At 41.4% G+C, this 62137-nt stretch overlaps 1 protein-coding gene across 1 annotated transcript; it reads left to right on the top strand.

The window, feature by feature from the left end:
- Positions 1-7960: 7960 nt before the first annotated feature.
- On the top strand, positions 7961-31862 carry LOC124135044. Its single transcript, XM_046500196.2, has 14 exons — positions 7961-8836; positions 11313-11460; positions 12968-13098; positions 14596-14731; positions 15000-15095; positions 16922-17052; positions 18034-18131; positions 19548-19632; positions 20960-21031; positions 21419-21514; positions 27663-27821; positions 29707-29802; positions 29991-30120; positions 30968-31862. The coding sequence occupies exons 1-13, from the start codon at positions 8354-8356 to the stop codon at positions 30105-30107; spliced, it is 1848 nt and encodes a 615-aa protein (XP_046356152.2). The 5' UTR covers positions 7961-8353; the 3' UTR covers positions 30108-30120; positions 30968-31862.
- The last annotated feature ends 30275 nt before the right edge of the window (positions 31863-62137 follow it).

Genomic DNA, 62137 nt, shown 5'->3' with positions numbered 1-62137 from the left:
ACCATAAGACCTATCTATGTGCCAAGTTTGGTGAAGAATGGGGTACGGTTTTCAAGATCCATTCCTATACCCCCCTTTCACTTCGTGGCGGGGGATAATAATATATCAACAGGAATATGTACAATTACGAACTAAATATGAAAGTCATCGTTCAATCTTAACAGATGGACCCAAGGATGATGGCAATGTTTGAAGTGCCACTGTCGTTGGATCGAAAATCATATCTCCAGGATACATGATGATAGTTCTATTTTCATTGCCGAAGCCAAGGCTATCCACATTGCTTTGCAATACATTCAGCGTCAATCTAAATATAAGCAATTCATTATCTTCTCCAATTCTCTTTCTTGTTTTCAAGCACTTTAAAATATATCGTCAAATCATCCATTTATACTTGCAATCAAAGAATTGCACAATGACCCCTCTACTGGCCAGTTTGACATTGTCTTTCGTTGATGCTGCTGCTAAAGCAGCTCTTGATAAGTCGGTCTCTCCACTTCTGATATCTGATTCTGATTTTAAACCATCCATCAAAGTGTGTATCAGACAGTTGATGCAAACAAAGTGGAACACCCAAGCAGGTATAAACAAAATTCATGAAATTAAACAAACTTTAGGTTATACCTACTTCGGATGTCAATCAAGGCGTGATGAAGTTGTACTACGACGATGTCGAATTGCCAATGCCCGTTTTACTCATGAATATTTATTAAAAGGATCCTCCGTTTTGCGTCCCTTATGATGAAAGAATCACAGTCAGACATGTTTTGCTTGACTCATAAGGGATAACTATTATCATGCAACATCTTTAAAGGATTTTTTTTATGATATCAGTGCTCATTTAATTCTCGGTTTTTAAAAAGTAATACTATTGTTGATAAATTTTGAATTGTTTTAGAATAGTTGGATATTATTGTCAACTGAGATGAATGAAGGCGATGCCACTCAGGGGATTAGAGTAGTGTAAAAATATTGCACCCCTGACAGTGGCACGTGAGTCCATCATTGAAGTATTTAATATCAACTAGTTTTTTAATTCCTTGATTGTGCTCTGATTTTTTAAAATTGGTTAACATTTTGTACAACCTCTCGTGACCAAAAGGATGGCATAAATCCTGCTCGTAAGCAAAAGCAATGTAAGTCCCCATGATTCCCAGTTAGGTGGGTCTAGCTTTGGTTGCCAGTGGTCTATAGCCTGGTTTTACTTTTTCATAACTAACTGACCGAAAACTTTTTTGTTTTACTATTGCTCAGATATGTTTAGTGTCTAACACTGTAATATTTACCTTAATGTGTCACTGCCCTGTGTCGACAGGAATTGTATGATAATAAACTTGTTCTCATCGCGATATGGCTGCAATAAAGCCGATGCGATGTAAAATTATAACTCACTCACTCTTGATATTTGCCAAGAAGTTCTTGATCAACATTTTGAAAAGATAACGTGATGCACATGCTGAGGAAAATAATCCTGGCCGACTATTTACAGACAAAAGCAATGAAGCAAGATCATTTCCAGTACTGTTCCCTTAGGGCCCCCACAGTCCATGATGATCGTGAAGAGAGAATAACACTGGCACGTTGTCTACACACGTCTCATGAATGCTGATCGTCGATTTGCTCAAAACACTGACGACATATTTTATGCACAGTATCCTCCTGAACTTGAACAAGTTATGTCGAATGTTTCCATTGCAATGCGAAAGGGATCAGTCACAAGGTAGAAACGTTATATAACAAAATCTTACAGATTCTGATTCTCTCAGAGAGATATTAAAATGTGATAAAAGGCTTCAAGTTCCTAAAACCTACGAGAGGAACTCCACCATACTGGCAGTCTGCTCAGAAAGATTTATTTGTTATGTTAAGACAACTCGGAAGTCCAACTTGGTTGTTTTCGTTTTTGACAGGGGGTTTAAACGCAAAGCCACTGAACTTAACTGGTCTGAAAAATGTACTGTACTTAGGAAAAAAACCAGTGACAGCAGCCCGAATGTTTGATCAAAGATTCCATTGCTTCTTGAAAGAGGTTATAATGTCACCAGCTGAACCCATTGGAAAGATAAAGGATTACGATTTCAAGCACCGTGCCCCCCCCCCACTTCTGAGATGACAAAGACAATGAAGAGGAAGTAAAATCCTTTATTCACAAATATGTCAGATGTGAAATGCCTTCAGTTGAGAATGATGAAGAACTGTTCAATATTGTCAACAGTGTGCAGAAACACAGCAAAAGACATTCAAAGACATGCAAGAAAAATGGCAAAACCTGCAGATTCAATTTCCCCCGACCACTTAGCAATGAAACATTCATTTCACGACAAGGAGTTTGCAATTTGAGATTGAAGGCAGGATGACGTAAAGTACAGTTCATTCCAACCGTAGACCCTGTCAGAATGAGTTTGCCTCTTAAAACTTTGCAGAACAAACGACTGAGTGGTGAACTAGATGAAGATGAAATGTGGATGACAAGCATTGTTGATCGCTACAAGAGCAGACCTAAAAATGACGAGTTCAATACGATGTGTCTTGCAACCTTTTGCTCAGAATACAGAGTGGTGCCAAAAGCTGAAGTATCAAAGGTTTCTGATGACAAACGTCTCGGTCCACTAGCAGTTGGTTTGTTGTTTTACGCCGCACTCAGCAATATTCCAGCTCTATGACGGCGGTCCATCAGTAACATTGCAAAATGGACTTGGTCATGTGAAAAAACGTACTCGAACTGATGCAGCAGTGGTATGCCAGATTTTCTCGCACAAAAGATCCAGGGTGCCGTTTCACAAAAGCCTCTTAGCGCTACGACCTCCTAAACCATGTCATAACTTTAAAGGCCGTTTCACAAAGACCACTACATCGTAAAATCACCCTAAATCTACGACAGCACTAGGGCTCTCCTATAGTAGTTACGACCTCGCAAATTCAAACCGTCATGGCGACACATGCATTCCTTTCAGAAGTTATAAACATAAATAGTATCAGGAGAGAACGTGTTTTCAGGGACGGAAGCTGGGCATTAGATGTTTTAGATATTGATTTGATTTCGCGATATCGTTTCCCGAGACATGTCATCATTGAACTGGTGAATCGAGTTGACGAACAGCTGTCTCGACCGACTCAGCGTTCACGTGCACTATCTACAGAGGTCCAAGTGTTGTGTACCTTGAGATACTTTGCTAAAGGGGGCCTTTACAGCGAGATCGGCGACATTCACGGAGTTACAAAGTCAAGCGTTTCCACATTCGTCACCACTCGCCCCTTTCCGTAACCTGCAAGAAGACTCGTCCCCCTATCGATGAATGTTATGTGCGAAAATACGACAAACCAATCAGAATGCGCGTATGATTTCAAGTTCTTTGTCAAAGAATCCCTCTGAAATAATATTTGATTTTACATGTGTCTTGCATCTAAAAATATACCCAAGACACAGTTAAATGTGTTCAAACATACTGTATAAGTCCGCATGTCCAGATCTGCTTTAAATTGTATCTTAAATATATATAATAAACGGGGAAATATGTGTGAACCATTACACAACGAGTTGACAATTGTTTTAGGTATGCCCGTTTGCGCCAAGACGGAACCCGGTTGCAAAAATGGCCACGAGAGGGGCACGAGTCGCTATTCGGCCTGTCCCGGAATAACACGAGTTGGTCACGAATGGCGTTTCCAGAGTACTTGCCGATACCGCCATTCTCCGAACCGTCCGACCGATACATTTTCCCACATTGATCAAGCACAGACAACTTATGGAAGAATTCCATCAAATCTGTGGTTTCCCAAAGGTTCTTGGATGTATTGACTGCACCCTCATCCCTATACAGAGAGGCCTATAGTAGACGAGGTCGCGATCGCCTATGCATCACGCAAAGGATACCACGCTGTCAATATTCAGGCAGTGTGCGACGCTAAACTTCGGTAACTATAAATAAACACGTCCTTGACCCCTTTACCGGAAATGTAGTACATACACTTGCCAAGACTTTATAAAGTAATAATATGCGGCGGTCGATAATAGAGTCAAAAATATAGTCCATACCTTATGAACTTTGGTAATATATGTATAACGTTTTACTCTATAGACATGTTAATACCGAAGAAAATATTGTATAAACTAATTCTAAATGTGTATTTTTTTCAATAATAATTTATTAACATGAATAATATGTTCTTTTTTTAAATAATAATTAAGGAAGGGGATTTCTTATCTCGGTAAACCTTATTATAGGTAAATAGTATCTGGAGATAAAAAAATTGTTAAATTTATGTTTTCCAGTTTAACCAGTGTTGTTGTCTTGTGGCCAGGGGGAACACATTGTGCTCACATCTACAACAACTGTTCACTGAAGAGAGCTTTGGAGGAAGAAAAACCAGATGGATGGCTGCTTGGTGATTCAGGGTAAAAACATTGATGATATTCAACATACGTTCTCTTGCCTATATATCCATAATGACTTGTCTATATGAAAGTAGGCAATCCATAAATCAGATTCCTTATATATTATCTCACTCTGAAACCTTTCCAATCAACTATTTTGCTTTATCTAGTTCATCAAATTGAATTATTTGTATAACATATGTGAGTGGTGACTGCAAGTGAAAATAGGAAAAAAATAAAGATGTTAAAGAGTTACTATCATTACCCTGTATATGTTTACAATGACATGTAGGAAGTAAAACAATGGTTCCTAAAAGGCTTGTTATATGCAAATTAAACATGATATGAAAATAAATAATACATCATGCTGTTACAGGTGTGCATGTAAACCACATCTACTGACCCCAGCCAACTCCAGTGAGGAGAGGTACAATAGGGCCCACATTGGTACCCACAACACCACACTTTGGGGTATGCAAATAAAGATTTAGGTAAGTATATACATGTTATTTTGGGGATTCTTTAATTCATGAAAGTATTCTTGGATGACTAGTGTTAATTAATAGTAATTACTAATGTAGCCAGTGATGTCAGATTCTGAAACACAACTTATTTTACAGGTGCTTGCACAAATCCTCGGGGTGCCTGTTATTTGAACCAACAAAGTGCATAGCTGTCATCACTGCATGTATGCAGCGTCACAACCTGGCAGTAAGCCTGAGACTTCCAGTTCCCCACGACACACCTGACACTGGTATAGGAGGTGATGAGAACCACACGGCTCATCAGCAGGCCCCTAGTGATGATGGAAATCAAGTCAGGAGACTTCTCATCCAGTCTAGATTTTCAAGTATGACAAAAAAAACACCATCTATTTAGAATGATTAAAGCTGCTTTTATTTCAATATTTATTAAGGTCCATTCTTTTTAACTTTATGATTGTAGACAGCTGTTACTGTCCATAGTTTGCATGAACTGAATTTTTTGTCTTTCCAGGTTAAGCCTCTCCTGCTGAATCTCTCCGAGGGACCTCAGCTCACACAGAATGCCCTCAAGGAGCTGCCCTTTCCTGTCTTCATACCCGGACAGGGTCTTCATGTAGTCATCCCCTTTAGCTGACAAACAAAGATTGTTTATTCCATTCAGCGTGACAACTTTGTTAACAGGGTCATTCAATGTGGGACACCAGAAAGCTATGTCTGAAGGATACTTTATATCAAAATTTAAAGAATTGTTCAAAATAATGATTACTAAGCGAAGGTTAATATTATTGTTGTTGTTGTTGGTTTGTTGTTTAACGACGCACTCAGCAATATTCCAGCTTTACGACGGCGGTCTGTAAATAATCGCGTCTGGACCAGACAATCCAGCGATTAATATCATGAGCATCGATCCACGCAATTGGGATCGATGACATGCATCAACCAAGTCAGCGAGCCTGACCACCCGATCCCGTTAGTCGCCTTTTACGACAAGCATAGTCGCCTTATTATTTACCTTGACCCGTGAAGATCCGGGGTAGAATAGATCTTCAGCAACCCATGCTTGCCGTAAAAGGCGACTATACTTGTCGTAAAAGGCGGTCCAGACTCGATTATTTACAGACCGCCGTCATATAGCTGGAATATTGCTGAGTGCGGCGTTAAACAACAAACCAACCAACATGGAAGTATGGTATTTTAAAAGATCTACATGATTTTGGTTTAAGGGTCCGTTTGCCTCTATTTATATCTCAGTTTTTAAAAGAGAGACAATTTCAAGTTCGTGTGGGTTCAACCCTGACTGCCCATTACAATCATGATCAGGGTGTCCCACAGAGCAGTATCTTGTCTGAAACATTGTTTAGCATAAAGATAAACAGTTTGTCAAAGGTTTTAAACGATTCACTTGATGGATCATTATTTGTTTATGATTTGAATATTTCTTGTCATGGTGAAAACATGCATACGATTGAAAGACAACCACAATTGTGTTTAAAAAAAATTCATAAATGGTCTCTTGAAAATGGCTTTAAATTTTCAAAAGCCAAGACCAACTGCATTCATTTTTGTGGGAAATATAAGCCGCATAAGGACCCTGATTTAGTTTTGGGTAGTGCTCCTATAACATATATTATAAAGACTAAATGCCTGAAGGGATTTGATATAATAAAAGTTTCAAACGCAAAATGGGGAGGGGATCAGAATATGATACTTACAAATCTATATTAACAGATGGATCCAAGGATGGTGACGCTGTTGCTAGTGCCACCATTATTGGATCCATGACTATATCATCTTGAACACCAGATAACTGTTCCATTTGTACAGCCGAATCAAACGCCATATTAACAGCACTAAAATACATTCATAAACAATCAAAGCATCAACAATTTATTATATTTTCTGACTCTCTTTCTTGTCTTCAGGCAATTACAAATCAATCTACCAAACATTCACTTTTAATCGAAATTGTTGAATTATATAATGAACTTGCTACTTGCCACTACGACATCGTTTTTTCCTGGTTACGAAGCCATGTTGGCATCATAGGTAACACAATGATGCTGCAGCTGAATCAGCACTCTACAAATCTGTGAAACCACTTCGTATTCCATACACTGATTACAAGCATGTGATTGGATCATATATCCGAGATCAGATGCAGAAGAAGTGGGACACCCATGTAGGTATAAATAAACTACATGACATTAAACCAAATATCGGTAGAATAGGTCTTCAGCAACCCATTCTTGCTGTAAAAGGCGACTATGCTTGACGCAAGAGGCGACTAACGGGATCGGGTGGTCAGGCTCGCTGACTTGGTTGATACATGTCATCGATCCCAATTGCGTGGATCGATGCTCATGATATTAATCACTGGATTGTCTGGTCCAGAATCGATTATTTACAAACCGCCATCATATAGCTGGAATACTGCTGAGTGCGGCGTTCAACAACAAACCAATCAATCAATCAAATTATACAATACAAATTAACAAAAATTTACTATACAACTCTATTTCCTTTAAAAAAACAATAATGAAATGAGAACTAATAGTGCTAAAACTGATCTGACCACTTGATAATGGAGGGACGGGGTGGAGACTCGGATTATTTTGCCAAAATTATTTCTAATTTGTCCCAGCAATACTGGAAAATGAGACACGCCCTGAGGTTTACACACAAAAGATTGGTTTGTTGTTTAACGCCGCACTCCAGCAATATTCCAGCTATATGACGGCGGTCTGTAAATAATCGAGTGTTGACAAGACAATCCAGTGATTAATATCATGAGTATTGATCAACACGGTTGGTTTGTTGTTTTACGCCGCACTCAGCAATATTCCAGCTATATGACGGCGGTCTGTATAAATAATCCGAGTCTTGACCAGACAATCAAGTGATTGACATCATGAGCATCGATCCACGCAATTGGGATCGATGACATGCATCAACCAAGTCAGCAAACCTGACCACCCGATCCCATTAGTCGCCTTTTACGGCAAGCATGGGTTGATGAAGACCTATTCTACCCCGGAATCTTCACGGGTAAACATTGGTACTGCCAAACTACCAGTCTTTAATGTCTAGTGATTGGTTAAATCATTTAGACAGGTGTATGTAATGGCGTATTTTTACTGAATATATGATTCTTTTGGGCGAAAACGAACATACAATAACTCCATGAAATGAGACTCCACAGCATTCATTGGCGGTGACATACATTGCATGCAGCACCACGCCATCAGATCGGAAACACGTGTACATGACAGCATTGTGATACATTCATTGATTCATACACTTTCCGAAACAGGAGTCCAATTGATCACAAAACGGTTCATTAGGAAACATTGCAAACATGTACCATATGTTATATTCTGTCGTACACAATACGTGAATTACAGACGTACATGTAGGTGTCAGAGCTCATGTATGTGCATTCTAAATTCAGGTGTGTGTCGGTATCGTCATTCTTCTTATATTGCAAGTTAAAAACATGAGGCACGATGGTGACAGCCACGACCTTGCACACATACATGCAGTTAAACACCTGCTACCATTATACCTCACACTACCCTTGACTAGCAGTTCTACCTTAACTGGATCACAGCAAGCGTTGAGGACTCCCGTGGTCTCCCTTCCCCAGTGTCAGCTAAGACTTAAAAATTGTTTTTACCCTCTCTGTTGGCTGTTTTGCAACCATAAACACTTACTACTTGACAGTCAGGAAACGGTTACTATGGGGAACAAGATCTCTCAAAAGGAAACGGAAAAATGTAAATTTCAGAAGTTACGCCACAAATTTACCGAGCATCTGATACAGTTGGAGCCTGCGTTGAAGGAAGATGACTTACGGGATGAGGTAGATTCTGATAATACCCTTGATAAGATCGACCCTGGAAGATATGATTTGCCTTTCGAAAACCTGGCGTTCGAAGGAGGTGGAAATAAAGGACTTGCACATGCCGGAGCTGTGAAGGTAGTACAAAATCCTGTGACATGGGATTACATACACATGACCATAGATGTACACCCTTTTTATCAGCTCGCCACATAGGGGTAATTTGGCTATATTGATTTAAACGACTTCTACTCTGGAAGTGAGAGATAGATATCAACCATATTTGGTTGGAAGCATTCTCCGGTGGTGAGAATTCAAAACAATACCAATTGACTAATTGTAAGAGGCGACGCGACTAACGGGATCGGGTGGTAAGGTTAAAGCATGTCATCGATCCCAATTGCATGGACCGATGCTTATGATATCACTCACTAAATTGTCTTGTCCAGACTAGATTATTTACAGACCGACGTCAAAAAGCTGGAATATTGCTGAGTGCGGCGTTAAACTACAAACAAACGTCACCGTAAGGCACGCCTATTTTGGTGTAGACAGCATATGAGGTTCAAAGATCAGTCTGGGAAGGTATACTGTTCACAGATGAGTCCAGGTTTCATCTGGACAGCTCTGATGGTCGTGTAAGGGTCTATCTACATGCGTCCAAGTGAAAGCTTGCGTTACTCAACGTCGTCAATTTTGAGTTAGATGTGTAGTGGTGTTGGGTGGCATGACAACTCATTGGAAAACACAAGTCATCATCGGACGATTCCGGGGTAGAATAGGTCTTCAGTAACCCATAGTTGCCGTAAAAGGCGACTATACTTGTCGTGAAAGGCGATTAACGGGATCGGGTGGTCAGGCTCGCTGACTTGGTTGATACATGTCTTCGATCCCAATTGCGTGGATCGGTGCTCATGATTTCAATCACTGGATTGTCTGTTCCAGACTCGATTATTTTACAGACCGCCGTCATATAGCTTGAATATTGCTAAGTGCGGCGTTAAAAAAACAAACAAAGAAAAGAAAGAAACAAGTCATCATCGTTAAGGGCAAGCTGAATGGCGCACGCTACCGAGACGGCATCCTTGGGGATCTTGTTCTACCCAAATGCAGGGACGTAACGTCAAGTTGCAGCAGCATCATGCACGCCCACATGTTGTAACTTTTTGAGGGGGCATAACATTGTTCCGCTGCCATGGCGGCTGTTTCTCTCGACCTTTCCCCCCATAGAACATGTCTGACCATGAGATGGAACAACATCTACAACAGGACCAGAACCAGCCAGCAACGCCAGCAATCTTTGGTGGACATTAAGAACATGCCCCCGCTGTTTTCAACCATCTTCTGGGGACACGGGTGGCCCAGTCGTCTGAGGCGCCGCGATTCGCTGTGCAGAGTTGCGTCCCTTGGGCACGCCAGAAACCTATGAATGTGGGTTCGAATCCCGGTTCGCCCCGATTATGTTTCTAGGTTTGTCAGCACCATACCCGTGCTCGTTGGTTACACCGAAGTGGTAAACGTCTGAGACCTGCATCACTTCGGGCTTTCCTCCCACATTAAGCTGACACGCCGCGATATAACTGGAATACTGATAAAAGCGGCGTTAAACCTAACTCAATCACTCACTCCCTCACTCACTCAACCATCTGCTGTTTTCAATGCACCGTCGCTGCCTTGCCTGTATCAACGCGAATGGTGGTCTCACTCAATATTAACATTGTAAATTCAGTTCATTAATACACACACACACAAAAATATGGGTTACGTCAAGGATTTTGTAATGATTGAGCATTGGTCAGACGAATGACCAAATATTATGTTGATATGATCAAAAACATAACATTTTCGACAATTTACACTTTTCCGCTAGTGAATGCAATTATTTATAGTTTGTGTTACATTTGTGTCTAATGCAGCAGGTGTCGTTAGAAGCCATATTATGATTTGTTCTTCTGGTCATGTACCTGTGGCCTCCCTCATACGACCAATATGGAGTTGCTTTCAATAAAACTGTTTGCAGGTGACATGTCACCGAAGTAAGTTGTCAAGAAATCAGCGCCAAGATACTATCTCCAATCATAGATATTTGTGACTGGGTAGCAGCGATAAATTGGCTTAACACTTACCTTTTTCTGAAAGTTGTGTGAGTAGCGGGTGTTACCAGTAGAGCAGGACCAACTTGCCCTTTTCGCGTAAACCTGGTGTCATTCAATGAATGCCAGTGATCCATTCACATAATCTTGTTTTGTGCCGCATTCACTCAAACTCACTCACTCACTCGGGGGCACGGGTGGCCCAGTCGTCTAAGGCGCCGCGATTCGCTGTGCAGAGTTGCGTCCCTTGGGATCGCCAGAAACCTATGATTGTGGGTTCGAATCCCGGTTCGCCCCGATTATGTTTCTAGGTTTGTCAGCACCATACCCGGTCTCGTGTGTTTCACCGAAGTGGTAAACGTCTGAGACCTGCATCACTTCGGGCTTTCCTCCCACATTAAGCTGACACGCCGTGATATGACTGGAATACGGTTAAAAACGTCGTTAAACCTAACTCACTCACTCGACACATGCTACCTTTCGCGTATATACACATCAGTTGAAGTATGGTTTCATTCCAGTATCTGGAGGAAATTGGAGCCTTGTCAAACATCATACGTCTGGCTGGAGCCAGCGCAGGGTCATTGATGGCTGTGCTAATTGCCGTTGGATGCCAGTCAAGAGAGCTACAAGTATACATGGAAGAGGATTGGAGTTATCTGATGCGCGGTAAGATCTATTTCGTCGTACATGCAGCATGATACACACTATTTGGGACAGTACATTTCTACAATTGTTTACAATTATTTACAAATGCCAATAGACCTGTGAAGATTCTGGGGTAGAATAGGTCTTCAGCAACCCATGCTTGCCGTAAAAGGCGACTATGCTTGTCGTAAAAGGCGACTAACGGGATCGGGTGGTCAGGCTCGCTGACTTGGTTGATACATGTCTTCCATCCCAATTGCGTGGATTGATGCTCAGGATATAAATCACTGGATTGTCTGGTCCAGACCGCCGTCATATAGCTGGAATATTGCTGAGTGCGGCGTTAAACAACAAACCAAACCAAACAAATGCCAATAATTCAGAGGTGCACAGAGACACAGATACTAAAGAGCATGTACATTTTATTCATCTCATGGACAGATATTCTGATAACAGCTAAAAATTTTTTTAAGGTTTTCACCCGCAAGGCCTGGTTATGTCATTCGAAATTCTTATGGTAGACATTCAGAGCATTTTTTTAAATATGACACGTTGCATGTGATCGATCCCAATTGCGTAGATCGATGTTCATGATGTCAATCACAAACAAACCCCTCTGAACATCTTTGCAAGGATTTGGATACAATTACATTCATTGCAGTCAACCGATTCACCTTACATGACCACTTTATCCCTTTAATTGCCTCGTAGGACAAGCTTAGATTGCTGTGGATCCCTATATTCGGCTTGTCCTCATTTGCCCTACACCTATCGCCTGCAATAAATAACATGGTAAATAACATCACCCCTATCAGAAGGGGTATTGTCAGCTCACCTCGACCTATATTGATTGTATAAACTCATGTTTATCTTGTTAACAAATGGACATACGCTGGAAGTTCAAAACAGACTACCAACACTTCTCATCGTTTGTTATTTGTCCTCAGTGAACAGTGTATGTTGTTATAGTTGTTATTAGTCGGTATATATATATACCTCTGTCAGTTTTAAATTCTATAAAAGATGAAATCATAATCAATACGAAAACAGAAATGTTTCATTTGGTAGGTCAGGACAAGAGGGATGTGCAATCAGCTGTACATTTGTTTGGATAAGGGTGTAGGCCAAATGGCGTGTAGGCCATATAAGGATTCCGGGGTAGAATAGGTCTTCACCAACCCATGCTTGCCGTAAAAGGTGACTATGCTTGTAAAAGGCGACTAACGGGATCGGGTGGTCAGGCTCGCTGACTTGGTTGATGCATGTCATCGATCCCAATTGGTTAAAGCGTTCGCCCGTCACGCCGATTCCCCATTGTGAAGCCCATTTCTTGTGTCCCCTATTGCTGAAATATTGCTAAAAGCGGCGTAAAACGATCCTCACTCACCCACTCCAAGTTATATGTCCCGTGGTAGCTAGTCTTGGATGATAAATACTTTGTTTTCATGAGATATTATGATAGTGTGCTTGTGTCTAGTCAGAACCTATTGGAAAAGGACCGATTTTCCATCTCAAATCTGTTTAACAGACGGGGGATTTCTTGGTGGTTTACGAAACATGGTCAAGAGGTTTGGCTGGCATCCAGGAAACAGAGTGTACGACTGGCTTGGCGAAATATTACGGAAAAGGACAGGATCTGAAGACATCACATTTGAGGAGGTTGAACATTCATGCAGTTGTTTATTTATTAAGCAATGCGTAATTATCGATAAATATCATGATCAAATATTCAACAGGATGAGAAAATACACCATATAAAAGTGTGATTATTCAACAATGATAGAGATGAGTGATTTTCATCAGTGATGAAAAACAAAAAAATGCCAAATATAGAATTCCTATCCATTTGTCACGTGATAGGTCAAACTCATACATTGTCATTACGTATGGCTTTCGTTGTGGGATGTGGCAACTGTCGAACGCTGTCAACGTTGACGACGCCTCATTGACAAAATGACGTGTTGACAACCCTCAAGGCAGGTTACTCCATTCGTCCGCGAATGCCAGCTCCGGGAGTTATGTGCACTTGTTCGCGTTCAACCTAAAAGGGTCCTGTTGGATTTGGGTTGAGGTGATGTGAGGTGAGGTGAAGTGAAATGGGGTTTAACGTTGCGTCCAAGATTATTGCACTTATATAGCGACGTGCATGCACGTGTATGTGTGTGTGTGTGTGTGTGTGTGTGTGTGGCTGCTTTTACTAGTCCGGACTGATGCCGATTTATAGTGCTAGCACACTGAGATACCATGCCGCAGTTTAACATGAATACTCCACTCAGACACAGTATACTGACTCCGAGCCGACCAGTCCTTGTTTTAGCCCCTTAATGCCCAGCGCAAGACAGGGTAAAAACAAGTACCATCTTTTAACGTCTTTTGGTATGACGCGGCTCGGGATCGAACCCCGGACCTTCCGCTCTCCGGGCGGACGCTCTACCATTAGACCACGGAGGCGGTCGGATTTGGGTTGAACATGCTGACCAGGACTAAACAATATGTTTCCAATTCTTGTTCTTAGACAAATTTGGTTGGAGTTTTTATTGAGAAATCTCCACCACCAAGAATATTATCAAATGGTCTGTCCCAAAGGTACGACTAAAGAGCATCGTGTGATCATGCTCCGTTAATGATTGTTTGCGTTTTAACGCTGCACTCAAAAATATTCTGGCTGTAAGTTATCGAGACTGCACCAGACAATCCCATGACTGAAATCATCAGCATCGATCAACTCAATTGGTTGGTTGGTTGGTTGGTTGGTTGGGTTTGTTGCTTAACGCAATACTCCAGCTGTATGACGGCGGTCTGTAAATAATCGAGTCTGGACCAGACAGTGATCCAGTGATTGATATCATGAACATCGATCCACGCAATTTGGATCGATGACATGCATCAAGTCAGCGGTCCTGATCACCCGCCACTTCGTGGATGCATGACATCATATCCCAATTGCGTGGAGCGATGCTCATGATACCATCATTCATTGGATTGTCTGGTCCAGACTCGATTGTTTTCAGACCGCCGTCATGTAGCTGGAATATTGATGTGTGCGGTACTAAAGAAAAACAAACAAATCATGTAATGTAGCGTTAAAACGCTTTTAAACACAAACAAATTTCATTACTGTAATGTATATAGCACTGAAATCCTCCAATGTCTCAGGTACGGAAGAAATATGGCCGCGAGGTATGTGTTGTTGTCACCAACCTGAACCTCATGACTGCAGAATACTGTCACCCCAAAACTACACCGGATATGCCAATCAGAGTCGCAGTGCGCATGTCGATGTCAATTCCCGGTAGGCATTTTATCAGTTGCTTTCTCATTGTCATCTGTGTACGTACGGAAGCGTCGTGGGGACAGGGTAAAATTAATTTTTCTAAGTATCTCCTATTAGGACTTAGTATGGACAAGAATAACCATCTCTTACGTAGGACTTAGTATCTCCTGCGTAGGAGATACTAAGTCCTACGTAGGAGAAACGTAGACAAAAAACATTTCACGTAGTGTACGAGATTTCAGAGGATAAGAATGTTGGGTATAACTGTATGTTTTGTTATTCACAGGTCTATTTACTCCCATAGAGTATTATCAGCACGGATCGGAGGACACGTTCATTGACGGGGGAGTCCTCTGTAACTACCCAGTGCACTGTTTTGATGGTGAGAATATTGTTTGTTTGAATGTATGTTTGTTGTTTAAGCAACACTCAACAATATTCCAGCTATATGACGGGAAAAACAGTATATTGCCACGGTATTTTCTACGTTCGAGTCAGGGAGGCATTCTGTCAGTCTGGTCATGTCATCGATCCCAATTGCGCGGATCGATGCTCATGATATTAATCACTGGATTGTCTGGTCCAGACTCGATTATTTACGGACCGCCGTCATATAGCTGGAATATTGCTGAATAATTAAATTTCCGTTGCACAAACGTGCAGGCTCGCTCGCCTGTTTTTTTTACCCGCTGGCCTCGGTTTAACTTTCATGTCTTCGGGTTTCATTTCTAACTAGCATTTCTCCAACTGTGTTTTACCGTAATCAGGGAGGTAATGTTTGAATCTCGCGGTAACTGACCAGTTATTTGAAACAGCCGCCTTCTCTTGGACATTTATCTTCCGGTCCGTTACATTCTGACTGTTGCAGTTCTTTTCGCCTCTTGCCTTAATTGATAGGTCTAGTGAACATTGTTTTGATCCCACTCTCCGTTGACTGGCTACTGACTGTGTAGGCGTGTCAAGTTATGTGCATAAATTAAACGATCACATGATTCATGTCACGCCACTATGTATTCCTACACCTGGAATGTTTGCCAATCTCGTCATTTTTGTCTGTTTTGATATATACAACTGTTTTTGGTTAAACTATTGTAGATAAAAGATGTTTTTCGTTGTCAAATTTAATTATAAGCATTGACTGTGTATTTTTTTCGGTTTATTGAGGTATGAATAAAAAAACCGATGTGCAAAGTTTTGTACGCGGATTCATACAGTTTGCACATAGGTTTGTCGATTCATACCTCTATGAACAGAAAAAATACACAGTCAATCCTTAAGTGCAGCGTTAAAAGACAACCCAACCAACCAACCAACCCATAATTCCACGCGTCAGTCAGGGTAACAAGTACCATGTTTCCGGGGTAGAATAGGTCTTCAGCAACCCATACTTGCCGTAAAAGGCGACTATGCTTGTCGTAAAAGGCGACTAACGGGATCGGGTGGTCAGGCTCGCTGACTTGGTTGATACATGTCATCGATCCCAATTGCGTGGATCGATGCTCATGATGTCAATCACTGGATTGTCTGGTCAAGACTCGATTATTTTACAGACCGCCGTCATATAGCTGGAATATTGCTAAGTGCGGCGTTAAACAACCAACCAACCAACCATGTTTTAAGGTCTTTTGGTATGACGTGGCCAGACCTTCCTCTCTTTCCACTCCATCACGGGGGCGCTCACGTAGAACGTTACTTACGTGAAAGATTTCGTCAAATGCTAGATTGGAAGTCAAGAAAAAGTATGCTTTCTTTTCAAATGGGTTCCAAACACAGAACCTTTTAATTGTTTAGTCGGGACTGAGTGGTTGAATGTCTATGTTGAAACTATTGTATATATTTCTTTCTCCAGTGTGAAACGTATTTAACACATGCCATTAAACGAAAACGTAATCAATTATTTACAAGTAGAAGTTAATTACATCCATGTTTTCGGTGGTGTGTCGACCAATATACGAACAGTTTCATAGGGAGAAACTTGTTGTATTGACCGATACACCAAGGAAACAGAGGAAACAAACACGGTCCCTCTATTTTTTCACATCCGGGTTGGGTTTAAGCATCTGTTTGTTGTGTCGTTTGTTTTAATGCTTTTGGTGCACTTTCATGTTTACAGTCTTTCCGATGGGGCAAACGTATGCTTACGTTGCTTTTATAAGTGTTGAGATTTATACATGATATGATCATGACAGGAACTGGTATATGTCACAGGTTGGTTCCTGTCAATGGACAAATCTGACAACTTCATCACACGTCTACAGCCACTGGAAGACCTGCCTATATTGTATGAAAACAGGTTCCGCCCGACCAACAGCTTTAACAAAACACTTGGTTTTCTTCTTGTAAGTAAGCTTGCCCCAAACTTATATGTATAATATGCACAATCGCTTGGTGCGTACAAAATATAATCAGGAAAAGAAACAAAGTAACTGCGACTTCAATAATGATCTTCTTTGTATACGAATGACTTTTTCTCCTTCACGTCGTTCATCAGTGCATGGCCGTTACAATGCGCCGTCATCATTATAATATGACGCCAAAGTGTTTGCAGTAAGAATGTGTACCGTCTTGTGGACCAAGAAGCAATTTTCGATTAAATAAAAAGAGGACAATTCACCTTCACATAGTAATTAATGCATAAGAAATAAATAACCCATGTGCTTTATGTTCAAATTGTAAAATGTATTTAACAAAGCGAGTTTGTTTTTGTCTTTTTGCTGTTTATTTCTGGATAGTTAACAGCAAAAGTTATCGGCCTTTCTCTATAAGGCCGCTGTTCCAACGTTCCTGGTTTTACTATGGCCTAAATCATACACTAATAGGTGTAAATATAATAAATTTAGAGGTTTACCGGTTTAGAATGGTATAGTTGCTGTAAAGAAGACCCAAGCAATGGTTCCAAAATGCCAGAAATATAGGATGCGCTCCATATTAAAATCGACGGAAATGGAATTATTTTAACTTGCCTCCTTTGTTCTGTTTGTTTGTTGTTCAACGCCACACAGCAATATTCCAGCTATTTGACGGCCTGTAAAAAAAATCGAGTCTGGACCAGACAATTCAGTGATTGACATCATTAGCATCGATCCACGCAATTGGGAAACGATGACATGCATCAACCAAGTCAGCAGCCTGACCACCCGATCCCGTTAGTCGCCTCTTACGACAAGCATAATCGCCTTCTATGGCAAGCATGTTGTTCCTTCTGAAGGCTTCTACGACATGTATTCAGATGTCAGAGAAAATTCTCAGCAGTATCAAAGAAAAAAAATTGAAAAGTCTATTACAACCTTTACTGGTTTCATTTGTATTTCCTCGCACAGTACTCGGACGCTGAGAGAGATTATCTGAGGCCCAGTCTGGAAAGAAAGGTCGGGCCTGTCAAACCGGTCAAACCAAGCGTTGAAACGAAACTATACAAGTAGGTATCTTGCCTTATGTGTACCCAACCACTTAGAGCTTCACGGTTACATACAATCTACATGTACAAGTGTACATCCATTCGGATGCAGGATTCATCTAAAACGATACACATTTAATGTACTAGGTGGGGTGAAATTGGGTTTAACGTCGCGTCCAAGATTATTGCTCTTATATAGCGACGTGCATGTTGGTTGGTTTATTGTTTTACGCCGCACTCTGCAATTTTCCAGCTATATGACGGCGTTCTGTAAATAATCGAGTCTGGACCAGACAATCCAGTGATTATTATCATGAGCATCGATCCACGCAATTAGGATTGATGACATGCATCAACCAAGTCAGCGAGCCTGAACACCCGATCCCGTTAGTCGCCTTTTACGACAAGCATAGTCGCCTTTTACGGCAAGCATGGGTTGCTGAAGACCTATTCTACCCCGGAATCTTCACGGGTTTGTATGTGTTTGTGTGGCTGCTTGTACTAGTCCGGGCTGATGCCGATTTATAGTGCTAGCTCACTGAGATACCATGCCGCAGTTTAACATGAATACCCCACTCAGACACAGTATACTGACTCCGAGCCGACCAGTCCTTGTTTTAGCCCCTAAATGCCGAGCGCCAGACAGGGTAACAACAAGTACCATCTTTTAATGTCTTTTGGTATGACGCGGCCGGGGATCGAACCTCGGACCTTCCGCTCTCCGGGCGGACGCTCTACCACTAGACCACGGAGGCGGTCTTTAAATGTACCAATTAGGCACAATGTCTACCGTCTTTATAATGATATTAAAGGCGTCTCAGTTTGATAGAGTTGCGTCCTCTGACGTGACAGAAATCTATGAGTGTACGTTCGAATTTATCAGTAGAATTCCCGTGATTTATCCAACATCATGCTGACACGCCGTGATATAACTGAAATACTGTTCAAAACAGTAATAATTCTACCTCAATCAATCTGAATCATGACCCGTGAAGATTCCGGGGTAGAAAAGGTCTTCAGCAACCAATGCTTGCCGTAAAAGGCGACTATGCTTGTCGTAAAAGGCGACCAACGGAATCGGGTGGTCAGGTTCGCTGACTGCGGTGATACATGTCATCGATCCCAAGGCGTGGATCGATGCTCGTGATGTCAATCACTGGATTGTCTGGTCCAGACTCTATTATTTTACAGACCGCCGGCATAAAGCTGGAATATTGCTGAGTGCGGCGTTAAACAATAATCAAACAAACATGTGACAACTGTGAAATAAAATCAAGCTGTTTTGTAAAATACAGTGTCTTTCTAACAGTGAATAAATCGATTACTATGCACTGATCGTCTTTAGTGGCCCACCAATATATGGTTTGTGTAACTGTCTCTGTCACTTTGTGTATTGTGCTAATTTAATTTACCCACATACATATATGTTCATTACAGGAAATGGTTAGAACAACGAGAGGACATGATGAAATCAAAAAGAATTCACGAGAGGATCACAGACGCGATGAATTCGTTCTTGAAGGTAGATCGTAGTTGTTCAATATACAATGTATGTGTAAACGTTCCAATATAACTAGCCTCCATACAGGTTTTATGGCATATACACTTACAATCTCAAGATAGACACAAGTTTATGAATAACAAGTTCATTAATACTGTAAAGAGTTTTTATCCATAAAATTGTGTCTACCTTGTCATCCGTCATCTTCTAAGTAATGCCAATCAAACAACTTACGATCTCAATATGAACGCCGCGTCTTCCATGTATCTGGAAATCTGGAACGATTCTGATTAGTTTTATTTACAAGTACGTTGGCTAAAATAGGTAACACTTTCGACTTTCAAGGTGGGTCCATTAATGTAGTCGTAGTCGGCGATGTTATAGCTATTTAACAACTGCCCGTGAAACAACTGGCTCTGGCCCCCGCAAACCGGTGGTTGATAGTATGAGCAACGACCCACGCAGCCATGGTGCGATGACATGGTCCAGGAAACAAACAAAGCCCTATGAACGGTAGATAAAGTGTAGTAGTATTTAAGTGGTACAATACTCCTTTAACCCTCAGCTGAATCCTTTATACAAAAAACATCTGAATCCTAGATACAACTGAATATTATATTGGCCTACCATTCAGTCTCACATGTAACTTTCAGCTGAATCCTACATGTAATCTACAACTGAATCCTACTTGTAGCCTATAAGTGAATCTTACATGTTACCTACAACTGAATCCTTCTTGTAGCCTATAAGTGAATCTTACATGTTATCTACAAGTGAATCCTACATGTAACCTACAAGTGAATCTTACATGTTACCTACAACTGAATCCTACTTGTAGCCTATAAGTGAATCTTACATGTTACCTACAACTGAATCCTTCTTGTAGCCTATAAATGAATCGTACATGTAATCTACAACTGAATCTTACTTGTAGCCTATAAGTGAATCTTACATGTTACCTACAACTGAATCGTACATGTAACCTCCAAATGAATCGTACATGTAACCTACAAATGAATCGTACATGTAACCTACAACTTAAACCTACTTGTAGCCTATAAATGAATCCTACATGTAACCTACAAATGAATCCTACATGTAACCTACAACTGAATCCTACATGTAACCTACAACTGAATCCTACTTGTAACCTATAAATGAATCCTACTTGTAGCCTTTAAATGAATCCTACATGTAATCTACAACTGAATCCTACTTGTAGCCTATAAATGAATCGTACATGTAACCTACAACTGAATCCTACTTGTAGCCTTTAAATGAATCGTACATGTAATCTACCACTGAATCCTCTACGGAGAATGTCATTCAACTGATTCTCGTCTTTCAGGTCATTGACGAGTGCAATATGGATAAGGGCAAAGTCATTAACCGGGAGGAGTTGGAAAACGCCTTGAAACGTGTACGTCAGTTTCAGTAGTGAATACCGTCTGTTCATTGAGTGAATAAATATTGTTTTAGTTAGCTGATAGCAATATTACAACATTCGAATTCACCTCGCTTTCGCTCGTTAGATACCCTTTGAAACAACTCGTAAGATAAATGGGATCTTAAAAAGACTCGTGTAATCACTATTTCTCGCATTTTGTGTACACTTTGATAATCTAATCCAGGTCTATTCGACCAGCCAATTCACGAATGACTAGATGGCAATCTGCCTCTATTATTAAATTCCATTTCAATTTTTCAATATGCTAATTATTATGGAATGGAGATATTCATACTGGATTGGTGATGTAACATATTGGAACACGAAGATGGGCTGATGGTAACTGGGTGTGTATTCCAGAAATCGTTCACGAAAGACCAGGCTGACATTCTGTTCGGGGAGGATGCGAGTCCAGAGGAAGCGTTTCGTCTTCTGGACCAGGATGGCACGGGGCAGGTAAATGTGGACATGACTGTTAACAGGTGGGCAGGGTGGAGGTTGTTTGACGCCACACACAGCATTATTCCAGCTGTAAATAATCTAGTCTGAGCCAGATCATCAAGTGATTAATATTATGAGCAAACCGTGGCTGCTGGTCACTGAGGGTGGCCACCAAGCCATTAAGTAGCCTCTAACAATCAACGAAGGTTGATGGAGTTCTAAGCGAATTCTTGAACTGATCTTAACTGATCAACCTAATTAATATCACCTGGACATATTTCTGACATTCGAGTTTTGAGTTTCAAGGTATAACATGGACTTATGATAGTCGTAGCGCTAAGACGATCGTAATTCTCACACATTAACATAGACTTGTGATAGTTCTAGCGCCATAACGATCGTAGCTCCAATACTTTAACATGGACTTTACGATAGTCGTAGCGCTAAGACGGCAGTAGCTTTCATACATTAACATAGACTTGCGACAGGTCTAGCGCTATAAAGATCGTTGCTCCCATACTTTAACATAGACTTACAATAGTCGTAGCGCTACGACGACAGTAGCTCTCATACATTAACATAGACTTGCGACAGTTCTAGCGCTATAACGATCGTAGCTCCAATACTTTAACATAGACTTAAGATAGTCGTAGCACTAAGACGACAGTAGTTCTCATACATTAACATAGACTTGCGATAGTTCTAGCGCCATAACGATCGTAGCTCCAATACTTTAACATGGACTTTACGATAGTCGTAGCGCTAAGACGGCAGTAGCTTTCATACATTAACATAGACTTGCGACAGGTCTAGCGCTATAAAGATCGTTGCTCCCATACTTTAACATAGACTTACAATAGTCGTAGCGCTACGACGACAGTAGCTCTCATACATTAACATAGACTTGCGACAGTTCTAGCGCTATAACGATCGTAGCTCCAATACTTTAACATAGACTTAAGATAGTCGTAGCACTAAGACGACAGTAGTTCTCATACATTAACATAGACTTGCGACAGTTCTAGCGCTATAACGATCGTTGCTCCCATACTTTAACATGGACTTACGATAGTCGTAGCGCTAAGACGATCCTAGCTCCCAAAGTGATATCAATCACTGGATTGTCTTTTCCAGACTCGAGTATTTACAGACCGCCGTCATATAGCTGGAATATTGCTGAGTGCGGCTTTAAACAACAAACAAACCAACCAACCCATACTTTAACACAGACTTGCGGTAGTCGTAGCGCCGAGGTGACCGTAGCACTCATACATTAACACAGACTTGCGACAGTTCTAGCGCGAAAACGACCGTAGCTCCAACACTTTAACATAAACTTACGATAGTCGTAAAGCTGAGAGGATCGTAGATCCCATACTGTAACATAGAATTACGATACTTTAATATAGTGAGTGAGTGAGTGAGTTAAGATTTAAAGTCACATCGGCAATATTTCAGCCATATAGTGACTAAATCAAGTTATACAGGAATAATACATTCACATAGATATTTAAATCTGTCAACAAAGGACAGTAAAAGTACTAGTCTATCACAGATATAGATTTAAAACTAGCATGTTATCATAAAAATGTGACTACTCTGAACAATACATTATAAAAATGGGCTAGAGATCACCAGCAACCAAAGTTAGGACACCATACTAGGGACCATGGGGACTTACGGTACATCTGCTTCCTGCATGGGACCCAAGCAGGATTTACACCATCCCTCTGGCTACTGGTGATAGTTAGACAGTTGAAGCCAAAATATTTAAAAATAACAAGCATACTACGATTAAAATCCAGGAAAATGAAACATACTTTGAAGGAAGTGGGACTTACGCACCCTCTCAGGAGGACAATCATTTTACGATACTTCAACCCCCTTTGAAGGTACAGCCACAAACAATCACAGTTATCGAATCATTCTACCAAATTAAAAGCATTTATTTTTACAATACATACAATCAAAATTTATCTATTAACTCAATTTCTTTTAAAAAACCAAGAATTAAATGAGTACTGACATTATTAAAAAGATCCTTCAATGAAGATGAATGATAATATTTATCCCTGGTGAGAGAGAAATCGACACAATCAAGCAAAACATGCTTGACGGTGATTCTCTCATCACAAGGGATACAGAATGGAGGATCTTCAGCTTTTAACAAATATTCGTGTGTATAACGAGAATGGCCAATACGACATCGTCGCATAATGACCTCTTCAAATCTGGACTGACAACCCAAGTAAGTGTAACCGATGGTTTGTTTTAGGGCATGTAGCTTATTTACACCCACTTGGGTGTCCCACTTCTTTTGCATAAGGTCCCTGATGTAACATCTAATAACAGGTTTAATATCACTGTATGGAATAAGAAGTGGGGTCACAGATTTGTTGAGTGCTGCCTTTGCAGCAGTATCAGCCAGTGTGTTACCCACAATGCCGACATGGCTGGGCAACCAACAGAAGACAATGTCGTATTGGCCAGTGGCAAGGTCATTGTACATTTCTAATATATCCAAGATGAATGGATGACCCGAAGACATGTTTTTAATCGCCTGAAGACAGGACAGCGAATCAGAAAATATTATAAATTGTTTGTGGATGGACTGCTGTTGAATGTATTCCAAAGCTGTGAGTATTGCCTTAGATTCGGCTGTGAAGATAGAGCTATTGTCGGGTAATCGGGAAGAGATAGTTTTAGATCCAACAACAGTGGCACTAGAAACATTGCCACCGTCCTTGGATCCGTCGGTGAAAATAGAACGGTGAGAATCATAATTGCTCCTCAACTGTAGGTAATCCTGTTGATAGTGTAAGTCATTAGTTTCTGATTTTTTGTTATTAGCAAGCGTTAGATCCACTGTCGGTCGAACCAATTGCCATGGAGGAGATGATAAAAGTCTGTGTGGAGATACGGTATCAAGTTCTATCCTGGCAGCAGTAATATGGGATTTCATCCGAATCCCAAGAGGTGGAATATGTTTGGGTTTCTTCTGAAACAGTTCTTCATATTGTGGATGAAAAACTGTATCATAAGCAGGATTTGATAGATTTGAACGCAGTTTTGCAATATACTGAAGAGACAATTTAATACGTCGATGGTGAAGAGAAGGCTCATCAGCTTCGACATAAAGGCTAGCAATAGGAGATGTCCTGAAGGCGCCAAGACAGAGTCTCAGGCCTTGATGGTGGACTGTATCTAATTTTTCGAGATTACTCTTACAGGCTCCACCATATACAATCGAGCCATAATCTAATTTGGAGCGAATAAGAGATCTGTATAAGTGGAGGAGGGTTCTCTGATCCCCTCCCCACTTAGAATTTGATACGACTTTCAGTAGATCTAAAGCCTTCAGGCATTTATTCTTCAGATACTTAATATGAGGCAAATAGGTCAAATGATGGTCAAAAACAAGTCCCAAAAATTTGGCCTCCTCTACAACCTTGATTGGAGTACAGTCAAGAAACAATTCAGGATCTTTATGAGGTTTATAACTTCGACAAAAATGAATACAATTTGTCTTGGATTTTGAAAATTTGAAACCATTTTTTTCACACCAATTCTGAATTTTATTTAAGCAAGGCTGCAATTGTCTTTCAATAGTGCGCATATTTTTGCCACGACACGAAATGTTAAAATCATCAACAAATAATGACCCATCAATTGAGTCATTTAATACAGTTGCTAAACTGTTAATCTTAATACTAAACAGAGTGACAGACAATATACTGCCCTGTGGGACACCCTGGTCCTGATTATAATGATCAGACAGGGTTGAGCCCACGCGGACCTGAAATTGCCTGTCAGTTAAAAACTGAGATACAAATTGAGGCAAACGGCCTCTCAAACCAAAAGCATGTAAATCTTTTAAAATACCATGTTTCCATGTGGTATCATATGCCTTTTCCAAGTCAAAAAAGATTGATACCGCGTGCTGTTTATTTACAATGGCATTTTTTATAAACGAATCCAAACGTACTAAATGGTCGATGGTACTTCTGTTTTTACGGAAACCACATTGAATGTTAGTGATTAAATTGTTGGTTTCCAAGTACCAAACCAATCTATTGTTTACCATACGTTCCATGGTTTTACAGACACAGCTAGTTAAAGATATAGGTCGATAATTTGAAGGATCTGTATGATCCCGGCCAGGCTTTGGTATAGGGATGACTATGGCATTATGCCAAGAGGATGGAAAATTTCCTGAAGTCCAAATCTGATCAAAAATGTCTAAAAGTGTCTCAAGACATGACTGAGGCAAACGCTTCAGTAGTTGATAGTGTATATTGTCATCTCCTGTCGCAGTATCATGAGCTTGGCCGAGGGCAGTATGTAGCTCATGGAGTGAAAACACTTCGTTATAATCTTCACCATTGTCTGAGGTAAAATTAATATATTTCTTTTCCTCTCGACTCTGGTATTTCTGAAATTTTTCAGCATAATTCGCTGATGAAGAATGTTTAGTGAGTGTTTCGCCCAACTTATTTGCGATATCAGTTTTATTTGTCAGTAGACGAGCACCATCTTTGAGGTGGTGAACACTATATTTGGAACCTTTTCCTTTTATCCTCTGAATCATATTCCACACCTTGGACATAGGTGTTCGGGAATTGATCCTGGAGACATAATTTCTCCATGACACGCGTTTATTCTGTTTAAAAGTACGTCGTGCTTTTGCATTTGTAATTTTAACATGATTCAAATTATGAACAGTAGGGTGTCGGCGAAAATAATTTTCAGCCTTTTTCCTTATCTTTCTAGCTTGTTTGCATGTATTATCAAACCATGGTTTTCGTATGTGTGGATTTGCAGAGGACTTTGGTATCGTTTCATCAGCAATTTCATTCAGTTGTTCAGAGAACAACTTAATAGGGTCAGGAGCATCCCTGAAAATTTCGGGTGTTAACTTGTCAGTACAGAGATTTTGAAATAAAGACCAGTTGGCCTTATTAAAATTCCACCGTAATGAGGGCAGAACATCAGTTGGGTTAATAGTTTTCAGAATTGTAGGGAAATGGTCGCTTCCACACAAATCGTCATGGACCGACCAAGTAAATTCATTTAACAAGTCAGAATCTGATAGTGACAGATCTAACGCAGAATACGTCCCACTAGCAGGATGTAAATAAGTATTAGAACCATCATTAAAAATACATATGTTATTATCCGAGATAAAATCCTCAAGGAGTTTCCCTTTAGAATTTAGATTGACACTTCCCCATAAGGGATTCTGACCATTCAGATCACCCATTATGATACAAGGTTTAGGAAGTTGATCATATAGTGATTGTAGTTCAGAACGATTCAGATTAGAGGAGGGAGTAATATATAGGGAACACAGAGTAAACGCAATGTGCAAAGTAAGACGTATTGCAATAGCTTGGAGATAGGTATCCAGGCACACAGGACTGTGAATCACATCCTGTCGCACCAGAATGGAGGATCCTCCAGTGGCTTTAGCACCTGGAGGAGAAAATGAATGATATGATCTGTACTGACGAAAGTCAAAAGTATTCGTTTGCTTGAGATATGTCTCTTGAAGACAAATTGCTGATGGCTTGAAATCCTGTACCAGTAATTGAATTTCATTAAAATTTGTCCTTAGACCTCTGCAATTCCACTGAATTAGGGAGTTATAATTGGTCATGTTATTGGAGGTGGAAGCACTGGAGATCTACTTTTCCCAGCTCGAGGTGACTTGCTTCTGTTGCGAGCTCGGGGATCTTTAATATAGACATACGGTCCTCGTAGGGCTAAGACGATCGTAGTTCCCATACTTTAATATAGACTTACGGTCGTCGTAGCGCCAAGACGATCGTAGTTCCTATACTTTAATATATACTTATGATCCCCGTAGCGCTAGGACGATCGTAGTTCCCATACTTTAATATATACTTATGGTTCCCGTAGCGCTAAGACGATCGTAGTTCCCATACTTTAATATAGATATTCCGATAGTCGTAGCGATAAGACGATCCTAGTTCCATACTTTAATATAGGCATACGATAGTCGTTGTGCTAAGGTGGAACGAGACCCTGGATCGCATTAATTTGGGGTGACCGTGGGTGAGTTGTTTACGCCTTTGACGCTCTGGCCACCTGTGTCGTCTGTGTGTGTACATAAGTACGGGTCTACAAGGATTGCTTTTTTCAGATTCATTACAGTGAACTTGTGAGTTTCATGGAAGACCTGGGCATCAATATTCGGCACCGATCGATTGGCTTTAGAAGAAGCGTCGTCAACAGTATACCCAGCTATGTCAACAGCATCTTAAATACACTTCTCATTAACGTCAAGAGGATCACCACCAAGGTATTCTTTATATAAGAAGGGAAATATTCACTCCTTAGTCAATCTCATTAAAATCAGATCTTAGTTCTCGCTACCGCTAAACAAAGATCTGAGGACATCCCATTACGGGTCACGTCAGACCGACCTTGCGCGAACTTTAACAGAACAATGGAATGCCCAATCAGAAGGCAGCTTTCTCGTGTTTTACGGTACTAATTTCAAATTGGCGACTACGCTTCGAAACATATTTTGACAAATTCTCGATTACAAATTTGAAACCTGAACAAAAGAACATTCTCGGATGGCTAATAGATGGTCTAGATTGTATGGATTCAGTCGTTAAACCGGTAACTACCGTTCGGAGTTAAAGTTTTCGAGGTTGCATGATTAGACATCACATTCCGACTGTCACTTTCACAATTTGGTAAGCGATGCTCTGATTGGTCGGATGAAAGGTCGTTCTGACGTGACCCTTAATGGGATGTCCTCAGATCTTTGTTTAGCGGTAGCGAGAACTGGGGTCTGATTTTAATGAGATTGCTCCTTAGTAGATTTTGTTTTTATCTGTTTTGTTGGAAGTTTATCATTAAAATGCTGATGTTTATTGACAATCATTTTATCACAACAGATATTGATCAGAGGCACAATAATAACATAAGTACGACTTTACTACGGTTGGCCCGGGGGGACAGTCTACCCTTGGGCAAGCCAGAATATGCAAACTAAATAACATCTTTATATTTGTTTTGAACCTATTATAGACCAATCGGTTCCAGTTAGAACAGATATTATTTAACTCTTTTAAACAGATTTGAGATAAGCGAACACAATTCACTTGTGCCCAGGTTTTAAAACCGTTAGACCCGTGAAGATTCCGGGGTAGAATAGGTCTTCAGCAACCCATACTTCCCGTAAAAGGTGACTATGCTTGTCGTAAAAGGCGACTAACGGGATCGGGTGTTCAGGCTCGCTAACTTGGTTGATGCATGTCATCAATCCCAATTGCGTGGTACCCGTGAAGATCCGGGGTAGAATAGGTCTTCAGCAACCCATGCTTGCCGTAAAAGGCGACTATGCTTGTCGTAAAAGGCCTAGGCGACTAACGGGATCGGGTGGTCAGGCTCGCTGACTTGGTTGATGCATGTCATCTATCCCAATTGCGTGGATCGAGGCTCATGATATTAATCACTGGATTGTCTGGTCCAGACTCGATTATTTACAGCCCGCCGTCATATAGCTGGAATAATGCTGAGTGTGGCGTTAAACAAACCAATTTAAAACCGTTGTCACCTTCGGGAAGTGCATGCATCCATGACACTACCCTCGTAAGTTTGGCACACAAAAATGTAAAAAACGACAAAACCATATCCATTATCGGAAGAAATATCTGGTAAAAAACGCGAAACATCCATTGTTCAATTCCGACTATATTTGAATCATGTGTTTTTGAGCCACTATAAATAGTAATGATACCGACCCATGTCTTAAGCAACCCCCTATTGCCGTAATAGGCGACTATGTTTGTCGGTAATGGCGACTAACGGGATCGTGTGGTCAGGCTTGCCGACTTGGCTTATGCATGCCATCGTATCCCAATTGCGTGGATCGATGCTCATGATGCCAATCACTGGATTGTCTGGATCAGACTCGATTATTTACAGACCCCCATCATATAGCATGAATAGTGCCGAGTGTGTTGAACACACATGCACACAAACAAATGTGATGATACCAGGTGTTCTCGAAATTGTGTGCGTATGCTGCGCCACTGATGGCACCCGTCACAAACACATGCAAAGGCATGTCAATTGTTCATCTGAAAACAAAACAGGGAATCAGTGTCTTTATTGAATTCGAATTAAAGCGATGCAACCCAAATTATTTTAAGTACCCATGTTTCCAACAGCCCAGTGACATTGACAGAACTGTTGGCATCAACACGGGACACGTGGACACGACAGACTTCGAAATGGAGGAGGCAGACAAGGAGTTTTTGTCGATGGTAAGTGCTCTTCTTAATGCAGAAAGGTAAATTGTGAGTGAGTATCCTTGTCAAGGTATATAACTCAAATGAAGTTAAAAGCATAACGGCTTTTCATATGACTACAGTTCGCCTGTCACAAATTGTACATGTATGTATGTTACTTTGAAAATAGTTTATAGAGAATCATGCTAGTGGTATTTTTGTAGCGGGGATACAACTCCTGCCGAGCCTTCTTGCAACATTTCATCGCTGATAACAATCTGCAACCCAAAGAGGACAAGGATACGCCCGAGGACACAAAAGTGGCAAACATGGCGGATTAGATACGCAGTGCAGGCTGAACTAAAAAACAGACTCCGATACGTCCATCCTCAACTACCACAACCACACTCCGACACCACCACACTAAACTACCACCAAACTACACAACCACACTACACTACACTACCTCACTCCGTCACCACCACACTACACTACCACTCTCAGTCACCTCCACCATCTACTGCCACGTAAAACCAAGCCACACTACCCCCGACAACACCACACTATACCACCACACCCTACCACCACCATGATACACTACCCCTATCCTACACCATCACGTTACAGTGCCACACCCTGACACCATCAACCTTCACATCAACACCCGACCCCACCAAACCTCAACCTCCACATCAACACCACAATGTAACACTGCCACATAACCACCCTACACAACAAGACCACATGTCATCTCGGTACACAACCAGTCAACACCAACCGGGGTCCCGACAAAACACTCCACACACCAGACCCGTGAAGATCCGGGGTAGAAAAGATCTTCAGCAACTGTCGTAAGAGGCGACTAACGGGATCGGGTGGTCAGGCTCGCTGACTTTGTTGATGCATGTCATCGATTCCAATTGCGTGGATTGATGCTCATGATGTCACTCACTGGATTGTCTGGTCCAGACTCGTTTATTTACAGACCGCCGTCATATAGCTGGAATATTGTGGAGAGCGGCGTTACACAAACAAACAACACTCAACACACCACCATCACCATTAGAATACATTCCGACAACATCATAGTCAACACAAACTTATGCCCTACATAGAGTCTGCGTCCAATTCAGATGATACATTTCACAACAAATTGAGTGAAAAAAACCACAGAACAAATAATATTCGTATCTATCTTCAGGAACCTGCACATCCACAGCTGGAAGATTGTGTCCAATGGAAAGTGAAGAATGTGACCATTTGAAGATGCATTTCACTCTGGTGATGGTTCTGAGATATACTTATAGCTGTCAGAATATGTTTTATATCAAGAAGTATTAATGAGTGTGTTTGGTCAATTGAACATGTCTACAGTGGAACTGTAATGATCAACACCGGATCCCACCCCACCATTATTACTTCCCCGAACTAATGAGTGAGTGAGTATGGTTTTACGCCGCTTTTAGCAATATTCCAGCAATATCACGGCGGGGGACACCAGAAATGGGCTTCACACATTGTACCCATGTCGGGAATCGAACCCGGGCCTTCGGCGTGGCGAGCGAACGCTTTACCCACTAGGCTACCCGACCGCCCCCCGAACTAATGAACTAAGTGGGTGGGACCTGATTTGTTTAAGGGACTAAATTACTAATTGGTCAATGATAATAAAGCATACCGATCTTTAGTCTTTTCGTTTGATAAGTTCGGAACACGTGTTGTGATTGACTTGGTTTTTAAAGCCGCTTTTAACATTATTCCAGTTATATCACGGTGTCAGCTTAATGTGGGAGGAAAGTTCAAAATGTTGCCAATCTCGACGTTTACCACTTTGGGGACACCCACTCGCACGGGTGTAGTGCTGACAATCCTTGAAACATAATCGGCACGAACGGGAAATTCGAATCCACAAGTCGCTACATGGCTGAAATAATGCCGATGCGACGTTAAATTTTAACTCACTCACTGATGACACCCACTGTTGAATACCTGTGAAAATCTGGGGTTAAAATAGGTCTTCAGCAATCCATGCTTGCCGTAAAAGGCGACTAACGGGATCGGGTGGTCAGGCTCGCGGACTTGGTTGATGCTCATGATATTAAACACTGGATTGTCTGGTCCAGACTCGATTATTTCCAGACCGCCGTCATATAACTGGAAATATTGCTGAGTGCAGCGTTATACAACAAACGAACCAACCAAATCCAAATGCTGGACTACCCCTAACAATACAAGAAAAGACATTCATTTGAGTTGGACAACACAGAAAGGGCGAAGCGTCAAATAATCCTAACTCTGAGCACAAAGAAGCCTTGGCAGTATTGGGAACACGGCCGAGGGAAGGAACCTAAAGAATATGTCAAGAGCCCAAACTATGAAAACAACGAACATGTGGAAAATATATACTGGATCAAGTACAAGTCTTAACAACTTTTGGGTTGGGGACGGCAATGTTTTGTTCACTGGGTGCACAGACATGGATAGCATTGACCAAGTGTCACTTTTCTCTTGCCACCATCGATAAAGGCTTGACAATCCCCTACGATACAACATTTCAAGAAGAGTTGGTTGGTTTCATTCCATGGTTGTGGGAATTTCCGATTCACAAGAGTATAATTATTTAATGGTTTGTCCTGGATTTCCATCATGTTCTGGTGATTTCCAACACCTACGTTACGTTAAAGATCTTGATAAATGCACATACATCGGCCCAATAGATTATGACTTAATTCGAACCGTGAAAATTCGGGGTGGGTGCGTCTTCTGCAACCTATGTTTGTGTCATAAGAGGCGATCGGGCTGAGGCTCGCCGGCTTGGTTGATGCATATCATCGTATCTCGATTGCATACTCAGGGCGAACCGGGATTCGAACCAACAATCATAGGTTTCTGGCTTGCCCAAGGGATGCAACTCTGCACATCGAATCGCGGCGCCTAAGACGACTGGGCCACCCGTGCCCCCTACCTAAAAGATTTGTTTGTTTGTTTGTTGTTTAACGCCGTAATCAGCAGTATTCAAGCTATATGACGGCGGTCTGTAAAAAAATCGAGCCTGGACCAGACAATCAGGTGATTGACATCATGATCCTCGATCCACGCAATTGGGATCGATGACATGTATCGACCAAGTCAGCGAGCCTGACCACCCGATCCCGTTAGTCGCCTTTTACGACAAGCATAGTCGCCTGTTACGGCAAGTATGGGCAGCTGAAGACCTATTCTACCCCGGGCCCTTCACGGGTCTCTTCCCAAAAGAAGTTATTAATAAGGTTAAGACAAGAGGACATATTACTCTTTCTCATTATAAAATACATCATTCATTTGAATTGTGATGACTTTTAGCCGATCCAGTTTATTTTGAAAGAAATGTTGATTGTTGACCAGGTAAATTATTTAAAGGATACAAAAAAATGTACACTGAAATAAATTGAAGAAAAGGTTTATTATCGAGACAAGACAAGACGCGCTCATAGTAAACTGAGAGTAAAATGACATTTAACATGTTACATAAAGACGATTTCAGAAACTGCTATGTCTCGGCGAACCAGATGTATTGTGGAGTGTGGTCTCCATTCTTTTAGTTCATGTGGGTAAATAAGTGGAAGGGAATTGTAATTTACAGGTAGGCAGATTGTTTTTGTTGTGTTTAACGCCGCATACTGCAATATTTCAGCTATATGACGGTGGTCTGCAAATAATCGAGTCTGGACCAGACAATCCAGTGATTGATATCATGATCGTCGATCCACACAAATGGGATACGATGATATGCGTCAGCGAGCCTTGAACACGCAATCACGTAAGTCGCCTCTTACACGTATGGGTTGCTGAAGACCTTTAAATTTCTAACACCGGATTTTCACGGGTAATCAACAGTCTGAGGCATAATTATTTGTTTTAAGATATTTTCGGGGACAATTCATTTTTTTTCGATAAAATCCCTCTGCAGTTGACATTTTATATGTATGTTTGTTTGTTGTTTAACGCCGCACACGGCAATAAATGACGGCGGTCTATATAAATAAATCGAGCCTGGACCAGACAATCCAGTGATTGACATCATGGTCATCGATCCACGCAATTGGGATACGATGACATGCATCAACTTTTCATAATCGCCTATTATGGCAAGCATGATTTGCTGAAGACCTATTCTACCACGGATCTTCACAAACATCGACTTCCACGACCCAAACGTAGTTAACAGGTCATGATAAGAGTGTACAGACAGCTTTCTCTTACCAACCAACCCATTATTTCTAAAATATAAAATACACAATTCCTATTGTACATTCATTTTTAAGACGTCATTGAAGTTGTGATGACTTGTAAGTGGTCCAGTTTATATTGATTGGTTTGGTTTGTTGTTTAACGCCGCACTCAGCTATATGACGGCGGTCTGGACCAGACAATCCAGTGATTGACACCATGAGCATCTTGTTGGTTTGTTGTTTAACGCCGCACTCAGCAATGTTCCAGCTATATGACGGCGGTCTGTAAATAATCGAGTCTGGACCAGACAATCCAGTGATTGACATCATGAGAATCGATCCACGCAATTGGGACCGATGACATGCATCAACCAAGTCAGCGAGCCTGACCACCCGATCCCGTTAGTCGCCTTTTACGGCAAGTATGGGTTGCTGAAGACCTATTCTACCCCGGAATCTTCACGGGTCTGCATCTATTAACGGTACCGATGACATGCATCAACCAAGTCAGCGAGCCTGACCACCCGATCCCGTTAGTCGCCTTTCACAAGCATAGTCACCTTTTACGGCAAGCATGGGTTGCTGAAGACCTATTCTACCCCGGAATCTTCACGGGTCCAGTTTATATATTGTAAGAAATTTTTTGAAATGTATTTAAAGGATACTCAAATTAATGCACACTGACATGAAGTGAGTAAAATAACAAACACTTAGCATTACACAAATATTATAATGTTAGCACCTAAATCGAATACATCGGTCACAAATATTCAGAAACAGTGATGTTTGTAATATATGTCCATTGTTTGTCATTTTTGTTTGATTGTGGAAACATATTAATCCCCAAATACATGTACCATTACCTTTGACATGGAATCAATTATCTGTATAGAATCAATACTGACAATGTTTCCAGAGCAATGTTTCCGTCCTCCGTGATTTTTTTCAGGAACGCATTTATAACCATTTGAGTGTGTTAGCACATTTATTTTAGTGTTGTAGGTAATGTGAGCTGATGTCATGAATGTTTGGCGTGTAGTACACTTAATCATTAATAGAAAAAACTTATCCTATGAGCGCCAAGAAAGAATTTTGAAACATTTGTTGAAGGATGTTTTCACACAAGTGATCGAAGGATGAAATGCATAGAGTGAGATAGGATAAATATTTTATTATACAACTTATTGTAGTTGGTTGGTTGGTTTGTTGTTTAACGCCGCACTCAGCGATATGGCGGCGTCTGTAAAATAATCGGGTCTGGACCAGACAATCCAGTGATTGGCATCGGTCCACGCAATTGGGATCGGTGACATGTATCAATCAATTCAGCGAGCCTGACCACCCGATCCCGTTAGTCGCCTTTTACGGCAAGTATGGGTTGCTGAAGACCTATTCTAACCCGGAAACTTCACGGGTCACAATGTACATGCTCATGGTATCAATAACTGGATTGTCTGGTCCATAATCTATTTTTTTTTTACAGCCCGCCGCCATATAGCTGTAATATTGCTGAGTGCGGCGTTAAACAACAAACTAACCATCCAACCAACTTTCTGCGGAGCCTTTGCAGCATCTACCAGGTATGTTAGGCTTTATATAGCAGCAATCACCTCCCTCACAGACTTAATACTTCTTGTCAGGTACAGAGATGAGTCTTCCACCGAATATCATGGTAGATATCTATCTTGATCAAGGCAATCATGATTGTTGGTGGCAGATTGGGACGGGGACATTTCTTCAGATGCTTTAGTGTTTGGGGGAAGAAGGTTCACACAACCATCGTCAACAGTGATGAGACCTGTAGAAGTTTGGCAGTGAAGTCCAACTCGCACTAGGCACATGTCGGAACACAGCTGCAAAGTATGTGCAAGGTAGATGAACCTCACAGAATTGACGACAAGTGCATGATGGAATGGATTTGGTTTCCTCACTACCCAAGAAGACACTATAAGCGTGTTTAGTGTCATCTGCTTTAACCTCATACAGGCCTCCTTCACCATGTCTACAGTGATGTCAGCAGATTTCTGCCCAAGCTCCCTCATGTGTTTAATGAATGGAGCTGGGCGATGGCGGAATTCCACGGGAATGTTTTTCATCCCCTCCCTCCATCCCGCTGACATGGTCACATTGGCATCCAGGTACCTACAACTGCAATTATTAAGCAATAAGGAATTATTAAGCAAACAACTGTATATCATGTTACTCACGGGGCATTCGTCCCTAGTGATGCAAAATTTGCCATAAGAGTCAGCCTATGATGCCCCCATGGTCCCTGGTATGGTGTTCTCCCTTTAGTTACTGACGATCTCTAGCCCATTTTTATATTGTGTTGTTAATTCTTATTGCTTTTATATGTTCCTCAACTAGTTTTAATACACTCTGTGATATTCTAGTTATTGTACTGTCCTTTGCTGACAGGTTTTTTTATAAATTATATATACTTATTTGTTATTAATGTATTAATTCTCGTCACGATATGGCTGAAATATTGCCGATGTGACGTTAAATATTAACTCACTCACTCACTTAATATATAACATGACTGATTGAATCATTGTCTCCCCACAGTGGGAACAATTTGTTCACGCTATAGTGAGTGAGCGAGTATGGTTTTACGCCGCTTTTAGCAATATTCCAGCAATATCACGGCGGGGGACACCAGAAATGGGCTTCACACATTGTACCCATGTCGGGAATCGAACCCGGGTCTTCGGCGTGACGAGCGAACGCTTTAACCACTAGGCTACCCGACCGCCCTGTTCACGCTATAAAACGCACCGCCTGCGTTAATTACTGACAGGTGTTTGACAAAGGTAGAATAGGTCTTCAGCAACCCATGCTTGCCGTAAAAGGTGAATATGCTTGTTGTAAAAGGCGACTAACGGGATCGGGTGGTCAGGCTCGCTGACTTGGTTGATGCATGTCATCGATCCCAATTGCCAGGATCGATGCTTATGATGTCAATCACTGGATTGTCTGGTCCAGACTCGATTATTTACAGACCGCCGTCATATAGCTGGAATATTGCTGAGTGCGGCGTAAAACAACAAACCAATCCAAAAAACTATTACCCACTATGGCATTAAACAACATCTACTATTCATTGACCTAAATTAATCTATGTGATATAAGTAATGAAATTACAGACAAGTTTTTATGTAGGATTAAAATGTTTTCATCTAATGTATACAAAACATTTGATCAGATGAGTAGAATATTTATTATGGTTAGCGACATGTATTGTTTCTGAAACAACTAATGGTATTTAAAGGAATAACATTTTTATTTCAAAGCTAGTAATGTAAACTTAATCCCTATACACACAAAGGACATGCATGTTAAATGTATGAGAGCATACATAAGGGAATGAGAAGTAGTGCATAGACTAATTGACCATACTCACCATTACTCAAGTTACTGCAATTTAAATAGTATTTGTTAACTTTTTCATTTTGTACCAAAAAATAGAAATATTGAAATACTTTCTGTGAAAACAGATAATGCAGACTTACACATACAAAACCTATATATCAAACAAAAAGAGGCTTCGATCTGTGTGTGGGTATATATATTCATATTTTGTAAGAATTTTACGCATTCTTTGGGACTTACTTTCGATGTGCATCTTCAAAGAAGTTGTCAACCAAGGTAGACATCAGACCACTTAGAGCTTTCACTCTAAATGGGGCCAAGTATTCATATTTGAACACCTTTTTTTGTGCTTCTACACCATTGTTCGTGTTAACAACAAATGACGACAAGCTGTTCCTGAAGGCCCATACCCATTTCTGAAAAGATGGAAAGTCAACATATTTTGGAATGTTTGAAACATTTCTTAACATACAAACTCATTTGGTGGGGCGGTCGGGTAGCCTAGTGGTTAAAGCGTTCGCTCGTCACGCCGAAGACCCGGGTCCGATTCCCGACATGGGTACAATGTGTGAAGCCCATTTCTGGTGTCCCCCGCCGTGATATTGCTGGAATATTGCTAAAAGCGGCGTAAACCATATTCACTCACTCATTTTGTCACTGGTTGTAAGAGGGCAGTTTGATGCTATGTCAGATACTACCGGTATGTTAACTAACTAATGGTACACAATGCACCAAAGTTACTTCAGTCGTGTTATTGCCAAATAAATTAGAAACATTGGAAATGGATTAATCTGCAATTAGTTGATAGACCATAACTGATACATTACCCCCTGTGTATTGTGTGGTAAAGTAGCAAAGATAATGTACCATTCTTCATATACAAGTGGTAATTCTCTATCCATGATTGATGATGACAACTATACATGTAGTTACCAACCTTATATTTGTCCTCTGCCAGCCAATGATTGATGATGTAATTTCTAAACCTCAAGTTGCTCCAAATAGAGATTTGCCTCAGCACCTCTTTGTTTCTCTCAAATTCTTCAGTTGTTAAGGATTCTGCAACACGCTGTGGATAAATAATTTAATCAAATACAAATCATATTCAACCTTTCTTAAATCCCTGACAAAGACCGTAGGTTCAGAAATATTGTTGATATTGCCAGATATTGAGAATGTACATAAGAGAGTTCAATTACGTATAATGTAATGTGTAATACCTATATCAGATTATAGACAGGCACATTAATGTACTTTGTTCATTATGATAACATGTTCACCAGGTGTGACTTTATGTTATGTTTTTTGTCTAATTATTGTTCTTACAGACTCTCTTCTTCCACTACTATGGAATAAACTCACAACAAAGAGCCTGTGGTTACCACTATCTCATGACTGCAACACATACCCAACTTTGTGTGGAATGGACGAACAGATAACCTGAGCTGACACCCGAGAAACATTTGTCAAACTTACATTCAGCAATCTTATTATTTCTTCCTGGTGTTCCACCACTCCATTCTTCACAGCGGATGTCCACCTCTGCCAAGCCTGCTCCCTGTGGAAGTCGCAGATGAATATGTCTGCAACTGCAAGATAAGAGGTAATGATTTTGCGGCGTTTTCGGGGGTACTGAAAAAATTGTGAAATAAATTACAATGAATATTGATCCAAAGATCGTAATAGGTGGCATATCAATAAAGTACAAATATATTCACATTGATCATATGTTTGTAAGAACCAACTGTAACACATGCATGCTTTTTCAACATAACCGTATTTTTAGGCATCACTCTTTATAATTAGGACCTGTGAAGGTCCGGGAAGAGAATGGGTATTCAGCAACCCATGCTTGCCTAAGAGGCAACTATGCTTGTCGTAAGAGGCAACTAATCGGAATTGGTGGTCAGCCTCGCTGACGTGGTTGATGCTTGTCATCGTATCCTAATTGCCTGGATCGATAATCATGTCAATCACTGGATTGTCTGGTCCAGATTCGATTATCACAGACCGTCATAAAGCTCGAATATTGCTGAGTGTGGCGTAAAAGAACAAACAAACTTTATAATCTGTATAACTTTAACATACACACACTGACCTTGGAATGTGTTTGTTATTGCATATGCATTTGCTTCTATCTCAGAAGCATCTATCATGAAGCTTTTGGGTTTCCATGATGAACTCTTCCCCTTGATGACTTCAAGAGCCTCCCCGACTGAGTCAGAATCTTCACGCTCGACAACAAAAGTTGCAACAACAGCATAATCTTGGTTCGTTTTTACACATAGGAAGAACAGTGGCAGAGCATACCTGGTGGTTCTGTATGTGGTATCCAAGGACGATCTCTTGTCCGTATCTCTTCAGCAGCTTTTGTTGCCAGTCCGATTGGAAAACAAGGAGCAAACTTTGACATAAATGTCCACCTTCATCATTTGATGTTGTTGTAGAAGGCCGAAAATGCCGACTGTCGGAAGGTCTTGCTTTCTTCCAATTTCGATTTTACTTTGTAAGAACTCTTGGTCCAGTAGGCCACGCTGAAGTTTTCTACCTTCTCTAAAGATTATCTTCCTGAAGTCGTCCGTGCTCGGGAAAATATCATCTATTAAATCTCTTTGGCAAGGTATTGGGAGCTTTCAAATCTGCAGCCTGAAAAAGAATCAAAATTACAGTTATAACTGGTGTGAATTCAATTCCCAATCCAGTGATTGACATCATGAGCATCTGTCCACGAAATTGGGATACAGTTACATGCATGAAACCATGTCAGCGAGTCTCACACCTGATCCCGTCAGTCGCCTCTTACTACAAGAATAGTCGCCTTTTACGGCAAGCATGGGTTGCTGAAGACCAGTTTTAACCCGGATCTTCACGGTTCCTGAAATCATGTACCCAGAAACAAACTGATGAATGCCTACCTGGGATGGACATTGACATGCGAACTGCGACTCTGACTGGCATATCCGGTGTTGTTTTGGGGTGACAGTATTCTGCAGTCATGAGGTTCAGGTTGGTGACAACCACACACACCTCGCGGCCATATTTCTTCCGTACCTTACGCATTGGAAGATTTCAGTACAACATACACTTACAGACATGAAATTAGTTTTGTGTTTTAAAGCGTTTTGACGCTACATTATATGATTGGTTTGTTTGTTGTTAAACGCCACACTCAGCAATATTCCAGCTTTTTGACGGCCGTCTTTAGATGATCGAATCTGGATCAGATAATCTGGTGAGTGATATAATGAGCATCGATCCACGCAATTTGGATACGATGATATTCATCAACCAAGTCAGCGAGCCTGACCACCCGATCCCGTTAGTTCGCCTCTTTTACGGCTTGCATGGGTTACTGAAGACCTTATCCGGATCTTCACGGGTCTACATTATATGAATATCTGACTTGGTTCATGCATGTGATCGTATCCCAGTTGCGTAGAACGATGCACATAATGTCAATTACTGGATTGTCTGGCCCAGACTCGATCATTTACAGACCGCCGTCATATAGTTGGAACAACAACCAACAAAACAAATCATTACTCAGACATAAGGCATTTGGGACATCATAAACAGGGAACGCGACTGAGATATTGAAGTAGGATCTGATTCATAATATGCCATGAACACATGTCGTCCTAAAGTAATAGGTCCTGATGCAAACACGAAGAACAGCTGTCGGCAACTGCTTTGGTCATCTGACACCACTATGACATGGACAGAATCGACCGTTTCTCCTGACAAACTCGGCACGCTTTTTATCCCCCGCCACGAAGTGGAAGGGGGATATAGGAATGGGTGCCGTCCTTCCGTCCGTCCGTCACATTTCGTTTCCGGAGCAGATCTTGAAAACCGTACCATATTTCTTCACCAAACTTGGCACATAGATAGATCTAGTGGTAAACTGGTGCCTTTTGATAGTTTGGGATTTAAAAAAAAGTTATTTTTCGAGTTTCCATGGCACCGACTTTGATTAAGACTGAAAATGGCGGTAGTCCTCGTTTCCGGAGCAGATCTTGAAAACCGTACCATATTTCTTCACCAGACATAGATAGATCTAGTGGTGAACTGGTGCCTTTTGATAGTTTGGGGTTTTAAAAAAAGTTATTTTTCGAGTTTCCATGGCACCGACTTTGATTTAGACTGAAAATGGCGGTAGTCCTCGTTTCCGGAGCAGATCTTGAAAACCGTAAAATAGTTCTTAACCATACTTGGCACATAGATAGATCTAGTGGTGAACTGGTGCCTTTTGATAGTTTGGGATTTTAAAAAAATAATATTTTTCGAGTTTCCATGGCACCGACTTTGATTTAGACTGAAAATGGCGGTAGTCCTCGTTTCCGGAGCAGATCTTGAAAAACGTACCATATTTTACACATTGATAGGTCTAGTGGTGAACCGGTGCCTTTGGATAGTTTTAGATTTTTTTTAAAGTTATTTTTCGAGTTTCCATGGCAACGACTTTGATTTAGACTGAAAATGGAGGTAGTCCTCGTTTCCGGAACAGATCTTGAAAAACGTACTATATTTCTTTACAAAAAGGCCCAGTGAACATAGTTCACAGGAGCTAATGCATTGCACACACCCGACATGTCATATTGGCGGGGGATGTGAGTATTTCATGCTTGTATTATTTGGTATATATCCCAAAGGTTAACCATATAGTCTTGTTGCAACGCACCTTGAGTTTTTTCTTGTTGCTTGAATGTTGCAGAAAAGAACAGGATATGTAACGTTTCCGACCTACATTGTCATTTTACTTAAATTGTGCCTTTATCTCTTGGTTTAAGGTGAAATGTGTTATTGATGCCGTCAGTTTATGAAAACATTTTCCCGTGTTTTTTCAGGTGAAGAATTGACTTGCATTTGCATGTGTTTGTGACGGTGCGGCAGGATATGCTCACCTTTTCGCGAACACCTGGTATCATTACTATTTAATATTGATTCATAAACGCATGCCCATGGTATAGTCGGAATTGTACAATCGACTCTGCTTTATGCAGAAATTGCTATTGAACATTGAAAAGGTTTAGTCGCTTTATTCACTGATGAATCGAGATTCAGTAAGAATGTTAACTTGACAGTGTGTAGGGGTTCCCTTGCACAGTTTAGTTTACTCTTTAGCCCTGGTCAGCATGTTCACTGTATCCATATCCCACAGATCCCGTTTTGAATGATTGGTTGGTTGGTTGTTTAACGCCGCACTCAGCAATATTCCAGCTAAATGACGGCGGTCTGTAAATAATCGAGTCTGGACCAGACAATCCAGTGATTAATATCATGAGCATCGATCCGCGCAATTGGGATCGATGATATGCATGAACCAAGTCAGCGAGCCTGACCACCCGATCCCGTTAGTCGCCTTTTACGACAAGCATAGTCGCCTTTTACGGCAAGCATGGGTTGCTGAAGACCTATTCTATCCCGGAATCTTCACGGGTCCCGTTTTGAATGAACTAGAACGACGTATGTACAATACAAACGTACAACCGGAGCAGGCATTCGAATGGAGTAACCTGCCTTGAGGGTTGTCAACAACGTCATTTTGCCCATAAGGCGTCGTTAACGTTGACAGTGTTCCGCAGACCAGGAACAGTTGCCATACTCCACAACGAATATCTATCAATGTTGATATCAAACTTCTATAAAGTGTATATTCTCTTCTTGTTGAATAATTGCATGAAGTTATTATATCAAACGATAAATACGCATTACATAATAAAAAAGGTGTGCAATGCATTAGCTCCTGTGAACAATGTTCACTGGACCTTTTTGTAAATGGCCTAATTGCAGCACTACAAAAGGTTATTACTGGTGCTGTTTTGCCATCTGCAGTTTATGATAGAATACGTAATTGAATTTGTAATGAGTAAGGATGAGACATATGGACGAACAACTTTCTTTATTACAGTTAGGAGCGGCATTTCGGTGTAGGTTCTAACACCGTTATCAAGCAAGTGAAGTACAGAGTATGGTTGACAAGTATATATACAGGATAGGAGGCAGTGTTTATACAGTTGAGTAGGTTTAAGATCAGTTACACTGTTGTATTTGTTATGTTATTACTTATACAATAATCAGAGAAGTAATGGAGTTCTTATTTCACTTAGAAATCAATGAGAGCAGGGGTCACCATGAGGTGAGGTGAGGTGAGGTGAGGTGAAATGGGGTGTAACGTCGCGTCCAAGATTATATCCACTTATATAGCGACGTGCATGTACGTGTGTGTGTTTGTGTGGCTGCTTCTACTAGTCCGGACTGTACCGATTTATAGTGCTAGCTCACTGAGATACCATGCCGCAGTTTAACATGAATACCCCACTCAGACACAGTATACTGACTTCGAGCCGACCAGTCCTTGTTTTAGCCCCTTAATGCCGAGCGCCAGACAGGGTAACAACAAGTACCATCTTTTAACGTCTTTTGGTATGACGCGGCCGGGGATCGAACCCCGGACCTTCCGCTCTCCGGGCGGACGCCCAACCACAAGACCAAGGAGGCGGTCTCACCATGAGGTGTACTGAGAAGTACAGCACCACACATCTGATGATCTGATTAGTAGATTGGAGTCTGGAATGCTACAGCACTGGCAGGATCAGTAAATAACAAGTCCAGTGTAACTCCAAGACAGTGAGCTGGAGAGTGAATGAGTTGAGTCATTTTCCGCACATTAAACAAATCTTCAAGTTTCAGTTTTTTACTCAGATCACGGTTGAAATCCCCAGATCACGGTTGAAATACCCAGTAACTAGGAGATGTTCACATTCATGCTGCTTGGAGAGATCATGAAGCTTCTGCATGATTTGTTTGTTTGTTGTTTAACGCCGCACTCAGCAATATTCCAGCTATATGACGGCGGTCTGTAAAATAATCGAGTCTGGACCAGACAATCCAGTGATTAACATCATGAGCATCGATCCACGAAATTTGGATGGATCACATGTATCAACCAAGTCAGCGGGCTTGACCACCCGATCCCGTTAGTCGCCTTTTATGGCAAGAATGAGTTGCTGAAGACCTATTCTATCCCAGAATCTTCACGGGTCGCTCCTGCATGAAGATAGTAATTGAATGCGACAACCATGTCCATGACACGTTTGGAGGAACAGACACACAAGCAATGCAGAACTTACCAACAAGAAAGGAAATGAATTCAATACTGCGAGATGACATTATGCGCCAAATATGGAAAAAAAATGTTGTACGGTTTTCCAGATATGCTCCGGAAACGAGGACTAGCGCCATTTTCAGTCTAAGTCAAAGTCGTTGCCATGGAAACTCAAAAAAATTTTTTTTTTTAAATTCAAAACTATCAAAAGGCACTAGTTCACCACTGGACCTATATATGTGCCATGTTTGGTGAAGAAATATTGTACGGTTTTCAAGATCTGCTCCGGAAACGAGGACTATCGCCATTTTTAGTCTAAGTCAAATTCGTTGCCATGGAAACACGAAAAATACAATTTTTCAAAATCACAAAATATCAAAAGGCACCAGTTCACCACTAGACCTAGCTATGTGCCATAGATTTTGTGTTCTGCTCCGGAAACAAAAGGTGACGGACGGACGGAACCCATTCCTATATCTCCCTTCCACTTCGTGGCGGGGGATAATAACATATGAGTTTGTAATAGTCTGTTTGCGGGCAGTCGAACAGAATGAAGATTGCGAGACTTTTTGTGGTTTGTTAATTCTGGTGACCTTTACAATTCTTCTTTTTCTGCCATCCAATTAAGATGGAGATTGTGTGTCCAGTGTATTTTGCCCAATTTGAAATGCCATTATTTTAGATATTAATTGTCAGTGTAAGAGAACAACCAGTCTAGTTCATCCGCCGAAACATGTTCAAACATGTTAAGAAAATTGTTTTTCTATTTTACACTGGAATACGTTCTTCAAGTACAGAAGTAAGTCAAAACTGTGTGAATTTAAATGGCATTTTGGCGAAATTCCAGATCGAGAAAAGTTTAGTGAGTGAGTGAGTTGGGTTTAACGCCGCTTTTAACAGTATTACAGTTATATCACGGCGTGTCAGCTTAATGTGGGAGGAAAGCCCGAAGTGATGCAGGTCTCAGACGTTTACCACTTCGGTGAAACCCACGAGCACGGGTATGGTGCTGACAAACCTAGAAACATAATCGGGGCGAACCGGGATTCGAACCCACAATCATAGGTTTCTGGCGTGCCTAAGGGACGCAACTCTGCACAGCGAATCGCGGCGCCTTAGACGACTGGGCCACCCGTGCCCCCGAGAAAAGTTTAATGAACATAGACCCTGAAATAATATGAACGTTTAAACAAGTTGGATCAAAGACTTGCTCGTGTTCAAATAACAGAGAAGCGCTTCCTGAAAACCACTATGATCAGCCTCGTGACACATTGTAGACAGACATGTATATTTATTATTATGTCTAAAACATGCAGATGCAAATGTTGAAATGGACTAAATCTATTTGCGCATTCACATGAACACATCTGATAACTTTCAAAACAATTCCAAAGTGTTTTGTTCATTTCCCAAAATATACAGTTCCCAAAATATACAGATCATGTCGGAAAAAAAGAACTTTGTCATTCCTTGTCGCAGTTCATTTGACCCCCATCGGGATTTCAGGTAAGGACATAGGGACACCCAACAATCTATGCTTGTAAGAGGCTACTATAAGGATCGCTTGGTCAGGTGAGATGAATTGGTTGAGTTAAATGAATGTCATGATATCCCAATCTTTGGAGAGATGCTCACGATGTCAATCACTGGACTATTTGGTTCAGACTCGATTATTTACAGACTGTCGTCATAGCTGGAATGATGAGTGCTGCTTCAAAAATCTGTAGCAATAAAAAATAAATTCTTATTTCCAAAATGTGGGAATTTTGTTGTCATGATCAATGATACGTCATAGGGCCGCAGACCCATGAAGATCCAGGTTAGAATTGGCAGCCCATGCTTGTCGCAAGAGGCGACTAACGGGATCGGGTAGTCATGCTCGCTGACTTGGTTGATGCACGTCATCGTATCCAAATTGCGTAGATCGATGCTCATGGTGTCAGTTCATTGAATTGGCTGATCCAGACTCGGTTATTTACAGACCGTCGTCATATAGCTGGAATATTGCTGAGGGGCGTTAAACAAACAAACAAATAATCAGAGCTGCACCAGCATCCCTGTCTCATGTCACTGTAACGCCGATACATGCTTCACGTACCAGTACCAAAGACGACTAGATGTTGAGTAAATTCAAAACGTTAACGCTTGTGAATGACCGTCTCGTATATCTGCCGAAACAGGTTCCACAGGACATGAGGCAAAATAATGGTGAGTGAGTATTATTTTACACCGCTTTTAGCAATTTTCCAGCAATAACACGGCGGGGGATACCGGAAAATGGGCTTCACACATTGTACCGATGTGGGGAATTGAACCCGGGTCTTTGGCGTGACGAGACAACGCTTTAATCATCTGGCTACCCCAGAGCCCCTCAATATGATGAAGAAATTTATATGACTTGATCACTAAAAATAGCAATGACAACTGGCGATCGCGAGAAGGGTAAGTGTGTCCTTCTCTACCATCTTCCCGAGGCAAGAGAGTTAACTGACTTTAAAAGTCCAGTTTCCACCCTTGCCGAACTAGGCTGGAATTCCTGGGCTCGATCGTAGCGCCACCAGTGGCTATTACGAATTATGTCCTTTCTATGCCTCTCCTATTGACCAATCAGATTCAACCTTTCGTATCACTTGCATTTGCTTCAAACAAAACGGTGGCGCCCAGTCAAGACGATCTGATCGATAATCAAGACTATATTGTGATAAAACGAGTCTTACATCGCGAAGTGCATCAAATCACGTGAGCACCTTGATTAAAATCTTAGAAAATATCTGTTGACAACGAGTTAGAGGTGCACATGCTTTGCAAATCCTGCAGTCGACCGAAATCTGCATGACACTTTACGAACCGGATTTTGATTTCGGTGCGCGATTTTCATTGAACTATGCATAGACTCGTTAGTCCAGCCAAAATGTAACTCCATAATACCAGCCTAGTTCGGCAGGGTGGAAACTGGACTTTTACAGTCAGTCAACTCACTTGCCTCGGGAAGATGTTCTCTACCGGTAGAACCCGCCACTCATACAAGTTTCCTATAAAAGTAAGTATTTGTGTGTTGCCTAATCCCGCAACGCAAGCAACTTTTTAGTGCAGTCGTATGTAAACTATTGCAGAAATGTACTGTCACAAATAGTGTGTGTGTCATAGCCATCCGATGGTGATGATGATGATCACGTTTCACGCTACATAAACGACGAAACAGATGTTACCACGTATCAGCTCGTCCCAATCATCTTCCATGTATTCTTTTAGCTCACTTGAATTGCACCCAACAGCAAATAGCACAGCTATGAAGGACCCTGCACTTGCGACAGACAAACAAACATGGCTGGCCATTTGAGACCTGTCAAAGTAAATGACGTCGTTAAGCGGACGGAGATCTGACTGACATGAAAAGTTATTCGTATAATTCAACCTCAGAACACATTTAATGTCTTTGCTGTCAAAACTGCATATGGCCAGATTGAAGTTCCAAGATTCAGATTGTGATGTTGCCAGAAACTGTTTCTAGGGCGCCAAGATCATCACCACCAAGTCCTGGTTTGCGTATGTGTTAGGCCTAGAGGGCTTGCTGTTTGATGAATTTTTCGAACACCAAATCCAAAAACCGGACTTTGTATAGACAGGTTTGCCTTTGTGAACGATGATGTTATTGATAACTGCCAATGAAAATGAAAAAGACTAAACTTGACAAGTTGACATGAACTTAGTTCACAAATGTATACAGGTAAGAAAATCACGAAAAATATGACTATAGACTTTACCCCAGCGAGCTGATCCTGTGTCCGATATTGAACTAAATGAACTCCGTGAATGCGGACAGCTTAGCACCAAGTCTCCAGATACCGTGTTTGTCTATCAACAGGTATTCGACCATTATGAATCACATCAAAATATCAACAAACTCCCGTCATCTGACTGTGTCAGCTCCACGTTTGACAAATCCTCCTGAAGTCCCACATGCACATGTTTCCCATCAGTGACACTTGCCTCAAATCACACACGATGTTCATTAAACTTGTTGTCCGGATTAAACTGTAACGCCGGTTCTCTTGTCATTCCTGGTTTCGGCTGTCTCATCTGGGTCAAGTCGGGTCATTCATTCCGACACTGTGACAGCAATCGTACTTTTCAAAGTTTACCTTCTTTTCGCAACTTTTCTCTAACAAACAAGACTTCTGTACATTCCGTCTATGTTGTTGTAAAGGTTTTGGCATTTTTGTCAAATGACACATTAAAAAATTGACAGGTTTTCCGTGCTTCCTCTTCTCAATGTGAAATGCATGTTTCTGCCGATGCACGACGGGGGCTGTCCGTCAGTGACGAGATCTTGTCAAAACAAGCTTTGATTAAAAAACCTGATGAACCTTTTTGGAAACCTGGCAGTGGCAGAGCATACCTGGTGGTTCTGTATGTGGCATCCAAAAAGACGATCTCTTGTCCGTATCTCTTCAGCAGCTTTTGTTGCCAGTCCGATTGGAAAACAAGGAGCAAACTTTGACATAAATGTCCACCTTCATCATTTGATGTTGTTGTAGAAGGCCGAAAATGCCGACTGTCGGAAGGTCTTGCTTTCTTCCAATTTTCGATTTTACTTTGTAAGAACTCTTGGTCCAGTAGGCCATGCTGAAGTTTTCTACCTTCTCTAAAGATTATCTTCCTGAAGTCGTCCGTGCTCGGGAAAATATCATCTATTAAATCTCTTTGGCAAGGTATTGGGAGCTTTCAAATCTGCAGCCTGAAAAGAATCAAAATTACAGTTATAACTGGTGTGAATTCCATTCCCAATCCAGTGATTGACATCATGAGCATCTGTCCACGAAATTGGGATACAGTTACATGCATGAAACCATGTCAGCGAGTCTGACACCTGATCCCGTCAGTCGCCTCTTACGACAAGAATAGTCGCCTTTTACGGCAAGCATGGGTTGCTGAAGACCAGTTTTAACCCGGATCTTCACGGGTCCTGAAATCATGTACCCAGAAACAAACTGATGAATGCCTACCTGGGATGGACATTGACATGCGAACTGCGACTCTGACTGGCATATCCGGTGTTGTTTTGGGGTGACAGTATTCTGCAGTCATGAGGTTCAGGTTGGTGACAACCACACACACCTCGCGGCCATATTTCTTCCGTACCTGACGCATTGGAAGATTTCAGTACAACATACACTACAGACATGAAATTAGTTTGTGTTTTAAAGCGTTTTGACGCTACATTATATGATTGGTTTGTTTGTTGTTAAACGCCACACTCAGCAATATTCCAGCTTTTTGACGGCCGTCTTTAGATAATCGAATCTGGATCAGATTATCTGGTGAGTGATATCATGAGCATCGATCCACGCAATTTGGATACGATGATATTCATCAAACAAGTCAGCGAGCCTGACCACCCGATCCCGTTAGTTCGCCTCTTTCACGGCTTGCATGGGTTGCTGAAGACCTTATCCGGATCTTGACGGGTCTACATTATATGAATATCTGACTTGGTTCATGCATGTGATCGTATCCCAGTTGCGTAGAACGATGCACATGATGTCAATTACTGGATTGTCTGGTCCAGACTCGATCATTTACAGACCGACGTCATATATACTAGCCACATTAAGAAACTGTGCACGGAGAAAATATAGATATAAGGGCACACCGTCCATATATGAAATATAGATTTGAACACAGCAATTATTGGAGACATTCAAACGCTCATGCACGTGCCATGCGATATGACGTCATTGATGGGGGCCTATGGACGTGCAATGTGTTACTGCACGTGCATCCTGTGCAGCTGTACACAGCAGGTGCAACTCAAAATTCGCTGTCACTTTGGAAAGCATGATCTGTGGTTACTAAAAAATTCAAAACTTCTCAGGCGCAGACACAAGCATATCACAAGCAAATCATGCCAAGATTGACGGCTGCACAGCGTCATGAAGCCATTGGAATGATGCGAGCGGGAATGAGGCAACAACAGGTGGCAACACATTTCCAATGCCATCGTAACACGATATCGGCATTGGTGAGGCGTTATCAGAACACAAATGACGTTGCCGACCACCCACGTTCAGGACGTCCCCGAGTAACGACGCCAAGACAGGACAGATGGATTCGAGTTACACATCTCCGACACAGGTTCCAAACGGCAGTAACGACGTCCCAGACAATTCCTGGACTGCGCCGTATCCATCCCAACACTGTCAGGAATCGTTTACGTCAGTACTGGATTCGACCACGACGCCCTGCCATACGTCCCATCCTGACACACCGTCATCGAGTCAACCATCTAAGATGGTGTCGAAATCATGTTCGCCAACCTCGACTATGGTGGAGAAATGTTGTCTTTACAGATGAATCGAGGTTCAACATTTCCCACAGTGACGGGCGCCAACGTGTCTACCGGCGTTTGGGAGAACGTTATGCACGCAACTGTATTGTGGAGGGGAATCGTTTTGGAGGTGGCTCTGTGATGATTTGGGGTGGGATAACAGCACGGCACCGAACCCCTTTGGTGGTTGTTCAGGGCAATCTCACCGGTGTTGGCTACAGAGATCAGATTCTGAGGCCTGTGGTCATTCCTTTCCTGCAACGTCATGGCCCGGGATTGACATTTCAACAGGACAACGCTCGTCCTCACACGGCTAGGGTCGCAATGGATTTCCTTCACCATAACAATGTCATGTTACTGCCATGGCCTTCAGTTTCTCCAGATCTCTCCCCAATAGAGAATGTTTGGGATGAAATAGAGCGCCGTCTTCCACATCCTCCAGATAACGTCCGTGACTTGGCAAAGGATTTGAGGAGGATATGGCAGGCCATTCCCCAGGCCTTCCATGCCCATTTGGTGGACTCCATGCGTCGCCGATGCACTGCTGTGATTCACGCACAGGGTGGTCATACCCGTTATTGACTTTGTGACTTTGTCGTATGACCCCCTACTCCATTTTGATCTTCTGACGTCATCGTAACAGATGTTGTTCAGGTCCCGTTGACATTTTCTTATGGTCCGATCGTTCAGCTGCTACAGCGTCTGCATCATTTTGTTCTTGCTGTGGTGTATTTCAATCCAGAATATATTTTCTCCGTGCACAGTTTCTTTATGTGGCTAGTATAGTTGGACTATTGCTGAATGTGGCGTTAAACAACAACCAACCAAACAAATCATTGCTCAGACATAAGGCATTTGGGACATCATAAACAGGGAACGGGAGATATTCAAGAAGAATCTGACTCATAATATGCCATGAACACATGTCGTCCTAAAGTAATAAGTCCTGATGCAAACACGAAGAACAGCTGTCGGCAACTGCTTTGGTCATCTGACACCACTATGACGTGGACAGAATCGACCGTTTCTCCTGACAAACTCGGCAGGCTTTTAGTATTTGGTATATATCTCAAAGGTTAACCATATAGTCTTGTTGCAACGCACCTTGAGTTTCTTCTTGTTGCTTGAATGTTGCAGAAACGAACAGGATATGTAACGTTTCCGACCTACATTGTCATTTTACTTAAATTGTGCCTTTATCTCTTGGTTGAAGGTGAAATAAGTTATTGATGCCGTCAGTTTATGAAAACATTTTCCCGTGTTTTTTCAGGTGAAGAATTGACTTGCATTTGCATGTGTTTGTGACGGATGCCACAGGTGCGGCAGGATACGCTCACCTTTTCGCGAACACCTGGTATCATTACTATTTGATATTGATTCATAAACGCATGCCCATGGTATAGTCGGAATTGTACAATCGACTCTGCTTTATGCAGAAATTTCTATTGGACATTGAAAAGGTTTAGTCGCTTTATTCACTGATGAATCGAGATTCAGTAAGAATGTTAACTTGACAGTGTGCAGGGGTTCCCTTGCACAGTTTACTCTTTAGCCCTGGTCAGCATGTTCACTGTATCCATATCCCACAGATCCCGTTTTGAATGAACTAGAACGACGTATGTACAATACAAACGTACAACCGGAGCAGGCATTCGAATGGAGTAACCTGCCTTGAGGGTTGTCAACAACGTCATTTTGCCCATAAGTCGACGTTAACGTTGACAGTGTTCCGCAGACCAGGAACAGTTGCCATACTTCACAACGAATATCTATCAATGTTGATATCAAACTTCTATAAAGTGTATATTCTCTTCTTGTTGAATAATTGCATGAAGTTATTATATCAAACGATAAATACGCATTACATAATAAAAAAAGGTGTGCAATGCATTAGCTCCTTTTTTGTAAATGGCCTAATTGCAGCACTACAAAAAGTTATTACTGGTGCTGTTTTGCCATCTGCAGTTTATGATAGAATACGTAACTGAACTTGTAATGAGTAAGGATGAGACATATGGAAGAACAACTTTCTTTATTACAGTTAGGAGCGGCATTTCGGTGTAGGTTCTAACACCGTTATCAAGCAAGTGAAGTACAGAGTATGGTTGACAAGTATAAATACAGGATAGGAGGCAGTGTTTATACAGTTGAGTAGGTTTAAGATCAGTTACACTGTTGTATTTGTTGTGTTGTGTTATTACTTATACAGTAATCAGAGAAGTAATGGAGTTCTTATTTCACTTAGAGATCAATGAGAGCAGGGGTCACCATGAGGTGAGGTGAGGTGAGGTGAGGTGAGGTGAAATTGGGTGTAACGTCGCATCCAAGATTATATCCACTTATATAGCGACGTGCATGTACGTGTGTGTGTTTGTGTGGCTGCTTGTACTAGTCCGGACTGATGCCGATTTATAGTGCTAGCTCACTGAGATACCATGCCGCAGTTTAACATGAATACCCCACTCAGACACAGTATACTGACTCCGAGCCGACCAGTCCTTGTTTTAGCCCCTTAATGCCGAGCGCCAGACAGGGTAACAACAAGTACCATCTTTTAACGTCTTTTGGTATGACGCGGCCGGGGATCGAACCCCGGACCTTCCGCTCTCCGGGCGGACGCTCTACCACAAGACCAAGGAGGCGGTCTCACCATGAGGTGTACTGAGAAGTACAGCACCAATCATCTAATGATCTGAGTAGTACATGGGAGTCTGGAATGCTACAGCACTGGCAGGATCAGTAAACAACAAGTCCAGTGTAACTTCAAGACAGTGAGCTGGAGAGTGAATGAGTTGAGTCATTTTCCGCACATTTAACAAATCTTCAAGTTTCAGTTTTTCACTCAGATCACGGTTGAAATCCCCAGTAACCAGGAGATGTTCACATTCATGCTGCTTGGAGAGATCATGAAGCTTCTGCATGATTTGTTTGTTTGTTTGTTTGTTGTTTAACGCCGCACTCAGCAATATTCTAGCTATATGACGGCGGTCTGTAAAATAATCGAGTCTGGACCAGACAATCCAGTGATTAATATCATGAGCATCGATCCATGAAATTTGGATCGATAACATGTATCAACCAAGTCAGCGGGCTTGACCACCCGATCCCGTTAGTCGCCTTTTACGGCAAGAATGAGTTGCTGAAGACCTATTCTATCCCAGAATCTTCACGGGTCGCTCCTGCATGAAGATAGTAAGTGAATGCGACAACCATGTCCATGACACGTTTGGAGGAACAGACACACAAGCAATGCAGAACTTACCAACAAGAAAGGAAATGAATTCAATACTGCGAGATGACATTATGCGCCAAATATGGAAAAAAAATGTTGTACGGTTTTCCAGATATGCTCCGGAAACGAGGACTAGCGCCATTTTCAGTCTAAGTCAAAGTCGTTGCCATGGAAACTCAAATTTTTTTTTTTTTTTTAAATTCAAAACTATCAAAAGGCACTAGTTCACCACTGGACCTATATATGTGCCATGTTTGGTGAAGAAATATTGTACGGTTTTCAAGATCTCCGGAGGAAATGAGGACTATCGCCATTTTTAGTTTTTAATGAACTAAATCTATTTGCGCATTCACATGAACACATCTGATAACTTTCAAAACAATTCCAAAGTGGTTTGTTCATTTCCCAAAAAATACAGTTCCCAAAATATACAGATCATGTCGGAAAAAACAAACTTTGTCATTCCTTGTCGCAGTTCATTTGACCCCCATCGGGATTTCAGGTAAGGACATAGGGACACCCAACAATCTATGCTTGTAAGAGGCTACTATAAGGATCGCTTGGTCAGGTGAGATGAATTGGTTGAGTTAAATGAATGTCAGGATATCCCAATCTTTGGAGAGATGCTCACGATGTCAATCACTGGACTATTTGGTTCAGACTCGATTATTTACAGACTGTCGTCATAGCTGGAATGATGAGTGCTGCTTCAAAAATCTGTAGCAATAAAAAATAAATTCTTATTTCCAAAATGTGGGAATTTTGTTGTCATGATCAATGATACGTCATAGGGCCGCAGACCCATGAAGATCCAGGTTAGAATTGGCAGCCCATGCTTGTCGCAAGAGGCGACTAACGGGATCGGGAAGTCATGCTCGCTGACTTGGTTGATGCACGTCATCGTATCCAAATTGCGTAGATCGATGCTCATGGTGTCAGTCATTGAATTGGCTGATCCAGACTCGGTTATTTACAGACCGTCGTCATATAGCTGGAATATTGCTGAGAAGCGTTGAACAAACAAACAAATAATCAGAGCTGCACCAGCATCCCTGTCTCATGTCACTGTAACGCCGATACATGCTTCACGTACCAGTACCAAAGACGACTAGATGTTGAGTAAATTCAAAACGTTAACGCTTGTGAATGACCGTCTCGTATATCTGCCGAAACAGGTTCCACAGGACATGAGGCAACATAATGGTGAGTGAGTATTATTTTACACCGCTTTTAGCAATTTTCCAGCAATAACACGGCGGGGGATACCGGAAAATGGGCTTCACACATTGTACCGATGTGGGGAATTGAACCCGGGTCTTTGGCGTGACGAGACAACGCTTTAATCATCTGGCTACCCCAGAGCCCCTCAATATGATGAAGAAATTTATATGACTTGATCACTAAAAATAGCAATGACAACTGGCGATCGCGAGAAGGGTAAGTGTGTCCTTCTCTACCATCTTCCCGAGGCAAGAGAGTTAACTGACTTTAAAAGTCCAGTTTCCACCCTTGCCGAACTAGGCTGGAATTCCTGGGCTCGATCGTAGCGCCACCAGTGGCTATTACGAATTATGTCCTTTCTATGCCTCTCCTATTGACCAATCAGATTCAACATCGCGAAGTGCATCAAATCACGTGAGCACCTTGATTAAAATCTTAGAAAATATCTGTTGACAACGAGTTAGAGGTGCACATGCTTTGCAAATCCTGCAGTCGACCGAAATCTGCATGACACTTTACGAACCGGATTTTGATTTCGGTGCGCGATTTTCATTGAACTATGCATAGACTCGTTAGTCCAGCCAAAATGTAACTCCATAATACCAGCCTAGTTCGGCAGGGTGGAAACTGGACTTTTACAGTCAGTCAACTCACTTGCCTCGGGAAGATGTTCTCTACCGGTAGAACCCGCCACTCATACAAGTTTCCTATAAAAGTAAGTATTTGTGTGTTGCCTAATCCCGCAACGCAAGCAACTTTTTAGTGTAGTCGTATGTAAACTATTGCAGAAATGTACTGTCACAAATAGTGTGTGTGTCATAGCCATCCGATGGTGATGATGATGATCACGTTTCACGCTACATAAACGACGAAACAGATGTTACCACGTATCAGCTCGTCCCAATCATCTTCCATGTATTCTTTTAGCTCACTTGAATTGCACCCAACAGCAAATAGCACAGCTATGAAGGACCCTGCACTTGCGACAGACAAACAAACATGGCTGGCCATTTGAGACCTGTCAAAGTAAATGACGTCGTTAAGCGGACGGAGATCTGACTGACATGAAAAGTTATTCGTATAATTCAACCTCAGAACACATTTAATGTGTCAAAACTGCATATGGCCAGATTGAAGTTCCAAGATTCAGATTGTGATGTTGCCAGAAACTGTTTCTAGGGCGCCAAGATCATCACCACCAAGTCCTGGTTTGCGTATGTGTTAGGCCTAGAGGGCTTGCTGTTTGGTGAATTTTTCGAACACCGAATCCAAAAACCGGACTTTGTATAGACAGGTTTGCCTTTGTGAACGATGATGACATTGATAACTGCCAATGAAAATGAAAAAGACTAAACTTGACAAGTTGACATGAACTTAGTTCACAAATGTATACAGGTAAGAAAAACACGAAAAATATGACTATAGACTTTACCCCAGCGAGCTGATCCTGTGTCCGATATTGAACTAAATGAACTCCGTGAATGCGGACAGCTTAGCACCAAGTCTCCAGATACCGTGTTTGTCTATCAACAGGTATTCGACCATTATGAATCACATCAAAATATCAACAAACTCCCGTCATCTGACTGTGTCAACTCCACGTTTGACAAATCCTCCTGAAGTCCCACATGCACATGTTTCCCACCAGTGACACTTGCCTCAAATCACACACGATGTTCATTAAACTTGTTGTCCGGATTAAACTGTAACGCCGGTTCTCTTGTCATTCCTGGTTTCGGCTGTCTCATCTGGGTCAAGTCGGGTCATTCATTCCGACACTGTGACAGCAATCGTACTTTTCAAAGTTTACCTTCTTTTCGCAACTTTTCTCTAACAAACAAGACTTCTGTACATTCCGTCTATGTTGTTGTAAAGGTTTTGGCATTTTTGTCAAATGACACATTAAAAAATTGACAGGTTTTCCGTGTTTCCTCTTCTCAATGTGAAATGCATGTTTCTGCCGATGCACGACGGGGGCTGTCCGTCAGTGACGAGATCTTGTCAAAACAAGCTTTGATTAAAAAACCTGATGAACCTTTTTGGAAACCTGGCAGTGGCAGAGCATACCTGGTGGTTCTGTATGTGGTATCCAAAAAGACGATCTCTTGTCCGTATCTCTTCAGCAGCTTTTGTTGCCAGTCCGATTGGAAAACAAGGAGCAAACTTTGACATAAATGTCCACCTTCATCATTTGATGTTGTTGTAGAAGGCCGAAAATGCCGACTGTCGGAAGGTCTTGCTTTCTTCCAATTTCGATTTTACTTTGTAAGAACTCTTGGTCCAGTAGGCCACGCTGAAGTTTTCTACCTTCTCTAAAGATTATCTTCCTGAAGTCGTCCGTGCTCGGGAAAATATCATCTATTAAATCTCTTTGGCAAGGTGACCGCCTCCGTGGTCTTGTGGTAGAGCGTCCGCCCGGAGAGCGGAAGGTCCAGGGTTCGATCCCGGGCCGCGTCATACAAAAAGACGTTAAAAGATTGTACTTGTTGTTACCCTGTCTGGCGCTCGGCATTAAGGGGCTAAAACAAGGACTGGTCGGCTCGGAGTCAGTATACTGTGTCTGAGTGGGGTATTCATGTTAAACTGCGGCATGGTATCTCAGTGAGCTAGCACTATAAATCGGCATCAGTCCGGACTAGTACAAGCAGCCACACACACACATACACGTGCATGCACGTCGCTATATAAGTGCAATAATCTTGGACGCGACGTTAAACCCAATTTCACCTCACCTCACCTTTGGCAAGGTATTGGGAGCTTTCAAATCTGCAGCCTGAAAAAGAATCAAAATTACAGTTATAACTGGTGTGAATTCAATTCCCATGTGTTGTCAAACAGGCGATAAGATAACAACAGGTGATGTATAATATCACTTACATGTAGTACTGGTGTGTATTCATACCCAATGTGTTGTCATTATGTAGAATGATACATCACTTACATGTAGTACTGGAGTGTATTCATACCCAATGTGTTGTCATTATGTAGAATGATACATCACTTACATGTAGTACTGGAGTGTATTCATACCCAATGTGTTGTCATTATGTAGAATGATACATCACTTACATGTAGTACTGGAGTGTATTCATACCCAATGTGTTGTCATTATGTAGAATGATACATCACTTACATGTAGTACTGGAGTGTATTCATACCCAATGTGTTGTCATTAAGTAGAATGATACATCACTTACATGTAGTACTGGTGTGTATTCATACCCAATGTGTTGTCATTATGTAGAATGATACATCACTTACATGTAGTACTGGAGTGTATTCATACCCAATGTGTTGTCATTATGTAGAATGATACATCACTTACATGTAGTACTGGTGTGTATTCATACCCAATGTGTTGTCATTATGTAGAATGATACATCACTTACATGTAGTACTGGAGTGTATTCATACCCAATGTGTTGTCATTATGTAGAATGATACATCACTTACATGTAGTACTAGAGTGTATTCATGCCCCATGTGTTGTCATACAGAGGATAACAACAGGTGGTGTATGATTCAACACTTATATGTAGTACTGGGGTGTATTCATACCCAATGTGTTGTCATTATGTAGAATGATACATCACTTACATGTAGTACTGGAGTGTATTCATACCCAATGTGTTGTCATTATGTAGAATGATACATCACTTACATGTAGTACTGGAGTGTATTCATACCCAATGTGTTGTCATTATGTAGAATGATACATCACTTACATGTAGTACTGGTGTGTATTCATACCCAATGTGTTGTCATTATGTAGAATGATACATCACTTACATGTAGTACTGGTGTGTATTCATACCCAATGTGTTGTCATTATGTAGAATGATACATCACTTATATGTAGTACTGGTGTGTATTCATGCCCCATGAGACCGCCTCCGTGGTCCTGTGGTAGAGCGTCCGCCCGGAGAGCGGAAGGTCCAGGGTTCGATCCCGGGCCGCGTCATACAAAAAGACGTTAAAAGATTGTACTTGTTGTTACCCTGTCTGGCGCTCGGCATTAAGGGGCTAAAACAAGGACTGGTCGGCTCGGAGTCAGTATACTGTGTCTGAGTGGGGTATTCATGTTAAACTGCGGCATGGTATCTCAGTGAGCTAGCACTATAAATCGGCATCAGTCCGGACTAGTACAAGCAGCCACACACACACATACACGTGCATGCACGTCGCTATATAAGTGCAATAATCTTGGACGCGACGTTAAACCCAATTTCACCTCACCTCACCTCATGCCCCATGTGTTGTCATACAGAGGATAACAACAGGTGGTGTATGATTCAACACTTATATGTAGTACTGGAGTGTATTCATACCCAATGTGTTGTCATTATGTAGAATGATACATCACTTACATGTAGTACTGGAGTGTATTCATACCCAATGTGTTGTCATTATGTAGAATGATACATCACTTACATGTAGTACTGGAGTGTATTCATACCAAATGTGTTGTCATTATGTAGAATGATACATCACTTATATGTAGTACTGGTGTGTATTCATGCCCCATGTGTTGTCATACAGAGGATAACAACAGGTGGTGTATGATTCAACACTTATATGTAGTACTGGGGTGTATTCATACCCAATGTGTTGTCATTATGTAGAATGATACATCACTTACATGTAGTACTGGAGTGTATTCATACCCAATGTGTTGTCATTATGTAGAATGATACATCACTTACATGAAGTACTGGAGTGTATTCATACCCAATGTGTTGTCATTATGTAGAATGATACATCACTTACATGTAGTACTGGAGTGTATTCATACCCAATGTGTTGTCATTATGTAGAATGATACATCACTTATATGTAGTACTGGTGTGTATTCATGCCCCATGTGTTGTCATACAGAGGATAACAACAGGTGGTGTATGATTCAACACTTATATGTAGTACTGGGGTGTATTCATACCCAATGTGTTGTCATACAGAGGATAACAACAGGTGGTGTATGATTCAACACTTATATGTAGTACTGGGGTGTATTCATACTTAATGTGTTGTCATTCCTGGGATAATAACAGGTGGAGTATGATTCAACACTAATGTGTAGTACTGGTAATGTATATGTAGTACTGGTGTGTATTCATGCCCCATGTGTTGTCATACAGAGGATAACAACAGGTGGTGTATGATTAAACACTTATATGTAGTACTGGGGTGTATTCATACTTAATGTGTTGTCATTCCTGGGATAATAACAGGTGGAGTATGATTCAACACTTATGTGTAGTACTGGTAATGTATATGTAGTACTGGTGTGTATTCATGCCCCATGTGTTGTCATACAGAGGATAACAACAGGTGGTGTATGATTCAACACTTATATGTAGTACTGGGGTGTATTCATACCCAATGTGTTGTCATTCCTGAGATAATAACAGGTGGGGTATGATTCAACACTTATGTGTAGTACTGGTAATGTATATGTAGTACTGGTGTGTATTCATACCCAATGTGTTGTCATTCCTGAGATAATTACAGGTGGGGTATGATTCAACACTTATATGTAGTACTGGGGTGTATTCATACCCCATGTGTTGTCATACAGAGGATAACAACAGGTGGTGTATGATTCAACACTTATATGCAGTACTGGGGTGTATTCATACCCAATGTGTTGTCATTCCTGAGATAATAACAGGTGGGGTATGATTCAACACTTATGTGTAGTACTGGGGTGTATTCATACAAAATGTGTTGTCATTATGTTGGTTGGTTGGTTGGTTTTTTTAACGCCGCACTCAGCAATATTCTAGCTATATGACGGATATTCCACCCCGGATCTTCACGGGTCCATAAAGATACAGAGGATATGTTTATGGCCCTCTATTACAAATACATCACGAACGCCATTTTGCATTCTATAAACATATTTAATACAAGCATTTTAGGGTGGAGACAAGTTTTAAGAACGGTAAACAAAATATATCATTATCCCTAAATACGAATAACAATGGTTCCTTCTCACCATCAAAACAGTGGACTCCCCCGTCAATGAACGTGTCCTCCGATCCGTGCTGATAATACTCCATAGGAGTAGATAGACCTGTGAATAACAAAACATTCTAAATCCTCTGAAATCATTTTGTTTGTTTGCTTGTTGTTGAACGCCACACTCAGCAATATTCCAGCTATATATGGCGGCGGTCTGTAAATAATCGAGTCTGGGCCAGACAATCCAGTGATTGACATCATGAGCATCTGTCCACGAAATTGGGATAGTTACATGCATGAAACCATGTCAGCGAGTCTGACACCTGATCCCGTCAGTCGCCTCTTACGACAAGAATAGTCGCCTTTTACGGCAAGCATGGGTTGCTGAAGACCAGTTCTAACCCGGATCTTCACGGGTCCTGAAATCATGTACCCAGAAACAAACTGATGAATGCCTACCTGGGATGGACATTAACATGCGCACTGCGACTCTGACTGGCATATCCGGTGTTGTTTTGGGGTGACAGTATTCTGCAGTCATGAGGTTCAGGTTGGTGACAACCACACACACCTCGCGGCCATATTTCTTCCGTACCTGACGCATTGGAAGATTTCAGTACAACATACACTACAGAAATTAGTTTGTGTTTTAAAGCGTTTTGACGCTACATTATATGATTGGTTTGTTTGTTGTTAAACGTCACACTCAGCAATATTCCAGCTTTTTGACGGCCGTCTTTAGATGATCGAATCTGGATCAGATTATCTGGTGAGTGATATAATGAGCATCGATCCACGCAATTTGGATACGATGATATTCATCAACCAAGTCAGCGAGCCTGACCACCTGATCCCGTTAGTTCGCCCGTTTCATGGCTTGCATGGGTTGCTGAAGACCTTATCCGGATCTTCACGGGTCTACATTAAATGAATATCTG

Source organism: Haliotis rufescens, unplaced genomic scaffold (genome assembly GCF_023055435.1).
Source record: "Haliotis rufescens isolate VD_foot unplaced genomic scaffold, xgHalRufe1.0.p SCAF_10, whole genome shotgun sequence".
Taxonomy (NCBI): domain Eukaryota; kingdom Metazoa; phylum Mollusca; class Gastropoda; order Lepetellida; family Haliotidae; genus Haliotis; species Haliotis rufescens.
The sequence above is the reverse complement of the archived record's forward strand: the minus strand, read 5'-3'. Positions and strand labels throughout refer to the sequence as shown.

Excerpts from the sequence above, each read along its gene's own strand:
- LOC124135044 (XM_046500196.2), top strand. The coding sequence starts at position 8,354 with ATGAGGCACGATGGTGACAGCCACGACCTTGCACACATACATGCAGTT. Across the intron at positions 13,099-14,595 it reads AAGACATCACATTTGAGGAG|GTACGGAAGAAATATGGCCG; the intron begins GTTGAACATTCA and ends CCAATGTCTCAG. Across the intron at positions 21,515-27,662 it reads ACCAGGATGGCACGGGGCAG|ATTCATTACAGTGAACTTGT; the intron begins GTAAATGTGGAC and ends TGCTTTTTTCAG.